Source organism: Salmo trutta, chromosome 14, assembly GCF_901001165.1.
Source record: "Salmo trutta chromosome 14, fSalTru1.1, whole genome shotgun sequence".
NCBI classification, from domain to species: domain Eukaryota; kingdom Metazoa; phylum Chordata; class Actinopteri; order Salmoniformes; family Salmonidae; genus Salmo; species Salmo trutta.
Genome location: NC_042970.1, coordinates 61,217,200 through 61,289,288, shown reverse-complemented (window position 1 = coordinate 61,289,288; position 72,089 = coordinate 61,217,200). Strand labels below are relative to the sequence as shown.

At 41.9% G+C, this 72,089-nt stretch overlaps 2 protein-coding genes across 4 annotated transcripts; one reads left to right on the top strand and one right to left on the bottom strand.

Moving 5' to 3' along the window:
* The first annotated feature begins 12,506 nt into the window (after positions 1-12,506).
* On the top strand, positions 12,507-14,467 carry LOC115208521 (uncharacterized). Of its 2 annotated transcripts, none has more exons than XM_029776649.1 (2): positions 12,507-12,699; positions 13,701-14,467. In XM_029776649.1, exon 2 carries the CDS (start codon positions 13,708-13,710, stop codon positions 14,362-14,364), a length of 657 nt encoding a protein of 218 aa, XP_029632509.1. In that variant the 5' UTR covers positions 12,507-12,699; positions 13,701-13,707; the 3' UTR covers positions 14,365-14,467. The 2 variants fall into 2 exon arrangements, with proteins under 2 accessions (XP_029632509.1, XP_029632508.1); XM_029776648.1 differs by having other exon boundaries at positions 12,508-12,699; positions 13,704-14,467.
* An 18,117-nt stretch (positions 14,468-32,584) lies between these two features.
* On the bottom strand, positions 32,585-71,867 carry LOC115208520 (egl nine homolog 1-like). 2 transcript variants are annotated; one of them, XM_029776645.1, is made up of 5 exons: positions 70,807-71,867; positions 46,196-46,315; positions 35,266-35,402; positions 34,764-34,831; positions 32,585-34,433 (listed from the first exon to the last, which is right to left on the bottom strand). In XM_029776645.1, exons 1-5 carry the CDS (start codon positions 71,596-71,598, stop codon positions 34,378-34,380), a joined length of 1,173 nt encoding a protein of 390 aa, XP_029632505.1. In that variant the 5' UTR covers positions 71,599-71,867; the 3' UTR covers positions 32,585-34,377. The 2 variants fall into 2 exon arrangements, with proteins under 2 accessions (XP_029632505.1, XP_029632506.1); XM_029776646.1 differs by lacking the exons at positions 32,585-34,433; positions 34,764-34,831; positions 35,266-35,402 and adding an exon at positions 36,417-36,494.
* Between the last annotated feature and the right edge of the window lie 222 nt (positions 71,868-72,089).

The following is a 72,089-nucleotide window of genomic DNA, read 5'->3' as shown; positions in this document are numbered from 1 at the left end:
GTATGACACGACTGGAGTCCTGTCTATCTCTGTAACATGCTGACCAGACCGGACATGTCGCGTGCGCGAGCATTGCAAAATAAATGTACACATACATGTTATTCAATCATTCCACACTGGTCGCGCACGTCAACGAACTCGGTTGACAGTTTTATCTGTGGATTAATTGTCGGAGTAGAGGACCTTGTGCATTTCAGGTAAAATAACAACCCAATGTTTATATCCCAGGACAAATTAGTTAGCAACAGCAAGCTAGCTAGCTAAATTGCCATCAATGTTTAATGCTTTTCGACTTAGACCAAATTAATATAATTGGTTTAGAGTTTGTTTTGATATTTCAACCTGCGTGTCCTGATCGCGTCTGGTGTGGGGGGACAAAATCAACATTGTCTGGTCTGCATGTAATCTTGCTACTGTGTTTTTCACTCAAGGTAAGCACTTTATCACATTTCTATGTCTGAAGGAACTTGATAAATTCAAGTAAGGTCATTCTGAGCAATTTACAGAGCCCGGGAGGCGACACAAATGATTATTTATGTTTTAAATCGTGCCCATGTAATATAAAACGTGCCCATTAATTACTGAAACATGCTCACAAATTGATATAACATGTCCACCAAATGTAAAAAAATAAATAAAAAATGCTCACAAATTTCTACAAAATGAGCACAAATTGATATAAAACATATCCACAAATTATGAAACAAACTCACGAATTGTAAAACGCCCACATACTGTTATATACATCCACTTTACTTTTAGTTTTGGATGTTATGAGGAAATTCCCTGGAGGTGGGTGCCCTGTGTGCCGGTTCGGTAATCTGGCCCTGTTCATCAAGTTAAACCATAGGTATTGTTGTTACACATCCTCACACTGTCTTGGAGAATAAAACTGAGACTGTAGCCAGCTTCCATTTCACCTCATTTTATTGTCCAAAGAATGTTCTCATAGTCCAGAAGTATTGGATGAAAATCCACAATGTTGGTGCCATACAGGAGCACTGACCAATCTGCCTCCAAAAGAGGACTGCTGGTTTTGAGGATGGTGTGGAGGTCAGTGGGTGATGATCTGAGCACCCCCTGAGATAGTGAGTACGGTTTCAGTAGACCACTATTGGGCTGGTAGATCAGATAGGCACTTCGAGGCAAGGTCATTTAGTGTTTTGAATGTGGTACATATTGCCTTATAGTGCATTCAGGACTTGGACAAGGAGTCAGTGCAGCTTAAATATGCATTTACATGGGGGTTTGGATGATAGTGTAACATTTCTTAGAATGAGACAACATATTGGAGTTTGGGGACCTGAGGGGATAATAGTCAAGTTGGGAAGTGCAAATATTTAGACACAAATATATAGTCAAGTTGGCGATTATTTAGATATTCCTGTTGAAAAAGAGAAAAGACAGAAAGATTCTTACAGTATATTAAATTCATCCCACTGGGCCAAAACTGATTGAATCAACGTTGTTTCTATGTCATTTCAACAACAACAAAAAATATATGTGATGACGGTGAATCAACGTGGAAAAACAGGATGAATTTTCAAAAAGTCATCAACATCAAGTCATTTCTCACCCAACTTTTAACCTTACTATTTTGGTTGATTTCCCAAATTTAAATCAAAACTAGACATTGAACTGACGTCTGTGCCTAGTGGAATTGGATTTCTGTAATCATATCAGCTCATTTGTCATACTTCTAATCATCCAGAGAGAATGTACCTTTCTTTGAGGTTAACCTTTGAGATGACCTCCCTCAAGGATTCTCGCTCTTTCCTCGGAGAGAATTTGTCCCACAATTTAGCAAAGTCGCCATTTGTGGCCACGTTTCTCAAGATATTGTGACCATGATGCCTGCGGACAAAGATATTTATATCATCTTAAACGTGTGACATATCAAATAATTTCTGCTGTCTGTGATTAAGAACAGTACTCAATTGATGGCAAAAATATCCCATCAAAATAAGACATACATTAGGTGGAATTTGCAAAAGGGTTGGTTTGAGTAATACACCGCAATACCTGATCTACAAATCATCTCAACTATCTAACAACTGGGCATTAACCATTTGTTATTATGAAAATCTTAGCGAATCTGCACAGCGCTTGGCTCAGGCCGACCATTGTGATCAAGTAGGGTTGTCTTCATTAGGCACCAAACAGAAGGAAGGAAACTGAATCAGGTACTGACTATTTGGACTCATTTACATTGTTTTTTAATCGCAAACAGTACAAGTTTTGTTCCCTAACAAACACAACCAAAATGGCAACTACGTTGATAATCAGTCTGGGGTCACCCAGGGGTCACCCAGGTCATCCAAGTGTTGTCTTCAGTTGTGTGGTTGTTTTGACTGGTTGTTGTGTCTGAAGATTGACAGTGTTCAATTTGTAATGTGTATTAGGATCTGTCTGATGTTTGAAAGGGGTTGACATAAAGACTTTCAGTCTCTAAATGAAAAGCAAAAGGAAATATTATATCCACAAATAGGTGCTACGTGACATAAAAAGTCAAAGCCCAGGCATTTGTGTGGGTTTAAAAGGTAAAAAGCTTTTGGCAAAAGCTGTTGGCTTTGGCTTCAGCTAATCCTTTGGCTTTTTAACTTTCAAACGCACATGAGTGCCCGGACTTGGATTTTCCTATGCCACTTAGCACATATTTGTGTTTATAATTTTTCCTTTTGGTTTTCAATTACTATTCCCCTCCAAGAGTACCTATCATTGTTTTGGAATACCTGAAGTGCTTCCGCTACTTCATTTTCTTCAAGGCATTCTGTCTTTAGATGGGTTTAGTTGAGGCTGTAATTCAATCCATGACACCCTTTAGCGTAAATGCTCTAGACAGCCGACATGTGGCTTTTAAAGGCAATTTCAATTTGTATTTGTGGTAAACGCTGCAGATGTCGACTCAAGTGTAAATTACCTTTAAAAGCTGCATTGTCGGCGGTCTAGTGCTATAACGAGCCATGGATTGAATCCCGGCCTTAGTTTAGGCCGGCCATTATGCTTAAGCAAGCAACTATACAGGATGAACTTCCCACCTGATTTTCTGTGCAGGGTCCACAGCCAGTTTACTGACGACAATCAAGAAATGGTCAGTGAGGTCTTTCCTCCCCGACAGGAGACGAGCCATCCCCATGACCTCAGCCAGTCTCTCCAGGTGCTGAGCAGTGCAGCTCCTCACCGCAGCGTTATGGTGGCTGAAGAAGGACAAACAGAGCACATCAGTTACAGGTCATAGAGATACATGAGTTAGAAGACGAATGATAATGGGTTGTATTGATGAAGTCTCATCGATGGATCAAAATGTTCAGTATAATAAATATACCATTTATTAACCGTTTGTAAAGAGTTTACTTACTATTTATTAATCATTATTCCTACATTTGTAAATGTCAATAAGCAATCTCTAAATAGTTATTTACACATTTATAAATGCTATTTTAAATATTGAATAATGATTTAAAAGATGATCAAACACCTTATTAATTATAGCATGTTCACAATTTGTATTTATAAGGCATTCGTTAATGGTTGATTAATGGTTTGACTCACCATTTATATACATATTTATACATGTATTTATAAATGTCATGAATGGTGTATTTATTCATTGTTAATGAGTGCATTTATGAATGGGAGTACATGCACTAATACCTCAGTACCTCACTAATGCCCCCTAATCTAAAGTGTTCACTATAAATACTTTATAAATGTTTATAAATGGTTTGTTACTCCCAAAAAGCTAGCCACATCAGTAGAAAGTACCTCTCCACCAATGGCTAAAAATAATCTTAATCATGCCATGTTAAAAGAAGAAATACACAACACAAGGAAGTATAAGACATAACAAAGAATGTGATTCCATAAAAATGTGACGTCTAGCATTGAGGTGAGTTGCTGCCGGAAGTGTTGTGGAATAACCTAGCATGCGGATGAAAAGGCAGTTCATTAAAAACTAGCAGTATTTCAATCTTCTCAATTTCGAGGCTTGGATAATGGGACAATTAGGAGTACAGCGAGATCTGAAAACCCTGGATTGAGATATGTTTTCAAGCCATATCCCTCTTCCGTCACCACGGTGAAAACATATTGCCATAGGACCGTTTCGACTTCATGGCAGACTGAACTTGAAGTCCAGCTTTGGCTAACTAAGCCCAGTAACATAATTAAACTCAACATATGCTATTCTGTTATTTTGAAAGACATTTTCTTAATATCATAACGTTTAAGACCTGCCTAAATGGACAAATGATCATATTTGTGATGGTGTATATTAATATTAAATTGATTGACTTTGTAGTGTGGTAGTATTTGATATATAAGTATTTATATATTAGAATGTTTATCTGACTATAAAGATAAGTAAAATATGCAAGCAAGCATTAGGTAATGAGTTGACATTGACTAGCAAGAATTGGTCTGAGAGTGGAAAGGCAGATATTTAACATTATGAAATCATATACAAGGCATAAAACTTAAGTTACAAGGCATTAACAAACATTACAATGCAATACTTTATGCATGATCAGAGAGGGAGAGAGAAGTTATAGCCTGAAAGGCCATGCCCCAAGAGTTCCTGGGGTGGAGAGAGTGTATCTCACTAGCGCAGGCCAGGAACAAAGAAAAAGAGAGAGACAATTAATCTAAGACTCTTTTAAAAGCCTCTGAGTTGTTAGAGTAAAAAAATGTGAGTTGTTGACCAATAGGGTACTGTAAAAGTGAACTTCCAATCAGATTTCAGACCTACGGATGTAAAGACAACTGAAACTCTGCTACCCAGAGTGGTGACGAGGGGGTTGGTGAGATAATGCAGCATTCCTAAGACAACACAGAGGAAATTCTTGCATACAGTGTAAAGAGTCACTTAGGGGCTGGGCTGCCCTATACAATCCTCCTTTGAACACATCTGATTCTGGATCAGACAGAAGTGTTAAAAACAATCTGGATGGCCAGCACTGTAGTCACTGTAGACAAATCATTCACTAAACCCTAAACATCAACTACATCTCGTAATGAATAATGTGGAAATTGAGCAAGTTGAGGTGACTAAACTGCTTGGAATAACCCTGGATTGTAAACTGTCATGGTCAAAACATATTGATACAACAGCAGCTAAGATGGGGAGAAGTCTGTCCATAATAAAGCGCTGATCTGCATTCTTAACAACACTATCAACAAGGCAGGTCCTACAGGCCCTGGTTTTGTCGCACCTGGACTATTGTTCAGTCATGTGGTCAGGTGCCACAAAGAGGGACTTGGGAAAATTGCAGTTGGCTCAGAACAGGGCAGCACGGCTAGCCCTTAAAAGTACACAAAGAACTAACATTAATGACATGCATGTCAATCTCTCATAGCTCAAAGTGGAAAAGAGAGATTGACTTCGTCATTACTTGTTTTTGTAAGAGGTATTGACAAGCTGAAGGTAACGAGCTCTGTTTAAAATACTAGCACACAACTCAGACACCCATGCATACCCCACAAGACATGCCACCAGAGGTCTCTTCACAGTCCCCAAGTCCAGAACAGACTATGGGAGGCGCACAGTACTACATAGAGCCATGACTACATGGAACTCTATTCCACATCAGGTAACTAATGCAAGCAGTAGAATCTGATTTAAAAAGCAGATTCACCTTATGGAACAGCGGGGACTGTGAAGTAACACAAACATACAAACACATGATACAATACGCACTATACACACACACGTACACATGGATTTTGCGTTGTTGATATGTGGTAGTGGAGTATGGGCCAGAGGGCTCACACTTAGTGTGTTGGGAATTCTGTAATGAATGTATTGTAATGTTTTTAAAATTGTATAACTGCCTTAATTTTGCCGGACCCCAGGAAGAGTAGCAGCTAAAGGGGATCCATAATGAATACAAATACAAAAAATCTTCAGACCAGCAGTTAATGGACCTAGCAGCATCACTTCTGGGTTGTCCGTTTGGCAGGTAGCATTGTCTTCTGCTTTAGACATGCAAATGTACTTAGGTAACACCTTCGCTGCAGGCAAGTTAGAAAGGAATGCTCCATTCTTTTGTGTAAGAGCAAAACACAGAACTGAAGGTACATCAAGATATCACAAATGAATTCACATTTCAATTAACCTAAAATAGTCAGTTTATCTGATTGGATTGGTCAATAGCAACTTCAGATGTGGTTTTATCAAATCAGTCAGATTAATATAATATATATCAAAGATCACTGCATCATAAAAACGGCATATTTAAGCAATAAGGCCCGAGGGGGTGTGGTTTATAGCCAATATACCACGTATAAGGTCTGTTCTTATGCACGACGCAACGCAGAGGGCTCGAACCACCCAGTTTATATTTGAAATTATTAACCGGGGGGTTTGAGCCCTGAATGCTGATTGGCTGATATATCACCTACCATTTGGTTTTGAAGTATTGAAACCAAACCGTATGATTTTAATTAAAAGTATTTTCGTAAACAACAGGAGAAAGTGACTGTAAGAAGCACTCATCATTTCAAATGACAGGTTGCTTTGGAGCCTATTTGTGCTCTGTTCTAACAAACCTCGCTGTGTATCATGTCAAATTTTAACCTTTATTTAACTAGGCAAGTCAGTTAAGAACAAATTCTTATTTTCAAGGACGGCCTAGGAACAGTTGGTTAACTGCCTTGTTCAGGGGCAGAACAACCAATTTTTACCTTGTCAGCTTGGGGATTCGATCTAGCAACCTTTCAGTTAGTGGCCCAACACTAACCACTAGGCTACCTGCTGCCCAAGAAATGACCTTTTTCATGCTCTTTTTCATATGCTTTAAGTTCTGCTTGCAATTGCTCTATTTTGCGCTCTGATGTCCTCTGAGAAGTTCATCGCTAGTTTGCTATGTTGCTATTAGTTTTTCCCCGAGTAAAAACACAGCAAACTTTAGAATATTTTTTTGTTCTTATGCATGCCAATACACTGAGTATACAAAACATTAAGAACACCTATTCTTTCAATGACAGACTGACCAGGTGAATCCAATTATTAATGTCACTTGTTAAATCTACTTCAAGCAGTGTAAATTAATGGGAGGGGACAGGTTAACCTGTCTGGGATAGGGGGCAGTATTTTCACGGCCGGATAAAAAACGTGCCCGATTTAAACTGGTTACTACTCTTGCCCAGAAATGAGAATATGCATATTATTAGTAGGTTTGGATAGAAAACACTCAAAAGTTTCTAAAACTGTTTGAATGGTGTCTGTGAGTATAACATAACTCATATGGCAGGCAAAAACCTGAGAAGATTCCAAGCAGGAAGTGGCCTTTCTGCGAATTTGTAGTCCTTCTGTTGCTTGTCTATCGAAACTACAGTATCTGAGCTGTTACGTGGCACTTTCTAAGGCTTCCATTGGCTCTCTAAAGCGTTCAGAAAGCGGATTGACGCATCTCCTGTCTCTGGGCAGATAACAGCAGCACAGTTTGTCAGTGGACTGCCTGGTGACAGAGAGATTGGAGATGCGCGTTCACGAGACCTCACCATTTTTTCTCTTCCTTTTTCGAATGAATACAGCATTGTCCGGTTGGAATATTATCGCTATTTTACGAGAAAAATAGCATAAATATTGATTTTAAACAGCGTTTGACATGCTTCTAAGTACGGTAATGGAACATTTTGAAATGTTTTGGCTGGAAATGCGCTCGCGCATTACCCTTTGGATAGTGACCTGAACGCACGAACAAAACGGGGATATTTGGACATAACTATGGATTATTTGGAACAAAAACAACATTTGTTGTGGAAGTAGCAGTCCTGGGAGTGCATTCTGATGAAGAACAGCAAAGGTAATACAATTTTTCTAATAGTAATTCTGAGTTTAGTGAGCCCCGAAGTTGGCGGGTGTCTGAATAGCAAGCCTGTGATGGCTGAGCTATGTACTCAGAATATTGCAAAATGTGCTTTCGCCGAAAAGCTATTTTAAAATCTGACATAGCGATTGCATGAAGGAGTTCTGTATCTATAATTCTTAAAATAATTATTATGTATTTTGTCAATGTTTATGATGAGTAATTTAGTAAATTCACCGGAAGTTTTCGGTGGGAATGCTAGTTCTGAACATCACATGCTAATGTAAAAAGCAGTTTTTTGATATAAATATGAACTTGATTGAACAAAACATGCATGTATTGTATAACATAATGTCCTAGGAGTGTCATCTGATGAAGATCATCAAAGGTTAGTGCTGCATTTAGCTGTGTTTTGGGTTTTTGTGACATATATGCTTGCTTTGAAAATGGCTGTGTGATTATTTTTGGCTGTGTACTCTCCTAACATAATCTAATGTTTTGCTTTCGCTGTAAAGCCTTTTTGAAATTGGACAATGTGGTTGGATGAACGAGAGTCTTATCTTTCAAATGGTGTAAAATAGTCGTATGGTTGAAAAATTGAAATGATTGCATTTTCTAGGTATTTATACTTCGCGCCACGTTCTTCCATTGGATATTTGGCGAGCCGTTCCGCTAGCAGAACGTCTAGATGCAAGATTAAATAAGGATTTTTTTTGTTGAGACATGGATTGTGTATGTGTGCCATGCAGAAGGTGAATGGGCAAGACAAAATATTTAAGTGCATTTGGACGTGGGGCTAGGGTCATTCTGTTATATCTGGTGTACTTCTCCTTTCTTATTTGGTGTCCTGTGTGATCTTAGATATGCTCCCTCTAATTCTCCCATCTCTCTCTATCTCCTCTCCCAGAGGACCTGAGCCCTAGGACCATGCCTCAAGACTACCTGGCCTGACGGCTCTTGGCTGTCCCCGTCCCTAGTCCACCTGGTCGTGCTGCTGACCCTGTTTCTGTTGTTCTGCCTGCGGCCATAGAACACTGACGTGTTCACCGGACCCCCCCCCCACCGCCTTATGTTTGGTGTACTCAGTGTATATTGCCAGTACTGAATAATTTAATCCATATTCGAATCAAATGTGAGAACATTCTTGCCTTTCTTGATCAAATCATTAATACGAGTCGATTGCCATAACTCAAAAATATAGATCGCTTGCATATTCGCCATCACGTAGGCCACGTGTTCATTATCTGTTCATCTAATAGAATAAACTCCAATTTAGTCCTAAGTATGTGTAAGATATATCATCCCATGGCAAGATGTGTCGAATTGCAGGAAATTAACTTTAAAACGTACATGTTTCTCTCCGCCGTCAAGAGGGGGGCCACAATTAAATCTCACTTAGGGCCTCCAAGAGGCTAGAGCCGGCCCTGCTCTGGAGAATCACTTTCATATAAAGTGTTAACAAATGTTCTTGTGTAGAGATGACACACATCCACTGCTAATTAGGGCCGGGATGATACCAGTATCCAAAACACAAAGCAGATGTGTTTTGTGGCCATGGCAGGGTCCTGTGGCCATGGCAGCACAGGACCCTGCAGAGCGCAGGTTCTTCACCTGAATCATAATAACACGCACCGGCCCAGCTATTAATGTTGAGCAGTACAACCTATGAACATCAGAAACATGACACAATAATTTGTCTTGACTTGTTCTCCACATGTAGCAGATTTGTGCAGATGAATGAACATGGCAGTGAATTTATACAGCTACCTCATTTATAATGGCAAGGCAGATATCATGGAGTTTAGGCATCGGGATATCCATGTGGTTCTGAGCCATCGCACAAGAGAGAGGTCAAACCCTCAATCTTCTTCTCCCTGCAATTCAGTGAAAAAACATAAGCAATTTCCACAACATTTTCCAAAAACATTATGATGATGTTCATCAATTAGGACTCCGGTCTCTTAATTTCTGAAGTGTCTACGCTCCGTAGCTCAAATCTACATTTCCAAGGACACTAAACTCTGCTTCCTTTAGCCTAGCTCCCATGGTCTTGTCTACAGTGAATGCTCACCAGTCATCAGAGGCAGAGCGGAGTAGCTTGAAGGTCTTAGTCAGGGCCTGCTCTGGGTTGGACAGGGGCTGCAATCTGGCCTGGTCCTGACTCTTCTTTATTTGGCCCTTTGGCTCACTGGCTGCCTTCTTGTCTATGGGTTGACAGCGGACATCTATCTCTTTGTGAACTGTATATATTTATTTATGTATTTATTCATTTCCATATCTGTTTGTTGCTTTTAACAATAGAACATCTTAGTTCATTATGATATCATATAACTCTAAATTTAGCACACATTTTTTTGGTGCTCACCATGATCAGAAGCAGGGTCCAGTTCAAATCAAATCAAATTGTATTTGTCACACACGCCGAATACAACGGGTGTAGACCTCACCATGAAATGCTTACTTACAAGCCCTTAACCAACAAAGCAGTTTAAAGAAAAATATGTGTTGAGTAAAAAATAGACAAGTAAAAAATAAATAAATAAAAGTAACAAATAATTAAAGAGCAGCAATTCAAATAGTCTGGGTAGCCATTTGATTAGCTGTTCAGGAGTCTTACGGCTTGGGGGTAGAAGCTGTTGAGCCTTGAGCAAAGGTTATCTCACTGTGAAACAGGCAAAGCAAGTGTGGAAAAATGTATTAGCCCTGGGCTAAGCTGGAGAAAAAAGTGATATGAAAAGCCATTTGTGTCCCTTCCTACTGTCTTCCTATAAATCTACCTAGCGTCATCTCCCCGTCTAATTCCCATTAGTGTGAGAACATGAGAGGGACTGACCTGAGCCGGTGGCAGGCAGCCTTCGGCAGGCTAAGGAACCTTATTGGCCGAGGCAGTTTGCTCCTGGGCTTGGTAGGAGTGGTAGCAGGCCTGGGTGTGGTGTCACGCGACTTGACTGGGGTCCTGATATCCAAGTAGTCACGGAGCTCTGCAGGGGTGTTCATATCCACTGAGCTCAGGCTTTCCAGAGAGCTGGTGTCTATTTCCCCCATGGACATAACCGAGCCCAAACTTCTCCTGCCCATGTCCTTCACCTCATGTACCACCTTTGGCGTAGACCAGAAAAGAATGCTCCCATCATAGAAATACATATATACATATAGACCTATATACATAAACTAATACATAGAGAGATCCTGTATTCTAGGATCTATTCTAGTATCCTAGAATACAGACATGGAACCACTGTCTGTTTTGGCAATTTATCAGTCAAAGTATAATCCCGAACTGCAAATTTGCACATTTACAATAAATTCAAAGTCCATCCTACCTTCCAGGCCTCCTCCTTCAAGTGAGCCTCGATGGCCCTCACCTCCTCCAACAGGTCAATGGGTCCATTGCTGTCAGCACAGCCCTGGTCTGACTGGACTTTCAGGACCATGACTCCCTGCCTGCCCTTCTTCTTGCCCATCTTGGAGGGAGCTCCAGTGGGAGGGATGGGAACAGGACGCACGCTACTGAATGACTTCTTTACCTGGGTGGACTCCAGAGAGTGAGATCCGGGTCGAACTTGGGCTCCGTCCACCCCCACCACATTCTTCAGTGAGGCAAGAGCTATGTGTTCAAGCCTTCGTGGCAAAGGCCTCAGTGGAGCTTTCGGGTGCGGAATGCACTGAATAGAGGGGACGAAGTGGTGCGCAAAGGTGCTGCCAACCACGATGAGAGCAGTCCGGACATAATTCTCGTGGACAGCACTTATCTTTCTTTGCTTTACTTCCATGGCCTCTCTCTCAGCTCTCTGCATCTGCTGAAGTCTGGTGTCACTGATGAAGTCACGATGGCCCTCTGGGATTGAGTAGTTCTCCTGATGGCCCTGGATCACAATGGTACAGTATGAAATGAATAGCAGAAATGAAGTAGTCAAACTAGTTTCTACTGTGTATCATATAAAGCTTTTAAGCTAAAGATGTAATGGATGTAGGCCTATTGTATATCTATGAAACCATAAAATAAACACAGTGATATTTTTGAAAAATTTTTGAAAAACTGATGAGCCTTACAAAACTTGAAATCTTGTCCTGGTCACCCTGTCGGTTTAAAGCCATGTTTTGCTTCCTCAAGTTTTTGATGACGCTCTTCATCTGAGAGTTCTCCTTCTGGAGTTTGTCAAACTCACTTGTTTCTCTTCCTCGATAAGCCATTGATGATAAATATTAGCACTCTCTAAATAAGAACTTAACCTATCTCTGTGAGAGATCTATCATGAAATTAGTGGAAATTGAATTTTGCCAGTCAGATGGAACCAGCAATGACATCATGTCAAAGGTTACGTTACATTGTGATGTCATAATGGGTTCTGTTGACAGTGCTGATTAGCACATGGTGAACATTCATGAAAACTTTTTGATTCCCATATAAAATCATAAATATGAGATGAATTTGTAAATAGTATATTTATATACACACACTGAAATTCCAATTCCTATTCTCTTAAATGTTTTTCAATTAAAAAATGTGTAATTTGAATCTGGTTTAGTTTCTGAATGGACTGGATTTGAAATGGAATTAACCCCAACCCTGATGACCAATGATAAAATACTACATGCTGTATCCCCAAAAAATCACTAGAGGACGATATTGCCTAGCATGTCTGACCATGAGAATGGGCCTTTGGTCTTACCTTAAGATATAGAATAGCATGAATACAAGAATGAGGGATTCTGTGTACATCATATTAAAATGAAAGTGAATGTGATCTCTAAAGCAAACAGGATATTGTTTGAAGAGATTCTATTGTGAGTGACGTCCATGAATGCCACTCAAGGAAGCAGAGTTGAGCTGAAAAATCGAAAGTGAAACTATCTGAGAAACACTGTCAAAACATTGGAGGCAAAAAAGGTAGGTTAATCACGAGAGAAAGGTAGAAACACTGTAATAATATTTTAGCAACTTATCCACAGCCAGTGAGTTGCACAATATTGGGATCTATAAGGCATAGATTTGAGATTTTCTATAGTTGTAACTATACTGTACTGCATTTATTGTTGTTACTATCTATATGTATGTTTTGCTTTCTCACTGTCCTGTCAAATTACCTCAGTACAGGTGCTATGGTGATCAGGGTTGATATTAATTCTGTTAGTTCAGGAAAATGAAAAGTCTACATAATACAGGAAATTATGGGAGATTGGAATTCAATTAATCCCTGAACTGATCCCAGCCCTGGGGGTGACTATACAACATACTCTTTATGGACAGAGAAGTTGGAGTTTAGTTCAGGCAAAAGGAAGTGTTCAGTGGCACCTTGTATACATTATGATCTCCTACTTTGTTGTCAAATTAGCACACTTAGGGCTTGATTCAAGCAGTAGCGGAGAATATCTGCGTTGTAGTTCACGTTTAAAGACAATTTCTGATTGAGCAACATATGCAGCAATTACCGTGAATGCAGTATCCGCAACTGCGGGAGCATTGCCTTTGTCAATAGCCCTATAAAGCGGCTCTTCAGCTGTACGGTTGGAATTAGAATTTCTGGTGGAATAAATCATGGAAACATACTTGAGTAAATAATAATTTGAGTGGGGAGATTTTAGAAAAGAAAACCTCTATGTCTGTGTCTTCAATATGTTTTGATGTGTGTGTACAACACATATAGCCTAACCCGGTACAGTCTGGAGAGGATAGGCCACCCCTCTCTCTGAACTGAGCTCCTCTCCAGGTTCCTTCATGGGAGTTTTTGTCACTGTGCTCTCACTTCTGCTTTGCTTGCACTTTGGGGTCTAGGCTGGGTTACTGTAAAGCACTTTGTGGTAACTACTGATTTATAAAGGTCTTTATAAATACATTTGATTGATTGATCTCATCTGTTTACAAATTGGTGTCAACTGTGTGTCTGTTAGCAGAGCCATGCCAGCGAAGTTGGTGCAGTTCAGCGGTTGGGAGGCTGTGGTTGAGAAGCAGATTGTCCTGAAACCTGGTCAAGCACCACGGGGCAAACAAGGCTACACCATGTACCACGGCACCCACCGTGACAGCGCTCGAGCCATCATCACAGGGGGTTTCCGGCCCTCTGCGAGTGGCACGTTGGGCCCGGGGGTCTATTGCAGCCGGGACATAGCCAAGGCGCAGGGCTACCCTGGTGGGTGCCCCCCTGGGGAACACGTGGTACTGCAGCTGAAGGTCCGGGTGGGCCGCGTGAAGAAGATAGATGGACAAAATTTTGCAATGCGGCACTCGTGGCAACAGAGCGGTTATGATACTGCCTGGCTGCCCTCCACCGTCGTTGGGCATGAGGAGGACTGCGTTAAAGACCCCAAGCGGGTGGCGGTGAAAGGCATTGCACACTGTGGCGACCCAGCCACGAAGAAAGCCCTCGAGAAGCTCATCAGTCAGCAGAGACAGGGGGCGGAGTCAAGTGGACAGGGAAACGAGCAGGGGGTTGTGGGCAGGTGTAAGGGGTGCAAGATGCAGACACCGATTGGCCACTCTCTGGAGGTGTGTTGGGGGTGTGACGCCACTGTGTGTCCTTTTATGGGCAAACATGTCTGTAAAAGGAGCAGTTGAAAGCAACAGATTTGAAATACTGGATACTATATGATTATGACATTATTGGTTAATTCGACAATAACAATGTTTGTGTGGAAATAAATTAAGCTTTGTTGATTCACTCATTGTCCCAATCTCCGTCCGTTCGTACGTCAGTACGTACAGTGCACACGTTAGTTAGTCACACGCGATCTCTCAGACATCACTGGGCCGATTTTGACTATACCTGGGTGAATGATGCATCTTGCCATTGACGACATGTTTACTGTTGCCTTGTTATTCTTTCCTTTTAGTCTTTAAAGTTAGATTCTGAATCATGCGACTTTCATTGATAAACAAGCTTTTTTTAATTAAACTGTTTTAATGCTGGGCGGCGGATTACACACAATGAGCGTCTAAGACTACATTGTAGCAAAGGTGGCTGCTGCAACAAACAAATGCATGCCCAGTATTAGTATACCGAAATCTAGACAATGCATTAGCACAATTTAAAAAGGAGGTGAGGAGAGGACGTGAGCAGTCAATGATATCCATTTGAGAAAAAGGCCTAGGGAGAATCTCAATTGAATTTGCTAAATTCCTCTCCTCCGTCTTCTCCTCACCACTTTCTGAGAAAGGTCAAAGGTCATCGAGGAGAGGAGGCGAGGAGAGGTAACATGGAAACATGCACTTGTAGGAAATGAGACTCTCCTGCTCCACTAGCAGGCAAATTATGTTTACAGAGGAGGAATTCCGCAATACATATGTAAAGAGGTCGAACTAAATGTAGTTAGTTGTGCTAGACATTTTATGGTTAAGGTTAAAAGTAGCAAACAACAGCTCATTCAAATTGGGTGTGGCAGATTTCTAAACTCTTCTGCGATAAGATATACCTGAGTATCATCCACCGGAGGAAGCAATCAAGGAGAGGAGCAAACTCCTCCGTTCACCTACAGTGTGTTAACGAATTGATACTCTACCTCATATGGCGACCACTTAACGATTTACGGTCACGGATGAGAGGTGGAAGGAGATGTGCACACTGCCCCCGGATTGAGGTGGAAACTGAGCTGCACTTCCTAACCTCCTGCCAAATGTAATACCATATTAGACAAACATATTTCCCACAGATTACACAGAGAATTTGAAAACAAACCCGATTTTGATAAACTCCCATATCTACTGGTTGAAATACCACAGTGTGCCATCACAGCAGCAAGATTTGTGACCTGTTGCCACAAGAAAAGGGCAACCAGTGAAGAACAAACACTATTGTAAATTCAACCCATATTTATGTTCATTTATGTTCCCTTTTGTACTTTAACCATTTGCACATCGTTACAACACTGTATAAATACAGTTGAAGTTGGACGTTTACATACACTTAGGTTTTCAACCACTCCACACATTTCTTGTTAACAAACTATAGTTTTGGCAAGTTGGTTAGGACATCTACTTTGTGCATGACACAAGTAATTTTTCCAACAGTTGTTTACAGACAGATTATTTCACTTATAATTCACTGTATCACAATTCCAGTGGGTCAGAAGTTTACATACACTAAGCTGACTGTGCCTTTAAACAGCTGGGAAAATTCCAGAAAATTATGTTATGGCTTTAGAAGCTTCTGATAGGCTAATTGACATCATTTGAGTCAATTGGAGGTGTACCAGAAAAAAAACTGCACACCTCCACAAGTCTGGTTCATCCTTGGGAGCAATTTCCAAACGCCTGAAGGTACCACGTTCATCTGTACAAACAATAGTGTGCAAGTATAAACACCATGGGACCACGCAGCCGTCATACCGCTCAGGAAGGAGACGTGTTCTGTCTCCTAGAGATTAAAGTACTTTGGTGCGAGAAGTGCAAATCAATCCCAGAACATCAGCTGGTGAAGATGCTGGAGGAAACAGGTACAAAAGTATCTATATCCACAGTAAAATGAGTCTTATATCGACATAACCTGAAAGGCCGCTCAGCAAGGAAGAAGCCACTGCTCCAAAACAGCCATTAAAAAGCCTGACTACGGTTTGCAACTGCACACGGAGACAAATATATTACTTTTTGGAGAAATGTCTTCTGGTCTGATGAAACAAAAATAGAACAGTTTGGCCATAATGACCATCATTATGTTTGGAGGAGAAAGGAGGAGGCTTGCAAGCCAAAGAACACCATCCCAAACGTGAAGCATAGGGGTGGCAGCATCATGTTGTGTTGGTGCTTTACTGCAGGAGGGACTGGTGCACTTCACAAAATAGATGGCATCATGGGGAAAGGAAAATTATGTGGATATATTGAAGAAACATCTCAAGACATCAGTCAGGAAGTTAAATCTTGGTCGCAAATTTTATTTTTATTTTATTTCACCTTTATTTAACCAGGTAGGCTAGTTGAGAACAAGTTCTCATTTACAACTGTGACCTGGCCAAGATAAAGCATAGCAGTGCGACACAAACAACAACACAGAGTTACACATGGAATAAACAAGCGTACAGTCAATAACGCAAATGGGTCTTCCAAATGGACAATGACCCCAAGCATACTATCAAAGTTGTGGCAAAATGGCTTAAGGACAACAAAGTCAAGGTATCGGAGTGGCCATCACAAAGCCCTGACCTCAATCCCATATAGGAAATGTGTAGGCAGAACTGAAAAAGCGTGTGCAAGCAAGGAGGCCTACAAACCTGACTCAGTTACACCAGCTCTGTCAGGAGGAATGGGCCAAAATTCACCCAATTTATTGTGGGAAGCTTGTGGAAGGCTACCTGGAACATTTGACCCAAGTTAAACATTTTAAAGGCAACTCTACCAAATACTAATTGAGTGTATGGAAACTTCTGACCCACTGGGAATGTGATGAAGGAAATAAAAGCTGAAATAAATCATTCTCTCTTCTATTATTCTGACATTTCACATTCTTAAAATAAAGTGGTTATCCTAACTGACCTAAGACAGGGAAGTTTTACTTGGATTAACTTCTTCAGGTAGGGGGCAGTATTTGGAAATTTGGATGAATGAGGTGCCCAAAGTAAACTGCCTGTTTCTATCCAAATCTATGCATATAATGTGTAGATTTGGATAGAAAACACTCTAAAGTTTCCAGAACTGTTAAAATAATGTCTGTGAGTATAACAGAACTCATATGGCAGGCAAAAACCCGATGAAAATCCAACCAGGAAGTGGGAGATTTTGAGGTTTGTAGTTTTTAAGTGATTGCCTTTCTAATATGCTGTGCCTGTGGGGTCAAATTGCACTTCCTAATGCTTCCAGCAGATGTCAACAGTCTTTAGAAATTGTTTCAGGCTTGTAATTTGACAGGGAATCGAATAAGAGCTCTCAAAACAACAGGCTTCCTGAAAGACATTAGTGCACTTTTGCGCGGTCACATGAAGCGCACTATTCTTTCATTTTCTTCTGTATTCAATACGCTATTGTGCAGTTGGAATATTATTGAAGATTTATGACAAAAATATCCTAAATATTGATTATGGACATCGTTTGACATGTTTCTACGAACTGTAATGGAACTTTTTTGACTTTTCGTCTAGCCTTTGCTAGAAGTAAACATGCAAACAAAACGGAGGTATTTGGACATAAATATGGACTTTATCGAACAAAACAAACATTTCTTGTGGAACTCGGAGTCTTTCGAGTTCATTCCACCGAAGATCAGCAAAGGTAAGTGAAGATTTATAACGCTGTTTCTGACTTTTGTTGACTCCACAACTTGGCGGGTAACTGTATAGCTTGCTTTGATGGCTGAGCGCTGTACTCAGAATATTGAACAATGTGCTTTCGCCATAAAGCTGTTTTAAAATCTGACAAAGCGGTTGCATTAAGGAGAAGTTTCATTAATCCTATGTAAAACACTTGTATCTTTAATCAAAGTTTATGATGTGTATTTCTGTAAATTGATGTGCTCATTCACCGAAGGTTTTGGAGGCAAAACATTTCTGAACATTACGCGCCAATGTAAAATGGGGTTTTTGGATATAAATATGAACTTTATCGAACAAAACATACATGTATTGTGTAACATTGAGTCCTGGGAGTGTCATCTGAAGAAGATCGTCAAAGGTTAGTGATTAATTTTAGCTGTATTTCTGTTTTTTGTGACGCCTCTCCTTGCTTGGAAAACGGCTGTGTGGTTTTTCTTGTCTAGGCGCTGTCCTAACATAATCTAATGGTATGCTTTCGCCGTAAAGCCTTTTTGGAATTGCACACTGTGGTTGGATTAACGAGAAGTTTATCTTTAAAATGGTGTATAATACTTGTATGTTTGAGAAATTTGAATTATGAGATTTTTGTTGTTTTGAATTTGGTACCCTGCTATTTCACTGGCTGTTCACTGAACGTCTTTCCACAACAGGTAAAATGTCAGGAATTGTGAAAAACTGAGTTTAAATGTATTTGTCTAAGGTGTATGTAAACTTCCGACTTCAACTGTGTATATTCATCAGTAGGGATTAAGAAGTGAGTATACACAATACCCGCTGAAAAAAAAGGTGGTATATGGTTTATTCCGGGGTAAACCCTCCACTATACCACTGGCCCTGTATTTTACAAAAGTGAGTTTGTGTTTATACAGGACCTCCCGACCCCACCTACCGCCAACCAATCATGTCAATACAAAGCCCTCCACATTGTTACAAAATTTGAGAGGCGCACGGCAAAGCGGTACGGACCTCAATTTGGACTCTGCATGCCTCTGGAGGCTCCGAAATTGTGTACCACCATCTATACAGCGCCTCCGACCACATTTTTGGATCAAGCATAAATTGTCTCTAATACCATCATACTGTAGGCTAGTGGTTCCCAACTTCGGTCGTCGAGTACCCCCCCAACAATACCGTTTCATCTTATGCGCAGACAAACACACCTGATTCAACTTGTCAACTAATCATCAGGCCCTCAATTCGTTGAATCAAGTATGTTTGTACCCCCAACAAAAGTGTGCTGTTGGGGGTACTCAAGGACTGGAGTTGGGAACTACTGCGGTAGGCCTATGGCTGCATTGGCGTTGCATGCCAATATCAGCTGCAAAATGGGTTCACATGGCTGATATCCTCTTTTTTTTTTACAATCAAATAAAACTAATTGGAGAGCTTATGACTGAACAAAAAGGTCATGTTAATTTGAGAATATAACACAGAAACACAGACAAATGAGAGACAGATTCCCTTCCCCAGATTCCCTTATTGCAGGATTGTGATCTGTGATTAATCAACATCAACACTAGTTCATCTTGAAAATTGTTAATTAAAACAAGTTTAAACGCTTAATTTCAAAGAATCAACATTTTCATAGTGTACAAGTAAGCTAACTCAAATGTAAAGGTTAGACTTTTTAGTAACAAGTAGGCTATTATTACTAAAACATAACTTCAGGTAAACAAAAAATGTAAATACCAGAGTGAGCAGACATCTGTTCCAGCCCAGCAGCAATAGCACACTTGATTATTAACTAATTAGGTTTGATACATTGAATCAGGTGTGTTAGTGCTGGGCTGGAACATATGCCTGCACACCCAGCAGGGTTGGCCTGCTCCAGTTGTAATGGGTTTATACATTGTGTGACTTTTAAACTTTTTGTTCACAAAATTTGCTAACATATGTTTACACTTTTGGCTGTGTGCCCACAGTTAAGTTGTGAGCCTCCACAGTTAAGTTGAAGTATTAAATGTTTTATAGCCATTGTGGAACAAATCGTTTTCATCTTGGGAACTATTCAAGGACTATTCAAGGTTTACAAGGATGTACCCTTATTCTCGTGGGACATTAATTGGGATCTCTTCATCTGCAGACAGGGTTTGACTGCTCTCTATATCTGAGGACAGAAAACATCTCAAAGAAACAGGCTGCATTATACTCAAGTTAGGACATCAAATCAAATCAAATTTATTTGTCACATACACATGGTTAGCAGGTGTTAATGCAAGTGTAGCGAAATGCTTGTGCTTCTAGTTCCGACCATGCAGTAATATCTAACAAGTAATATAACCTAACAGTTTCACAACAACTACCTTATACACACAAGTGTAAAGGAATGAATACGAATATGTACATAAAAATATATGAATGAGTAATGGCCGAACGGTATAGGCAAGATGCAGTAGATGGTATAGAGTACAGTATATACATATGAGATGAGTAATGTAGGGTAAGTAAACATTATATATATAAAGTGGCTAGTGATAAATTGATTACATCAATTTTTCCATTATTAAAGTGGCTGATGTTGAGACAGTGTGTTGGCAGCAGCCACTCAATGTTAGTGATGGCTGTTTAACAGTCTGATGGCCTTGAGATAGAAGTTGTTTTTCAGTCTCTCGGTCCCCGCTTTGATGCACCTGTACTGACCTCGCCTTCGGGGTGAACAGGCAGTGGCTCGGGTGGTTGTTGTCCTTGATGATCTTTTTGGCCTTCCTGTGACATCGGGTGGTGTAGGTGTCCTGGAGGGCAGGTAGTTTGCACCCGGTGATGCGTTGTGCAGACCTCACTACCCTCTGGAGAGCCTTAAGGTTGTGAGCGGAGCAGTTGCCGTACCAGGCGGTGATACAGCCCGACAGGATGCTCTCGATTGTGCATCTGTAAATGTTTGGGAGTGTTTTTGGTGACAAGCTGAATTTCTTCAGCCTCCTGAGGTTGAAGAGGCGCTGCTGTGCCTTCTTCACCACGCTGTCTATGTGGGTGGACCATTTCAGTTTGTCCGTGATGTGTACGCCGAGGAACTTAAAACTCTCCACCCTCTCCACTACTGTCCCGTCAATATAGATGGGGGCTGCTCCCTCTGCTGTTTCCTGAAGTCCACGATCATCTCCTTTGTTTTGTTGACATTGAGTGTGAGGTTATTTTCCTGACACCACACTCCGAGGGCCCTCACCTCCTCCCTGTACGCCGTCTCGTCGTTGTTGGTAATCAAGCCTACCACTATAGGGTCGTCTGCAAACTTGATGATTGAGTTGGAGGCGTGCATGGCCACGCAGTCGTTGGTGAACAGGGAGTACAGGAGAGGGCTGAGAACGCACCCTTGTGGGGACCCAGTGTTGAGGATCAGCGGGGTGAAGATGTTGTTACCTACACTCACCACCTGGGGGCGGCCCGTCAGGATTCCAGGACCCAGTTGCGCAGGGCGGGGTCGAGACGCAGGGTCTCGAGCTTATTGACGAGTTTGGAGGGTACTATGGTGTTAAATGCTGAGCTGTAATCGATGAACAGTATTCTTACATAGGTATTCCTCTTGTCCAGATGGGTTAGGGCGGTGTGCAGTGTGATGGCGATTGTGTCATATTGGGGCGGTAAGCAAATTTGAGTGGGTCTAGGGTGTCAGGTAGGGTGGAGGTGATATGGTCCTTGACTAGTCTCTCAAAGCACTTCATGATGACGGAAGTAAGTGCTAAAGGGCGGTAGTCATTTAGCTCAGTTACCTTAGCTTTCTTGGGAACAGGAACAATGGTGGCCCTCTTGAAGCATGTGGGGACAGCAGACTGGGATAAGGATTGATTGAATATGTCTGTAAACACACCAGCCAGCTGGTCTGCGCATGCTCTGAGGACGCGGCCGTGGATGCCGTCTGAGCCTGCAGCCTTGCGAGGGTTAACACGTTTAAATGTTTTACTCAGTGGCACTGTATTGTCCTCAAAGCGAGCAAAAAAGTTGTTTAGTCTGTCTGGGAGCAAGGCATCATGATCCGCGACGGGGCTGGTTTTTCTTTTGTAGTCCGTGATTGACTGTAGTCCCTGCCACATACCTCTTGTGTCTGAGCCGTTGAATTGCGACTCCACTTTGTTTCTGTACTGACGCTTAGCTTGTTTGATTGCCTTGTGGATGGAATAGCTACACTGTTTGTATTCGGTCATGTTTCCGGTCACCTTGCCCTGGGTTGGCGCCCCCCCCTTGGGTTGTGCCATGGCGGACATCTTTGTGGGCTATACTCGGCCTTGTCTTTGGACGGTAAGTTGGTGGTTGTAGATATCCCTCTAGTGGTGTGGGGGCTGTGCTTTGGCAAAGTGGGTGGGGTTATATCCTGCCTGTTTGGCCCTGTCCGGGGGTATCATCGGATGGGGCCACAGTGTCTTTTGATCCCTCCTGTCTCAGCCTCCAGTATTTATGCTGCAGTAGTTTATGTGTCGGGGGGCTAGGGTCAGTCTGTTACATCTGGAGTATTCTCTTGTCTTATCCGGTGTCCTGTGTGAATGTAAATATGCTCTCTCTAATTCTCTCTTTCTTTCTTTCTTTCTTTCTCTCGGAGGACCTGAGCCCTAGGACTACCTGGCATGATGACTCCTTGCTGTCCCCAGTCCACCTGGCCATGCTGCTGCTCCAGTTTCAACTGTTCTGCCTGCGGCTACGGAACCCTGACCTGTTCACCGGACGTGCTTGTTGCACCCTCGACAATTACTATGATTATTATTATTTGACCATGCTGGTCATTTACGAACATTTTAACATCTTGACCATGTTCTGTTATAATATCCACCCGGCACAGCCAGAAGAGGACTGGCCACCCCTCATAGCCTGGTTCCTCTCTAGGTTTCTTCCTAGGTTTTTGGCCTTTCTCAGGAGTTTTTCCTAGGGAGTTTTTCCCAGCCACCGTGCTTCTTTCACATGCATTGCTTGCTGTTTGGGGTTTTAGGCTGGGTTTCTGTACAGCACTTTGAGATTTCAGCTGATGTACGAAGGGCTATATAAATAAATTTGATTTGATTTGATTTGATTAAAAGCAGTGGTTAGCGTGTTCAATTTGTACCCCTGAATATTATGTTGCTATAGTTCTCTGTCCTCTGTTTTTCTAGCTTGGGACTGTGTTAGGGTTAAACTGGATATTTGTTTGCATAACCTATATAATATACCGGGGAAGCTATGCTACATTATTAAGTATATAAACTACGGATAAGTCAACTGCTGAAGACAAGAACTACAACCGGCGACAGGAAGTGCGTCACGAGGCTGGGACCAGCCTGCACGCCGACGATAGGAGGAGCAAGTTTAAACCACGCTCCTCCTCCCTCTGACAGGCCAGCATTGAGCGGGAACTATCTCTGTCATAGTATATAAGAGAGAACAATAGGATGTGACGTTCTCTTCTCTGTCTGCCCTGTGTGGTGTCACAGCGAGACCGTATATATATACGAACAACTTATTTACCATACACGTGTTTGCAATAATTAAAGAACAAAGAAAATTTGAGTTACTCTTTGCCAAATAATTTGTTCTAATACCAGATTTGAATTTACGTGACCTTACAACTGGAACTGGAGAATAGTTTCATAATGACCTCCCACAAAGTTACCTGCCCTATCCAGAGTAGCCTACTTCACCTTCTCTGACAGCTGGAAGTGTTAGCTAACCCTTTCACCCTCTTCCATGGCTGTTAGCTAGCTACCTACAAATACATTTGGAGTTACAATGAGAAATACATGTAGATAGCTAACTAGCTAATATTGTAATGAACACGAGGGGAGACAGAGAGCTGGTTTCAAGCGCAGGGCACAGCAGGTGTTTATTGCAAAGGACCACAGGAGGAGGCAGGTAGCTGGGTCAGGGGCAGGCAGAAGGTCATACACAGGGGGTCCAAAAGGGCAACAGTACAGGCAGGGAGAAGGCTAGTAACATAGTCCGGGAGATCAGGCAATGGGTAGATAACAGGAAATTCGATAGGCTAAAATACAGGCAGGGAATAGGCAAAAGGCATTGTTAATGAGGCAGGCAAAAACTATCATACATAGGAGGAGTAAATCACGGGAAAAACAGATCTCTGAATGACGTGTGTCACAAAACAAACAATACCTCACAGTGAACTAAATAGTGTGTGATAATGACATACAGGTGTGTGAACAGGTGATTAGAATTCAGATGATTGGGATCTGGAGAGTGAGCTGCGTTCAGGGGATCAATGTGTTTGAAAGTGTGAGCTGGAAAGTGGTCTGGAAAGTGAGCTGCGTTCATGAGCTGCGATCTACATGTTTGAGGGTGTGAGTTGGAAGCAGACGTTACAAATATGAAGTTACTAAGCTGGTGATATTTAATTAACGTAGCTAGCTAGCTATACAGTATGTAAAGTTAGCTAAATAGCAAACATAAACATTAACAGCTCATTTGTGTAGCAAGCTAGCTATAATACATAGTTTTGATCACTTTCAACATATATTTACTTACTTGAATAGGTTCTCCCACTGCCTCTGTTTTCTGGGTCCTTAGAGAAATTAAATAATGGGCAATCTCCTGAAGTTTCCAGTGGTAGCAAAACGCAGCCAGCCATGTGGACGATTTGAGGACTTTCAACAGACTGAGTTTGGTCTTTGATCTTCTACATGGAGCTTGGTGCGGTTGCGAGGTGATTTATGACGCAACTGTTAGCCCTCTATAGGGAGGAGGTCAGAGACCTGGCGATGTGACCGTCGGCTACAGGAAAAGGAGGGCCGAGCACGCCCCCATTCTTATCGACGGGGCTGTAGTGGAGCAGCTTGAGAGCTTCAAGTTCCATGGTGTCCACATCACCAACAAACTATCATGGTACAAACACACCAAGACAGTCATGAAGAGGGCACGACAATGCCTATTCCCTTTCAGGAGACTGAAAAGATTTGGCATGGGTCCTCAGAACCTCAAAATGTTATACAGCTGCACCATCGAGAGCATCCTGACTGGTTGCATCACCGCCTGGTATGGAACTGCTCGGGCCTCCGACCGCAAGGCGCTACTGAGGGTAGTGCGTACGACCCAGTACATCACAGGGACACTCGAAGTCAATAAATCATTGTTTATTGTCAACACGCTGGAGAGGTTCCAATCAACTCAATGCACCATAGTACACATGTCAATCAGGAGCTCCCTTGTGGAGTCTCAGCAGTTGTCTTATATACGGCTACACACAGAGAAGTTATATATGCATGATTTAGCAGAACAACACCTCATAAGGCTTCTTCTCTCTAAGCTGAGACCTTGAAACTGACAGTGGTGTAAAGTACTTAAGTAAAAATACTTTAAAGTACTACTTAAGTAGTTTGTACTTTACTTTACTGTTTATATTTTTGACGACTTTTACTTTTAATTCAATACATTCCTTAAGAAATTATTGTACTTTTTACTCCATACATTTCCTTGACACCCAAAAGTACTCGTTACATTTTGAATGCTTAGCAGAACAGGAAAATAGACAAATTCATGCACTTATCAACTGAACATCCCTGGTCATCCCTACTGACTCTGATCTGGCGGACTCACAAAACACACATGCTTCATTTGTAAATGATATCTGAATGTTGGAGTGTGCCCGTGGCTTTCTGTAAAAAAAGAAAAGAAAATGGTGCCATCTGCTTTGCTTAATATAAGGAATTTGAAATGATTTATACGTTTACTTTTGATACTTAAGTATATTTTAAACTAAATACTTTTATACTTTTACTCAAGTAGAATTTTACTGGGTGACTTTTACTTTTACTTGAGTCCTTTTCTATTATTAAGATATCTTTACTTTTACTCAAGTATGATAGTTGAGTACTTTTTCCACCACTGGAAACTGAGATATCTTCAGTTTGTGCTCAAAACAAGGTCTGGGCGTACTGCCAAATTGCAGCTACTGATAGTGAGGATTTGTACAGTCAGCCACTTGCATGAACACAGAAATTGTTTTATAGAACAGCACATGAATGGAACACAGAAATGAGTTATAAGAAAAGCACAAACATAAAAATTCCCATTACAGTTCATTTAGTAAATATTATTTTTCTTAACTATTATTTTTCTTAAAACTGCATTGTTGGTTAAGGGCTTTTAAGTAAGCATTTCACGGTAAGGTCTACACCTGTTGTATTCGGCGCATGTGACTGTCATGAGTCCCGCCGAAGTCGGTCCCTCTCCTTGTTCGGGCGGCATTTGGCGGTTGACGTCACCGGTCTTCTAGCCATCGCCGCTCCACCTTTCATTTTACATTTGTTTTGTCTTGTTTTCCCGCACACCTGGTTTACATCCCCTCATTACTCTACGTGTATATTATCCTCTATTCCCCCCATGTCTGTGTGTGGTATTGTTTGTTCGTTACGTGTGTGACGCTACAGGCTGGTTTTGCGCCGGGTATTGTTGTAACCCGTGGTTTTGTTATTTTGTACCTATTTGTGTGATTTGTGCGCTATCGCTTTTTTCCTTGGGCCGGAGTGTTGTGACGCAGTTGCGTCCGGCTGTTTTCCTCTACCTGAATAAAGTGTGCCTGTTCACTCATCTCTGCTCTCCTGCACCGGACTTCCTTCGACCAGTTGCGCACACTCTGAAAGTGACAAATAAAATTTGATTTGATTCCACCGCAGATGTGGAAGGCCGAAATAGGCAGATTCGATGGATTGAGACGATATCTCTAGCTTAAATTGACGCATTTTGAAGGGGATTTTTGTATTATGTTACTTAGATTGTTGCATGGGTTGACCAGGGAAAGAAGTTGACCGGGGAATTTTGTGGAATGGTAATGCAGGTCCATTGACTGGGTTAAATCCTATTGAACAGGTAGAGACCAAATGGTGGATGTTACTGGAAAACATTCTAGTGCGAAGGAGATTAGGTGTGGGGTCCCGAAGGGGAGCATCCTTGGCCCACTTCTCGTCCTACTATACCTTAACGATATGAAATCAGAAAACGCTCATCATTTGCTTCTGAATGTGGATGACTCTGCTCTACTGGTGTCCAATAAGAACAAAGCCTCAGTAGAAGAGATCTTTAGTGCAGAGTTATCCAATATCACTAAATGGCTTTCAGATAACAAACCTTTTCTGCATCTTGAAAAACAGTTATTTACTTCCAGAGTAAAGCTTGTAAGGTCCCCTGGTTTTAGTGTCAAAGTGGTCAATTTAGTGGTTACAGCAAAAACCTCAGTCAGGTGTGAACTGTATAGGTACCTGACTGGTGAGACTATGGCCTTAAAGGTTTTAACAAAGAAACATAAATATTCATGACACGTAAACAGAGGTCACATAATATCAGGCAATACCAAGCATTTTATTAACTGTCTGTTTCAGATACAAGTTTGAGGTGTTTTATAAAAAAAATTATTAATGCTTTTGTCACAAGTAGAAGTAAAGGACAAGTCAACAACATTATTTGGTTGTGAATGAACAGAATATTAACTTTTTAAATGAGATTTTCATTGGACAGTTACAAATTTCATTCAATTCTCCTAATTTTGCCATGGGGCAGAGAGAACATTTTGCCATTTTAAACCTCATTTCATGCAGTTCTACTTATTTTGCCATGGGACGGAGAGACAATTTTGCAGTTTTAAAGCTAATTTCCTGCAATTCTATGCATTTTGCAATTAGTTGGAGGGAAAATCAAATCATGTGTAGACCTTACCGTTAAATGCTTACTTACAAGCCCTTAACCAACAGTGCAGTTACATTTTTTTTGCAGTTTTAAAGCTAATTTCATGCAATTCTACATTTTGCTAAGACTAATGCCATGTTCATATAATGTCTGAGTGAGACTGACAAAAAAAATCAATGGGGGCTCCCTGGAGGTCAGGGCCCCTGGGTAATTCGGACATGATTAATACAAGGTTTAGATAGCTGGCTAGACAAACTACCTAGCAATCTAAAGAATGTTAGCTGACATGGGCTAATTCAGTAACTATCAGTGACTGACATAAGAAGTGGAAAACTGCCGATGCACTAAGAAATTTAGCTTATGCCGCTTATTGGCTTGGCCGGCACTGCAGGGCTCTCTACCTTGCAAACAGAAGTGACAGTCCGCTTGACAATGTCTTAAGCTAGCTAGCATTGCTGCGCACCACTGCTTGCCCCATTCACAAAAAGTGTTGTGTTAGTGTATACCAGTCATTATAAATTTAAAGTAAAGAGCTGATTTTCTAGTCCAGCCAATGGGAAAATGTTACGTTTTGGCAAAAGTATGAGCTCACACAATATCAAGAAATAGCAAGTCTTTTTGAAACCGTCTGTTTCAGGTACAAGTTTGAGGTGTGGTTTTAAAAAAAAAAATCTCTTCAATTTATGCTTTGGTCTCAGGTACAAGTCAACAACATTATTTTGATATGTGTGAACAGAATATGAGCTTTTAAAAATGTAATTTTAATTGAACAGTTACAGTGTACAATTAAACTTAAACTTTGTTTTATGTCTATGAAAGTGGCACCACATCTGTGTGAGAGAAAACCATAGAGAAGGAATAAAGTTCAAATCTGTGGCAGAAGCTGTCCACCAGTTGTTAAAGGACCAGTGCAGTCAAAAACCTGCTTTCCCTGTGTTTTAAACATATTTCCACATTATGAGGTTGGAATAATAATGTGAAATTGTGAAAATGATGATAATGCCCTTTTAGTGTAAGAGCTGTTTAAAAAGACAGCTTGAAATTTCAGCATGTTTTGGTGGGGTGGAGTTTTGGCCTGCCTGGTGACATCACCAGTTGGTAAATTAGTTAATAGACCAATAAGAAATTGAGTTCTCTGCCAATAACAGCTAGTTTTTAGTTTTCCCCTCCCCACTCAGACCACTCCCAGACAGTCCCAGCAAAATTCTTGCTTGAGAAATTGCTCTTTGCTAAGAAGCTATTTTTGTTTATTTTTGACAATTTTAATTGAAAGCAAATACAGTAAGGTACTTACTTATTACCCAGACATGATTTGATATTGAGATAAAAACAGCTGCATTTGAACTTTAAAAGTTTGCTCAAACTCTCTATAGAATTTCTATGATGTTTTCCCAATAATACCATTACCTACTAACTGTGTGATAATGCAGATGAATACACCTGTTGACCTAGAAATTGGTTTGCCCTAGAAAGTCAGATGGCAGAACATCCAACATCTTGATAAACTGGCAATGTTGATCAATCATATGAACTTTGATTCTCAGATGACTCTATTTTCTAATCTAGACCAATATCAAGGAAGTGGGGAATGTATGGGGTGGCAGATCGAATCCCCGAGCTGACAAGGTAAAAATCTGTCGTTCTACCCCTGAACAAGCCAGTTAACCCACTGTTCCTAGGCCGCCATTGAAAATAAGAATTTGTTCTTAACTGACTTGCCTAGTTAAATAAAGACAAAATAAAAATAAAATTGTCTGGCTGGCATTCATAAGAGCACACAGGTAGTCCCTCCCATTTTCAGTCCATTTTCAAAATTATAAATAGGAACATTCTTTGAGGATGTGTCCAAAACATTGGTGCTTACTCCAACTGAAACTACAAAATGTAACTGCAGACATGGCTTCTGATGATCTTCACGTGCTGCTATGCTGTGCCACAAGGTAAGACTGAAATCCTGGAGATGACCCAAAATACTATTATGAATTGTTGAATAACTATGTGTTTCAGTAGTACTTACTTACTATACTACTAGGGTTGCAAAATTCCCTGTAATTTTCCAAAGTTCCGGAAATTTTCAGACACAAAATTGTGAAAGTTACCAGGAATATTTCCTCCCTTTGCAACTCTAATAACGAATATTATTCTAATTGTAACAGACATGTCAGAGAAGGAAATAATTTTCCCAGTGGAGTCAAACACCGCCTATGTCAAGATAAGAACAAAATCTTTTTTTGCTGTGACTGTCTGCGTTTGATTTTTCACCGACTACCAGATGAAGGAGCAGACCATTTTCTCGTTGGCCACGCCTTCTCATGCTGATGGTTTTGTCATATTCAGGGGAGATGGGGGAAATTACAGGGTGTTCATTGGGGACCAAGGTATCTATTTCTGGGAATTGCCAGACAAAATGAACGAGTGGAACTCTGTGGGACGTGGGATGCCAGTACAGGACTGACTCAGCTGTGCGTGAATGGGAAGCCAAGTTTGAGGAAAACTCTCCAAGCCGGTGGCTCCATCTCTGGTACTCCGAGTATTATTTTAGGTCAGGACCAAGAACATAATTACAAATCATTTGTAGACTGCAATTTGACCACAAGAATCACAAACAGATCATTTCAAACCATGCTTACATTTGTATACAATTATGTGTCTATAATGCGTGGGAATAGTTTGGAACAGATTTCCAAAATTAAAATCACTTGGAGCTGGTGTTTTTACAGTCTTTTATGTCCAACAATAAAATTAAAACAAGAAAAGATCCCCCGTTGGGGAACCCTGCTGTAGTGGTTTGTATCAATGATGTATTAAAACACTAGATTGCTAATGATATGTATTGGCCATTGATAGACTTTGAAGCCACTGTCCACCATATTGGTACTTCTCGGAAAGAGCAGTCCTCCATAGGTATAAATGGAATGCTACATTATTTCAATTGAATGTTTAAAGGGCAAAATTACATATATTTAAGTATTTATTTGCTGTAGAGTGAACAGTAACATTCATACTCTCTAAGAATTGTACTTCAAGGAAAACAAATGTGTTGTTTTGTTTGTTCATATAATACAATTTAAAAGTATGCATTAAGGTGTCTGTAATATAATATGCTTGACAAAAAAAGAATACTTCCTTTTTTACACTGGTGGAGGGGTACAGAAATGGTGACGCAGTGACTTCAAAACAGCGCCACCCATCAGTCATCTAGTGTTTATATGCACAATTGGTTTCTGTGTGCTACAGCAGATGGAAGTTATGGCTCCCTGTGCGGAGGCCACATCAAGCAGTGTTTGGAATAAGAACCTAAAATGATATAGCTGTGCCTGTCCACTTATAATTGTTGGTATCACATAATGACAAATTACTTTCTAATATAAATAAATATCTCAATAATAAATACAATGAAAATGTATAACCACATCTTTATTAATAGTTTGTGTTTCCATGATAGCCTCATTTTTGACACCACAGTAAAGCAGACAGGGATTCTGGGCTCTGCACTCTAATCGCACAGAAAACTTCAGCAACGGAGGTCTGTGAAACTCAAAGTGGAAGAATATGCCATTCTAGAACTTGGTTGTACATCTTTTAGGAAATCCTCTGAAGTTTTTACCTATTTGTTGTTCTGGAATTACTTTTTCTGTATCACCTTTCCTCCAGAAAGGGCAGGTATAGAAGAGAGGGAGTCATAGGATTTAACATGACCATTGTGGTCTGCACACTCCCCACTTGGATAGAGACAACCATAGGAGACAACCTTTTCATCTAGGAGGGCCTGCGGATGAGATGTGTGACCAAGAGCACAGGCTAGATACAGTGTAAGGTCTACGACTCCATGCTGGCCTTACCTCAGGACCTGCAGGCCTCCAGAGCCCTGATCATCATCTCCATCATGTCGGGGGTTCTGGGGGTGATGCTGCTCATCAGGGTCAAGTGCACCAACCACATCAAGAGTCAAAAGTCCAAGGCCATAGTGATTCTAACTGGAACTCTCTTCCTCATCCCTTTCTCCTGGATAGCCAGAAACATCATCTGAAACTTCCACAACTCATTTGATTGCCCAGAGGAGTGAGCTGAGGGCTTTACATCAGGTGGGGGGCCTCATCCTTGCTCCTGACCAGGGGGACCTTGCTGTACAGAACTGTCTACCCCTCCAATATCTCCTAAAGCCCCACTGAAGCAGGAGCTGGATGGAGTTTGTGGTCAACACCCAGGGAGTGGCAGGGTGGATGATCTCCTTAGTGAACTTTGCTTTGTCCTACCGGGCAATTATTCAGTTTCCCCATTACAGTAGGGTAGTAGCTTTGGCCAACACCTCCATCTCCAGCATCATTGGAACTCTGTGGGTGTTGGGGTCCATTGTCAGGGCCAAGTGCACTGAATACCTCAAGTGGAATTTGTCCAAAGACAGGGTGACGGTCTTTGGCGGAACATTTCTCATCCTGGCCTGTACCGTTCATCTGATCTTTGTCTTCTTGGTTGCCCTTGATGTAAACTCAAAATCATGAATGATTTTGGTGTTTTTTCTGAATGCAATAGGTGGGCCCCTGCCCTGCTCCTGATAGTAGGGACCATACTCCTGGTTAGAGCAGAACAAGCCAGACTCTCTTACTCACTCAACCTCTAACAGCTCTGTCATTTCTTGTTTATTTGGGGAGTTTCCTCCATATTCCTTGCACCCATCTTATTCCTTCATACACTTGTAAAAACCAAAAGAGTAGGGGCTAGAAAAAGATCCTTGGCTTTCCTGTGGGTGTGATGTGAGACATGGTCTGGGAAGAGAAGTTCCTGAGGAGACTGCAATGAAGAGATATATTCAGACATGGGTGAAAAAAATCTAATATTTCAGCTGTGCTTGATGAGCTTGCCCTTTATAATGAAACCAATTGAAAAGTCTGTCATTATTTACCGGAACATATATTTTAAACTTGATGCAAACAATACATACATGTTTATCTCAAGAAACCATTTATTCTCTAAATGTTGTCTTATTTACTTGTCAACTGATTTATTGATAAATGAATAGATCAAGGGCAAATAAATACAGTTTAAACAAAATCACATGCAAAGGTCCTGTGGTATGTTTTAGGGTGGATGGAGAAATGGAAAACCTAATCAGTTGCACAGCTGAATGCGTCCATCACAACCCATCTGAATCAGAGAGGAGCGGGGGGCTGCCTTGATCAACGTCAACGGCGCAGTTGTTGTTGGGGGTTATTGCCTTGCTCAAGGGCACAAAGACAAAAATTCAAATCAACGTTTCAGATACTTGCCCAACGCTCTTAACCGCTAGGATACCGGCCGCATTCAGTTAGGTCTGCCAATTCTCCTGTTGATAAACTCATTGGTCAGATGTGCCTTAACAGGAATGAATCATTTATGGTTTTGTGACCACATGATGGCGATGGTGTATAGCCGGAGAGAATAGTCATGACTGTATTATTACAGTCTCTCTCACTCACTTTCAATCTCGGCTCAGTGGTCAGAGAAAGAATCGCACAAATGCATACGTGCAGATACACACACACCCCACACACGCTGTAATGACGAGACGATACAGCCGCAGACTCAAACTGCACTTACAAAATCAGCCTTTTTATTCAAAACTAAACTTCAGAGCTGCAAGGTCACTGCAAGGCTAATAGGTAGGTGTCAGTTTTGGTTTTTAAGACAACGGTGATATTACGTCTGCAACAACAGACAGATCTCTGATCGCAGGTTAGGATGCTCCTGTAACGAACACAGGGCCGTGTTCATAAGGGCAAATAAGGAAACGTTTTAAAATGCTTTGCAACGGAGAACGAGCACGTCAGTTTCAGTCCATTTTCTTCTGTTTGGTGCATAATGAACAGGACCCAGTTACCAAACAATGGATGCCAGGACACAGAACAGCACCGCAATCAACATACGCCTGCAATGTGAAAAATCACGACAGCCCGTTTGCACAAACGTGAAAACTTCTATCGTATTCGAGTCAGTGCAGCTTAAGCTATTAATAGCCTTTTCACTCTACTTAGCCAAACCATACTGTACTGTATTGTACTGTTCTGGCGTGGTTACGCATCATCCTCATTTACTAGGACCGTGCTGCAAAGGATCATGTGAAAAGAAAGTATCCAAATCAGCACAGTACGGTTTGAGTCGGCCTGATCGTGTGCATCAGGCAATAGACGGACAGTGTGTCACAACCTCCTGTCGAGGGACATCATACACAGTCTTCTGTACCTTTTTTAACAGTGAGAGATCCATCCAGATGGACACCATGACAACCCGTCTGACAGATAAGCACATATGGGTACCCTTCTTACATCACCCCCAAAATTCACAAGAATATAATTTCTTTTGCATTCGGCTCACCCCGTACGTATTTTTTTTTCTCCAAAGCTAATTTTTACACTGGCATTCTACACATAATAAAGGTAAAAAAATCAAAGCAACAAGCAAAAACAGAAACTTGGGAAATAATGATGAGTCCTTGCAGTGCAATGACATCACATTCAGGGTCTGTGTGTGTGTGTGTTGTGTGTATGTGTTGTGTGTGTGTCAACTTTGGATATTAAGTGTAAAGAAAGCGGACTAGTCCGAGTTGGTTTCTTTCGTCGCTCTCCTCTTCATCCCACCATCCTTCTTATTTCCTTCCTTCCTTCCTTCCTTCCTTCCCTCCCTCCATCCATCCCTCTTTCCGAATCTGTCCACAGCAGCAGCAGGTGATGGCAGTGGCGCCTCAGGACCAACCGCTTCTCTCATATTAGCTCAGATTCGACGGCTTGTTCAATTCTACCTTTACTCCCTTTTCTCCTGCACCTATAGGACAGAATAGAGAAGGAGGGAGAGCGGGGGAGTTACATTTTATTCAACCAGTTAAGAACAAATTCTTATTTTATTCATTTTTATTCAACCAGTTAAGAACAAATTCTTATTTCCAATGACTTCCTATAAATTATTATTTCGTATGATGATCACTATGGTCCTGTAGTCATAAAGCGTCTTAGTCTCACAGTGCTGATTTAAGATCAAGTGCTGATCTAGGATCATTTTATCTTATTTATTAGGATCCGAAAGGCAAAACTGATCCTGGATCAGCACTCCTACTTTGAGACATTTTATGAATACGTGCCCAGGGCTCCATCTTACTTGTTAGGTATTTCTCCTTGGCCCGAGCTCGTTCATCGGCATCAAAATACCACACTGTTATGGCATACCTGGACAGCGAGTGAGACAACGAAAAAGAGAGGTCAACTAACATACAATTATTCACATAATAGGTATACATACTAACACTACCCAACCATTTGTCATGGTCCAACTATTCTAACAGTATTGAGCATTTTCAAATATATTAAAGCTGGATAGTGTTGGTGGTGTTGCTTAATGTGGTAACACTTTACAATAATGTCTGTTCATAGATCAAGGCATGCATTAACCTAATGTAAACTATGTCACAATTCACGCTTCAACCAAGTTCTTAAAATGGCCTGACGGATGCTTTACTTATATGACATTACAATACGAAAGACAAAACAGGAGGTGTGGGGTTGTGATGGAAGACAAGCAGACAACCCTGGGTCGAAGGTCAGGAGTATGACATTTTCTCTGCGGTCAAAAGGTCAGAGGTCAAGCTAAGAGATCACCCTACCTGGTGTGGTATGCTGGCTGCACCTCATGGGGGTTCCGCCGGTCCGACCAGAAGAAGAGCAGGCGGTCGAACTTGGGTTCGATGTCGGCGAACTGTGCCTTGGCCTCTGGGAAAATCCTCAGGATTCCTCCGTGTTCCTGCGAGACAAAACAAGTCATGTGTGACATCAATAAATTATCCAAACGTATCCAATAATTAATTAATTAATTATTTCAGAAATTATTAAAATTGTATTCCCCCATTTTGATTTGTCAAAGAACATATCCCCTCATAAAACAGCAAAAGGTGCGAATAGAAAGAAAAATCGAATGGAATAAAAACCTTTAAAAACACCTTTAAAAAATACCTACCGTTCTGGGCATTGAAACATAACTTTTTTGAAAATGCCATTCTGCAGCAAGGTACATTGTCATATTAACAATCTTCCGCAGGGAAACCAAGCACCAAGTTTCATTAGCAATTGCAAATATCATCGAACAATAACCTTTGTAATTAAATATATTTAAATCTATATTTAAATATATATATTTGCAGGCCGGTCAAAGGGCATTCCCCAAACTGTTGCCACAAAGCACAGAATCATCTGCTGTAGCATACAGATACTGTAGCGTTCTCCTGGCATAAGCCAAACCCAGATTCGTCTGTTAGACTGCCAGCGTGATTCATCACTCCAGAGAGCGCGTTTCCACTGCTCCAGAGTCCAATGGCGGCGAGCTTTACACCACTCCAGCTGACGCTTGGCATTGCGCATGGTGATCTTAAGCTTGTGTGCAGCTGCTCGACCATGGAAACCCATTTCAATAAGCTCCCGACAAACAGGTCTTGTGCTGACATTTCTTCCAGAGGCAGTTTGGAACTCTGTAATGAGTGTTGCAACTGAGGGCAGGCGTTTTTTATGCGCTACACTCTTCAGCACTCGGCTGTCCCATCCTGTGAGCTTGTGTGGCCTACCACTTCGCGGCTGAGCCTATGTTGCTCCTAGACGTTTCAATTTCACAATAACAGCACTTACAGTTGATCGGGGCAGCTCTAGCAGGGCAGAAATTTTACAAACTGACTTGTTGGAAAGGTGACATCCTATGACGGTGCCACGTTGAAAGTCACTGATGGAGATTGCATGGCTGTGTGCTCGATTTTATACACCTGTCAGCAACGGATGTAGCTGAAATCCACTAATTTGAAGGGGTGTCCACATACTTCTGTCCATGTAGTGTATGACGTGATCCTGACTGTGCAGAAAAAAAAGTGATATGAGGTTCGGGAGCGAAACAGGGTTGCATTTTGGTTCAAACCATTTGTACCAGATTCACCTTCAGTTGTGGCTAAATTAACCGCTTGTTAGGCAAATAGCGGGGAGTAATGAGGAAGTAAACTCAGCAAAAAAAAAAATGTCCTCACTGTCAACTGCGTTAATTTTTAGCAAACTTAACATGTGTAAATATTTGTATGAACATAAGATTCAACAAGTGAGACATAAACTGAACAAGTTCCACAGACAAGGTGACTAACAGAAATTGAATAATGTGTCCCTGAACAAAGGGGGGGTCAAAATCCAAATTTACAGTCAGTACCTGGTGTGGCCACCAGCTGCATTAAGTACTGCAGTGCATCTCCTCCTCATGGACTGCACCAGATTTGCCAGTTCTTGGTGTGAGATGTTACCCCCCTCTTCCACCAAGGCACCTGCAAGCTCCCGGACATTTCTGGGGGGAATGGCCCTAGCCCTGAATGCTCATTGGCTGACAGCTGTGGTATATCAGACCGTATACCACAGGTATGACAAAACATTTATTTTTACTGCTCTAATTACATTGGTAACCAGTTTATAATAGCAATAAGGCACCTCGGGGGTTTGTGATATATGGGGCGTCAGGTAGCCTAGTGGTTAGAGCGTTGGCCCATTAACCGAAAGGTTGCTGGATGGAATCCCTAAGCTGACAAGGTAAAAATCAGTCGTTCTGCCACCGAACAAGACAGTTAACCCACTGTTCCCCGGTAGCCCGTCATTGTAAATAAGATTTTGTTCTTAACTGACTTGCCTATTTAAATAAAAATATGGCTATGGGGTGAGTCCAGGCACTCCGTGTTGCGTTGTGCTTAAGAACAGCACTTATCTGGCCATATATCACACATCTCAACACATACAAATAAATGCATGCATACACACACCCCTTGAAACACGCAGGATAGAAATGTCAAGGGTGGGAAAATGTTAAAAGGAGAATGGCTTTTTCCTGTGGGTTAACCTGGTGCTAAACATAGCTATGAGGAATCTGCACGGCGTGATTTACATAACTTATGAATGCAGGTTTGCTTGGGGGCCGGTGTGTGACAGGTATGTGTGAGGGGTGTGTGTGTGTGTTTGCGTGTGACTGCGTGGGGTCTGATGTGTGTGTGTGTGTGTGTGTGTGTGTGTGTGTGCAGTGTGTGAAGAAGACATGAGAGCGGGGTCTGTTGACCTTCAAACATGCACGTTTCCCCAAGCTTCTCTGGGGGATCAAGTTAACCGTTCGCCTCCTAAGGGGGGCTGGGGAATGATGAGGAACTAGTGAGTATGAGAGAGTAGTAACTTGGTCTTAACCCTACATCATAAGTAGAAAATAACTAAAAGGGAAGGTATTGCTATTTGGAGTGATTTTAGTGGCAACAGAAATTTTATCTGATCTCAATCATTTTCAAATGATTCAAAATGATTCAATTCAGATTCTATTTCTGTCAGCTCTAATATCACTCCATAGTGCCATGTGGATACACTTAAAAAGGGCAAATGATACCTCGTGCTTACATGATTGAAAATCAGTTAAACATTACCTTAATCACTTTTAGTTTACTTTATGTGCTAATAGATTGGCTAACCAAATATTCTCTCTATTCAGAGATTGGCCATTTCATTGTGTAGTATTTGTAAATAAGTGCCCTGTACTCTCTTGGTACCACAACTTGTGTCCTCTTGGCTGTTTCCTTCATAGTAAATCACAGCTATGCCTCCAATTTTGTTACCCACTATGAGCTTATAAAGTTAACAGAAAAAAATGTGGAAATACTGTTTAACTTATTTTTTATATGTATGAGGTAACAATCGGTCTACAACATGGTTTCTACTAGAAACAACACCGAAACGAGCTCTTTGACCGAGCTCTTTGAGGGTGTTTTCACAGTCCTCTTTAAAGTGAACTCGGTTCACTTTGTATTCACACTGCCCCTGCCTTTAAAATGAGGACTCAACTATTTTGCCAGTTCACTTCACCTATTCTGTGATCCGAGTCCTCTTTGCATTCAAATTGATATGTTTAGAAAGGAAGCAAGACATTTTTCTAACATTCACTTAATGCATTTTTACAAAGTGCAAGACAAGCCATTCCATCCGTTATCGGACAGCTAGACATACCTACTTATATTTTGGAAGCTAATAGATTGTCTAATCTTTTAACTAAATGCAATCATTTTTTATCAGAATATCCTATTAACATGTGCCTTCAGAAAGTATTCACACCCCTTGACATTTTCCACATTTTGTTGTGTTACAAAGTGGGATTAAAACTGATTTAATTGTAGTTTTGTGTCAACCACCTACACAAAATATTACAGCTGTGAGTCTTTCTGGGTAAGTCTCTAAGACCTTTCCACACCTGGATTGTGCAACATTTTGGATTCAGGACAAAAAGTTTGTTGCAAACAGGATGCATTTTTAATAAATATTTGTATTCTGTACAGCTTGTCTTCTTTTCACTCTGTCAATTAGGTTAGTATTGTGGAGTAACTACAATGTTGTTGATCCATCCTAAGTTTTCTTCTATCACAGACATTACACTTTAACTGTTTTAAGTCACCATTGGCCTCATTGATACACCATCCAAAGTGTAATTAATAACTTCACCATGCTCAAAGGGATATTTTTACCCATCTACCTATAGGTGCCCTTCGTCGCAAGGCATTGGAAAACCTTGATCTTTGTGGTTGAATCTGTGTTTGAAATTCGACTGAAGGGACGTTACAGATAATTGTATGTGTGGGGTATAGAGATTAGGTATTCATTCAAAAATCATGTTAAACACTGGGTTTGAAAACTTATTGACTCACATTTCAGCTTTTCATTTGCGAAGATTTTGACAAAACAATTCCACTTTGACATAATGGGGTATTGTGTGTTGGCCAGCAACAAAATACTTTCTGAAGGCAATGTAAATATTATTAGGGTCACGGCTGTCGTAGGAATGAGCGGACCAAAGTGCAGCGTGTGTGTCGTTCCACATTTTATTTATACTGTGAAACTATGCAATACATAAATAAACTGAATGACAAAAAACATACACTACTCAAAATGAATCACCCACAAAACCCAGGTGGAAAAACCCCTACTCAAGTATGATCTCCAATTAGAGACATCGAGGACCAGCTGCCTCTAATTGGAGATCATCTCAAACAAAACCCCAACATAGAAATACAAAACTATAACCTAAACATAGAAATACAAAACATAGAAAAAAATCCCCCTGTCACGCCCTGACCTACTCTACCATAGAAAATAACATCTTTCTATGGTCAGGACGTGACAATTAGTAACAAAATAAATAGCAGAAGCATAACTGCAGATTAAATAATGCTGTAATTGAAAATGTACACCCAATGTAGGCTACTGCCCCTTTAAGAGCTAGAATTGATTTTGTACCCTGTTGTAATTCTCACCAAATATGTTGTTGAATAAACAGCTTATGAAGCTCCCTTAGCCTATAGATCACATATTGCAAACAACTAACCTTAACTAAAATGTCCACACCTATTTTTGAATTTCTGTGCATCCTTGACAATAGCTAATCAATATAAAAAAAACAGCACTTTTTTTTTGCGGATCTGCACACCATCTCTCTTTTGTTTTGTGGCACCAATGTGAGGGGTTATGTCAGGGGAAACCGTGTTGCAGTAGCCTAGTGTGGTGCGGGAATAATGACAAGCGAACCTCAGGAGCTTAAATTGCCCTAAAAAGGGAACCGGAATTCAAGCAACCTCTCGAGATCACGTGGTGGGCTATGGAAAGCTGTTTTAACATGTATTCATTGAAATTCTATTTTTTTATATCAATAACTCCCAATAGGATTCAATGGAAAAACCGGTGTTTGTTAATTCGATTCCCCTGCAAACTTTCTTTCCTCCCTGAAAATACTATCCACTGCTGCTCCTCAATAGTGCCAGAAGAGCTGTGCTTAGGCCTACATAATGTCTATATTACTGTAGCAACAGGGTCACGGCGTCCTGCGCATCTTTGCTGCAACGCTCCTAACTTGGTGAAATACACGTGCGGCCATGTTGCTGTGTCTTCCTGTTGGGAGCAGGGAAGATATGTAGCAGCATGCAAATGTAATCCTGCCCCCATGAAGGTCGTTATCATAGAATTATAGATATACAAAAATGATTTATCAATATCAAAAATTATTTTAAAATTATATATATATATATATATATATATATATATATATATATATATATATATATATATATTTAAAGCATATCAATAATAAAAATATAGATCTTTTTTTATTTATAAAAATCCATTTTTATATTAATAAATCGTTTTTGGGGATATAAAACATTCAATTATTGATATAAGAAATGAAATTATTGATATAAAGGAAGACAATTATTGATATAAAAATGTAATGTATTTATGTTAAAACATCTTTCCATATGGGGTCTCTTTTGAGGCGTCTGAGTTCCTTTGCAGTGTTCACACTGCACACAATAAATTAAGCGAAAATTGTCTGGAAGGGACCAAGTGTGGAAACACCCTGAGTATCTACATGGTGTAAATGGCACCAAACACACATACTTTCTAATTCATCCTGCAGTCCCAATTTGTCTTATAAAGTATATTTATCCATAACTGAAGCCACATCTGGACTTACCCAGGCCTCCTTTTAGAAACTTGGTCTGTTAATCAATCTGTTAATAAACCCATATTGTAGATCAGTGTTTCTTAATCCTGGTTGTGGGGACCCAAAGGGCTGGACATTTTTGCTTTGCCGTAGCACTACACACGTCATTCCACTAATCATCTCATCCTCAAACCTTTGATTAGTGGATTTGTGTAGGTCCACTATAAAATTTGTTGTTTTGTCACACAACGCCACAGATGTGTCAAGCTTTGAGTGAGTGTGAAATTGGCATGCTGACTGCAAGAATGTCCACCAGAGCTGTTGCCAGAGAATCGAATGTTCATTTCTCTACCATAACCCACCTCCAATGTCGTTTTAGATCATTTGGAAGCGCATCCAACTGACCTCAGAACCGCAGACCACGTGTAACCACGCCAGCCCAGGACCTCCACATCCAGCTTCATCACCTGCGGGATCGTCTGTGACCAGCCACCCGGAGAGCAGATGAAACTCTGGGTTTGCACAACCAAAGAATTTCTGTCAGAAACCATCTCAATGAAGCTTATCTTCGTGCTTGTTGTCCTCACCAAGGTCTTGAACTGGGCAGATGGTAGACAGCGTGTATGGCGTCCTGTGGGTGAACGGTTTGCTGATGTCAACGTTGTGAACAGAGTGCCCCATGGTGGCGGTGGGGTTACGGTATGGGCAGGCATAAGATACGGACAACAAACACAATTGCATTTTATTGATTGCAATTTGAATGCACAGAGATACCGTGACAAGATCCTGAGTCCCATTGTTGTGCCATTCATCCACCACCATCACCTCATGTTTCAGCATGATAAAGCACGGCCCCATGTCACAAGGATCTGTACACAATTCCTGGAAGCTGATAATGTCACAGTTTTCCATGGCCTGCATACTCACCAGCCATGTCACCCATTGAGCAGGTTTGGGATGCTCTGGATCGACGTGTACGACAGTGTGTTCCAGTTCCCGCCAATATCCAGCAACTTCGCACAGCCATTGAAGAGGAGGGGGCAACATTCCACAGGCCACAATCAACGGCATGATCAGCTCTATGCGAAGCAGATATGACATGCTGCATGAGGCAAATGGAGGTCACACCAGATACTGACTGGTTTTCTGATCTACGCCTCTACCTTTTTTTTCAGGTATCTGTGACCAACAGATGCATATCTGTATTCCCTATCATGTGAAATCCATAGATTAGGGCCTAATGAATTTATTTCATATTGACTGATTTCCTTATATGGACAGTAACACAGTAAAATCTTTGAAACTGTTGCATGTTGCGTAAATATTTTTCTTCAGCGTATTAGCAGCTATTAAGACCCACTGGAAGTATCTACCGGGTATCTACCTCTTAGTAGAGTTCATATTGTAGATCATTATAAAACAGGTTGTTTGGACCCTGGATGCTGATTGGTTGATATGTGGGACAACAGGAAATAATGTATGTGTGTGGCCATCGGTGCGAGAGCTCATTTAAGGGTTTTTGGCAGCCCCTAACATGGAGAACAGAAAGTGCTGGAGTGACATTTTAGCTGGCAACAATGTGAGGGATGTCCGATTCTCCGCCAAAGAAGAGGCAAACACTGGCTGTCACTAACCATTGCCAGGACCATGGACAGTTCTTCCATTCGTGTGCCATCAATGGAAACGTCACTATTAACATCACCAACTAGCTTGGTTAGCTTGGACTTGCCAACCATAATAGTTGTTGCCTATGTATGCCTATTGGATATTTATTAAATCATTATTTATCCAAAATTAAATCTAGAATTGGCTTCCTATTTCGCAACAAAGCATCCTTCACTCATGCTGTCAAACATACCCTAGTAAAACTGACTATCCTACCGATCCTTGACTTCGGCGATGTCATTTACAAAATAGCCTCCAACACTCTACTCAGCAAATTTGATGCAGTCTATCACAGTGCCATCCGTTTTGTCACCAAAGCCCCATATACTACCCACCACTGCGACCTGTATGCTCTCGTTGGCTGGTCCTCGCTTCATATCCGTCGCCAAACCCACTGGCTCCAGGTCATCTATAAGTCGTTGCTAGGTAAAGCCCCGCCTTATCTCAGCTCACTGGTCACCATAGCAGCACCCACCCGCAGCACACGCTCCAGCAGGTATATTTCACTGGTCACCCCCAAAGCCAATTCCTCCTTCGGCCGCCTTTCCTTCCAGTTCTCTGCTGCCAATGACCGGAACGAACTGCAAAAATCACTCACAGATCCCTGCACCTGTACATAGCCAATCTGTAAATAGCCCGTCCAACTACCTCATCACCATATTGCTATTTATTTGATTTATTTTGCTCCTTTGCACCCCAGTACCACTACTTGCAAGCTCATCTTCTGCACAACTATCAACCCAGTGTTTAATTTGTCATACTGTAATAAATTTCGCCACTATGGCCAATTTATTGCCTCACCCCCCTTATCCTACCTCATTTGCACACACTGTATATAGACTTCATCTATTGTATTCTTGACTGTATGTTTGTTTATTCCATGTGTAACTCTGTGTTGTTATTTGTGTCGCACTGCTTTGCTTTATCTTGGCCAGGTCGCAGTTGTAATGAGAACTTGTTCTCAACTAGCCTACCTGGTTAAATAAAGGTGAAATAAAAATAAAAAAACAAAAATTGAGGTTCTTGTCTCTCATCATTATTGAATCTCTGCTAGCTAGCTACATGCTAATGATTTGTTTAGCATAGCAACGTCGAATGAATATAATTATTTGAATTAACGACTGGGTCAAAACATGAGAAAAGAACTAACGACCAGCCCGCTTGGGTAGCAATTTCAGAATGCAAAAACAAATTTACTTGTTAAAATAATATTTTTAAGATAAAATATTTGTGTAAATATGTTGGCAAACGTTTATAAAAGCAATAACGCCCTCATACCCGGGAATTATTGTGTGACAACTCCCTCCATGGGCTGTATCCCGGCCCTTGGCTTCGCCTAGGTTCTCAGAACAACCCTTGTTGGGAGCTGTCAGACAATAATTCCCGAGTTCTCAGGCATTATTGCTTAAATATTTCCCAACCCCTGGTCCTCGAGTACCCCCAACAGCACACATTATTGTTGTAGCCCAAGACAAACGCACCTGATTCAACTAATTGAGGGCTTGATGATTAGTTGACAAGTTGAATCAGGTGTGCTTGTCCGGGGGTACTGGATGACTGGAAGTGCGAAACACTGATGATGCATCAACTTCTCCAGCATTCCTCAAACTATTCCATGGAGACCTCCAACCATTCCATATATGTGATATTCCAGAGCTAGCACACCTGATTCAACTAATCCTCAAACCCTTGATTAGGTGAATCAGGTGTGCTGGTTCAGGGCTACAACAAAATGTTTGGGATGTCCGATGGTGAGACATTTGTAAGTTTAGGGTCGTGCTCAGTAGGGCACACCATAGGGAAATTACACAACAGTAAATTAAAATCTGTGTCTTTATTGGAAAAGTTTAGGTAGTTCCTCTTGTTTCACTCTGTTTTCTCCTTACTGAACATGACCCAGGTAAGATCTCTAAGTGGTCCTAATTTAATAATTAGCTGCTAATCTTAGACCAGGCCTGTAGGGCAGTGAGACTGACAGCTTCTCTTCTGTCGAGTCTTACAAGGGCCTAGGCTGCAGCCCTAGTATATGGCCCCACTAGTGGATTCCAAACTGATAACTCCTTTATCTCCCTATTCACGTTAATTCTTTCAGATCTGAGAGGAGGGTCAGCAATGGCAAAGATAAGGGGGAGAGAGCAGGGAGGGAGCTATCGTATTAGAATTAAGGCCCACAACGTCAGAGTGGGAGAGTGAGAGGACCTGCCTGCCTGTCATTCCCATTCCAGCATAGTTTCCACCTGCAATCACAATGTTCTAGTGGTAGCCCTGGGGTTTGTTCTAGAAGTTACTGCCATCCCCTTTGGTGCATGAATGCCTGTGTGTGTGGGATTGTGTGTATTATTTGTGCAATTGAGATGAAAATGTAATAGCAGTAAGTGCCCACATTAGCTGTAAATGATGCAGACTGTGTCCATTACATGTTTTCCATCCCAACAGGACTCCATAGTCAGCCATGTCAGAAATGGCTTTTGTCATCACTTGTCACACCGTAGCATGTATGGTTGTCATATTAGAACAGCTTCAGATTCACAAGGTGTTGGTATCCCTCTGATTTGTCTATCAGAGACTGTCCTAATATGGACACCATGCATATGGTATGGAGTCAGTTACCTGACGACTCAAACTGAGTTCTTCCGCTGCTCTATTGTTTGCTACATACTTCAGTCAGACTGCCATCGTTGAAGTCGTCTGTGGTGACATCAAAATGAGGGACGCTTTACAAAACAAAAGTCATCAGACTGGATCCTCTCTAACCAATCAGAGTTTCAAAGCCAATGATACATTTTCAAAACAACGCTTTACCAACATGTGTTCTGACTCTGTCCCAACCCATTGGTTTCTGGAGCAAGGAGTTTGGGTAGTCAGGCAATGGAGTCAGTGTACAGTATGTATGGGATTAATCCATAGTGTGTCAGTACCTGTTTAGGCACCCCCCTTTCCCCTTTATCGATCAACGCTTCTCTCCTCCGCATAAACTCATTTAGTGGGCTGGTTGGTAAACTTTGGGATTACATCCAGAAACTGAACTCTAAAGGGTGACTGGCATGGAATTAACAGAGTCAATATTGAAAGCCACAGTGTTGTTCCCAGCAGAGAAATCTGATTGCAATGACGTCATTATGGCATCCTTGATGAATAGGCCTTGAGTAGATAGGTCTACTGTTTTGTTTTTAAGGAACCAGATTTGTTTTTACTGGTTAGAATTTGACCAAAATATGTAGTCTTTCCCATGCCATCTAGATCTTGTCATGAAAAATCCTTCTTTACCAGGCGAAGTCTCCTCAAACAGAGAACCAGTTTACAACCAGAAAAAAAAGTCATGTGCCAAATTTTGGGTTAGTATAAACTAAATATTGGACATAAAGTTTTGCTTTCAGTTCATTGTTTTGACGTACCTTAGCCTCCCAGTCTTTATTGAGATAGTAAATACACGTTACACATCTCCCATCGCCGTTAGGGTTATCCACGTGACGTACATACCCAGTCCCGTCGCCTGGGTAACAGGCCACCATAGCCTGAAAAAGAATATGAGAAGGACATGTCAGGAGGAAATATTTTGGGTGGCCATTTTGACAGTGTCGTAAAAGTTGTCACAGAAGGTAAAAATGCTTCCCGACAGTAGACATACTTTCAACACCTATTTCTGAGATGTCCATGCAAGTTAGCAATAAATTACACCGGTTCAGGATATCATTGCAGATGCAATTCAGTTGCTTGGCTGTTGCTTTCCAAATGAACTTTTAAATGTGACAATCATTACAATGCATTTCACAACAAATGATTAACGCATAGCCAATTGTTTAAAGTGACCCTTTTTAACACGCTATTCTATGTCATTTCAGAATACTTGCCTCCGTGACTAGGCTACACTCTGGTAAAGTATATAATAGAACAGCATATTTCCTATTATGAAATTGTCATGTCATTTAAGAAGTCTTGTTGCTTCATAATGGACAATACTGCAATTGAAATGCATGTGTATAAAAAGTGTATATACTCAATTATTCCTGTTCAAAGCACACTAACAAAAAAGAGATTGACAAACATAAAAGGCGAGCTTGTTATTCATAATTGCTGATATGTGAAAGACGAGGCAGAGGCGCGACTGACACACTTGCTGGGCTGATTTGAACGGAAAGAGGCTAATTGGAGTAGCCAAGTTGTTTTTGCTGTGTCATCAGTCAGGCCTTTACTTCAAGTGCTAGAAAACAATAGGTCAGAACTGTTGGCTTACGAGGCATTTTCCCCCTTTATTATGTCGGTCTCTGGGTCACAGGCACAAGTTGTTACGTAACAAACCGTGGGTGGATTTGTACATTTTTTTATGAACAGATACATCTTTATTTTTTTTATAAATGGATACATCCTTTTGGTGCACGGGTATTGGCACGGACCGGGCCAAAGTGGAGGGGAGGGACACACACATGCATTTTGCTTGGTCATTGGAGATGTATGGTACTTCCAAGGACATAGGCTACAATTGAGTAGTCGCGAAGTAGTATATTTTTGTCAGACTTTATTTGGATAGTCCCATATAGATGATCAAAAGAGATGGCACTGTGCTCTGATATTGATTCATTAATTGTTAGGAAAGAGCTTGCAAAAAAGGCATTTCACTGTCTTTGTGCATGTGACAATACAACTTGAAAGTACAGATGGTCAAACTTTCAACAAAACAAGGCAAAAGTGAACATGTCGTCCCCCACGAACGATGCAGCGCCTCCCTTGGATCAGTCAGTGTCATTTTATAAATGACAGATCTCTATGGCAAGATGCATCATTCACCCAAGTTGAATCAAAATCGGGCCGGTGGTGTCTGAGACATTGCATGGGTTAGCTCTCATATCCCTGAGCGTGTGTGCCAAATTGAATCACTCGGAGTCAAACCGATCAAGACATATGTGCCCATTATAGTGCCACCATGTGGGTCAATAAGAATGTTCTCGCATATGTTGTGTCTTGACAGTGTTGTTACTATACGAATATCCTTGACTGATTTATATGCATTAATTTGCAAGACCAAGCCCACGTGAATGTTTATTGGTCAATAGCGGCCATGTTGTTTTGGGTACTAGTCTGGAAAATATTGCGTTAAGAGACTTCTGTCTATAGATGCCACATATAGATGCCACATATCATATTTGTGCAGATAGGTCATTCTGTGCCATAGGCGTCGCGTTCAAGTGTTTTTTTTTCTCACAAAATTCTAAAGGGCTGAATGTGTAATTTTGTAAATGCCAGATCTCTATGGCAAAACACATCATTCGCCTAAGTTTTCGTCAAAATCAGTCCAGTGGTGTCTGAGAAATCGCGTGTGACGAACGAACGTACGGGGACTCATTTAATCATGGGGGGACAACTATTGATAAGCAACTACTTGCTAAGGTTAAGATTAGGGTTAGTGGATAGTTAGTTGAAATGTTATTGAACATCTACAAATCATGTACAAACCATTTATTTGGGACTATCCAAAGAAAGGTGTTAGCATATATTTCATATCTAATCACAGAAACAGAAAACACTGACGCGACAAATCATTCAGTTCCAAAGTAGGCAAACTGACAACACTCTGAATTGGAACTGCTTTCCAAACAAGATCCCTGTCAAGTTCCTATAGCAATAATCATAACTATGCTACACTGATAACAGAATTCCGATAGGTTCTTAGACTGTCAACAATGGCCAGAGTGTAACCCACCACCCCACAGGACTGTATGATACTATGACATGAGACTGCTTACACTGCTGTTTCCCCCAGATTACCGGGCTCTCTCTGTATGCGCTTATTTGTGAACTGGAAGGCCTTCTGATCTCTTTTCCATCTGTGGAGGGGGACGGAGAGGTGGGGTGAGACGAGATGAGTGGGGCCGGAGGCTGTTAACCACCAGGATGTTCTGCACGTCTCCCGTTCACGCCTCTCCGCCAGGGTCATTTCCAGATGGTGGAAACCCCCTCGTCTTTTTTATTTAAGAGAGGCCCGCACGCAAAAGAAAGGAAATCAAAGAGAGGAAAGGGGGGGTCTGAGGTCACGAAATAGGTCACCGGCGCGCTGGGTCAGACTTTGAGTCTAACTGGGACAGGCGATGGTGATCAACGTTGCGTGTGCGTGTGGTTGTCTGTCTGTGTGGAGACCATGCCGTAAAAGCGAAGGCCAGACTTTGTGATAACCAAGGTCTTGATTTATTTTGTTTTGCACAACAGAACAATCCATCCCCGAAAGTTTTGGAATGTCGAGGTCGGAACGTTGGGAACGAGGGAGGCAGAAAATTGGAAAAAAAGGTCCACTGCTATTGTTTGAATTTTTCTGCTTAGCTCATCAGGATAGGGCGGCAGGTAGCCTAGCGTTTTAAGAGCATTGGGCCAGTAACAGAGGTCGCTGGTTCCAATCCCCGAGCCGACTAGGTGAAAAATCTGATGTGCCCTTGAGCAAGGCACTTAACCCTAAATACTCCTGTAAGAAACTGTGGATAAGAGCTTCGGCTAAATGACTTGACATTTTTTTTTTATATAAATGACACTGCTTCGATCTCCCCCGCGCTCGCCCTCGGATTCCGTAGAGTGATCTCCATGCTGCAGCCGGCAGTCAGTGACAGGCTATGCATGACACATGACAGCCCCCACAATCCACTCGCCATTATTTCAACTGTTATCCAACCATTAGCGCTTTTCCTGCTGGCAGGTGCAAGCTGAGCTCGAAATGGAGGGAACCACCAACACACGCAAACAAAAACAAAAGACGAGTCGGGACAAAGCCAACACAGCTCCAAGGGCTGACGCAAGTCGAGGGAGTGAACGGGCACATGCGGAAGATAACGTCAGATGCCATTTGAAGACATTGAGTGTGGGGCTGTAGTGCGTCAGAGGTTTCGCTCAGTGCGAGAGGGGGAGTGGGGTGGTGAGCCGTGGGGGTTTACATTATGTGGACATTGCGTCATTTGGCTTCTGGTGGTCATGTCTCGCATGCCATGCTATGCCTCCTATCAGCTCTGTGCAAGAGCGATTTCTCTAGTGCCCCCATTGAAAGAGGGCAGGTGAATGGAGAGAAAGGGTGAGGGGGTTGGCAGCAATACCACCTTCATACAGGCAGTGCCTGTACAAAACCTAGGGTTGTAAAATTGGGGAAGCTTTCAATAAATTCCATGGTTTTCTAGAAATCCTGGTTGGAGGATTACATATTTCCTGCTTTTTTGCTCCTGAATCCAGGAATCCACCAACAGGGATTTTGGAAAGACCAGGGAATTGATTAAAAGTTTTGCAACCCTACGCATACCATATTATGACAACAGCGGTCTACAAAACGCAAGACACATCTCATACTGTAAGCACTTAATTTCCATCACAAGACTGTTATAGGGGGTTGAGGGTAATTTGGTAACTGTGACCTGAAATTGCTGCTCTTGTTACTTTATTTTCCAGATGTTTAATGAATGTTTTATGTTAATAAAGTTGATGGTGATCAGTTACATTTTATACCGTACTGCTGCAAGCAGATGTGAGAAAGCCAATGTATGCGTTATGCCATAGACATGTATTGGAGCGAGGTACTCGCTTACTGTAGGCACAATGCATAAATGGGTCACAGCTCTGAACTGTATAAGGCCACACAAATGGAATAGGCTATATTGCACTTATAGGCATTGCGCATAATGCGCTTCAACACTCCAGTCTTTGCACACAGTTGGAATGTGTGTCCGTATCTGACTGAGTGTATCTGAGTGTAAATGTCTGAGTATTCCTGTGTTTGTGTGTCTGAAGGTGAGGGTGTCTGTGCATGTTTCAGTCTTTCTGTGTAATTGCATGGTTCAACGTTTGAAAGTAAGTGTGCGTCTGTGTGTGTGTGTGAATGAGTGATGTCTCCCGCTCTCTCATCCTACTCGATCTCTGACACCGCGCCACCTCCAGAGTAGACATGGGTAGTATCCAGATTTTCATACCGTCCTTCTCTCATCCCGAGATTTACGATATTACCGGCATAGCACACAAGGGGGAGCTAAAAACACGAGAAAAGCTAATTGACCGTCTATTATAAAATGCGAACAAAATTAGCACAAACTAATAGCAAAATCGCATAGACACTGTTAGCTAACTGCTAACGAGTGAAACACGAACAAACTAATTGCAAAGACAGGGAAATCGAGCTCATAAAATTATACAAGTTAGTAGCTACCAAATGTCATTTTCAGTGAGTATGGACATTTACAAGCAAAAGTGAACTAGGGGAATTGTGCAAATGAACAAAGATGTGACGCATGCTTTTCTGAAGGAAGAGCAGCATGTGTAAACCAAGCAGATGGAAAAAGAAGAGGAAAAAATGCTAATAGGAAGCACAGGGAAAAAATTGTAACTGTGCAGATCCAGAGTTTTTGACATCTGGCAGAAAGCCATTAGTAGTGAATTGCATACAAGTGTAACTTCATCACCTCATGTGTTCGCCACACAACTGAGACACGCCGATAGATATAGAACGCTATGGACATACCGGCTCCTGCTGTGCTATTTAAAAACAAACACGCGACTGGCTAAACTGTTCTGGGGAACTACGGTAAGCTTCATAATGTGACAGGTGAAATTAAGAACGCAATCTGCTTTATCTCCTAACGTATAACACAAGTTGACTGCAGGTATTAACTTAAAACCTTTTCACAAGTGAGTTCCAAATATCTCTAATGGTCGCCCCAGCGTGACTTGTTTTATGCAAGTGATGTCAGAATGCACTCGCTGTTCTAAAATGTGATTATTACGCAACAGGACAGTTAACACGCGCTGCCTGCTAATTATCTATAGGCTATGTTTAAACTTGTCAATTTCAAATTATTTTCTAGCAAGTTGTATTTTCTAACAACAGTTTGAATTGAGGTGTGTTCCGCCTCCTCGTTAATTCACATAGAAGTATCCCATTTCAGCGTTGCGGACAATTTATGTTTGAGGTTTTACTGAGCCGGATAAACTTCACTCATGTTTGCGCAGATCAAATATGCATATATTGCGCAGTCTTGCAAGAATTGGAAAGTTCTCTTGCTGGCGCTCGCTTTGCCTTCCTTGTTGTTTTCCTTACAAATAATAACGTTGGACATGTGTGCGTTCCTATCAAAGTAAGTTTCTTATTTTTTTGTATATCGTGTTGTTTCTACTGTAGGCACATACATAGATACATACATAGATACATAGATACTGTATGTATGGAGCATAATGTATTTACAGTTTTATTCACATGTTTTCAAGTACTAGTGACAAATAATGCATTCCGATTATTGCATTTATTGTAATGGACACCTATGATGTGTGAAAAATACTTTTTTGAAGGTTGTACTATAAACCGAACAAACTCATCTTGTCTCCTTATCTTTGGTTGATGCGAGAAAAAAACAAGCATGGCGGTGCGCACAAACTACCCATCGTCAGATTACGTTCTAGAAAGTGTTTTACTCAATTATTTCAAATCAGTCGTGAGCTCACCCGTAATGTGATTAATTATAAATAGTCATTGCTGTTAGCTAATTCATATTGTAGTTTCTATCAGCCGAGAGTTATAAAAATATGACCGCTTGTGTTACTTCAATCTTTCCTCACTTAGCGCTAGAACAAATGTAGCCTACATTTTTCTGGTTCGGATGATTGTGTTATGCTGTACCTACTTCTGTAAATGTCTGATCATTCCATCCAAAAATAAACTGGTCACATTCTGGACATAACTTTGTAAGGACTGTGTTTGTGAAAAATGTTTGTGGAAAAAAGTGTGGCCAGCTCAAATGCTCATTGTTGTGTCAATCGAAAATGGATGTTCGAAATAAGCGTTCTAATCAAGAGGTATGATCGTACGCAACAGGGACCACTGTAGAATGATCACATCCGTTTGTTGGTAGGTGTGAAATGGTTAAAAGTTAGCTACAAATATTTGTGAAAAACTTAATAGAAATAGTTTTGACGGTATTGAAAAAACATCCTGTGGCTTTTTTCAATACCCCGGTATACCACAGGAGGTTGGTGGCACCTTAATTGGGGAGGACAGGCTCGTGGTAATGGCTGGAGCCGAATTAGTGGAATGGTATCAAATACATCAAAAACATTCTTTCCATATGTTTGATGCCATTTCATTCACTCCGTTCCAGACATTATTGTGAGCCGTCCTCACCTTCAGCAGCCTCCACTGCGGGATGTGGTATACTGCCCAAGCCTACTTCAGGGTGAAGAGGAACTGATCTAAACTCAGCGGTGGCTGTGTCGGCAGCTGGAGCCCATCCAGACAGGCTTTATTTTAATGTTCGTGCTACGTGCGGTGCGTGATGCTGCCTGTCTGTTTTCTAGCTGGCTGCTGCTCCTCTAGCGGGGAGTGGGGACTAGCCCTGGCACTAGAAGAGCATCCAGGCCAGGCTCAACCGGTGTTGGAGTAAACACATTTGTTATGGTCAAGAGAGGGAGGTTAGCGAGCCAATTGAGGATTGAGACGGGTCATGCACAACCCCCGCAGTGTGCAGTTTACGCTACATGAGTTACTGTCTGACACAGACCTGAACTGCCTTCAAAGTGACCTTTTAAAGTGAGACTGACTTTCAAGAAGGATGTGCACTGTTTTATGCCTTAAGCTGGATTTATATGAAGCAGCTGTTTTTTAAAAAGCAACTGTTTTCACTCTTTCAATGCAACTTCACTTAGATCACGAAGCAACTCATCCACGTTTGAAATTGCCTGCAATATTCAAAGTCAATAAATATGCTCTTCTTTACAGCAGTGTTCTACAATTTAGGTCCTGGGGACCTACCCAGGGTGTGGACATTTCTGTTCTATCCCAGTGCTGAACACACCACATTCAACTTATCAGGGGCTTGAATGTGCAAAAGCTGTGGGTCCCCTAAGATCAGAATTGAAGAGCATTGCACTACTGTAAGAATTTGTTACAACAAGTTGTGCCATCATATCAAAGCTTTCTGTGCAGCTGGAGACGAAAGTCGGTAGCCCCACTCCAACCATTGGTAAAGCAACGTCATGTCATTTCATTTCAGAAGCACATGAGAACCCATTTGGACCAGGATTCATTTTGTTTTCACATATGAGCTGCAGCACGGATAAGGAGTTCAAGCACTCAAGGATCCGATACGTTGCTATGACGTGAACATTTTCTTAAATAACCTCTGAAACAGAGTAACAAAACTATTATTTCCTGTCAGTTTCACCGACTGTCCCGAGGGGGACTTTCCACAGTGAGTCTACAGTGCCACTGTGAGTTCTGGGCGAATGGAGTAGCCTCGGTCTTCTGAATTAAAACAATTTGGCAAAATGGGCTGTCCTTAGCCTGTGCATCTCCACCGTAGAATGTAAATGGAGGCATTAGGCATTTCATTGTGCCAGAGCTCCAGCACCGACCCACCACCAGGGAGTATGTAGAGGCTGACAGACCCAGACACCAGGGTTGTGTTCATTAGGGCATGCAACAGAACTTTATTTGCGCCGAAAAATGAAAATGCGTGTTTCTTATTGGCCAAGTCCACGTAGTCCATCCCGGTATTGGTCAGCTTTCCACAGTTTATGGACTAATGAACACAACCCTGGATAAACCATCTATGTGTCTCACTAGAGAGCTCAGCCTGTTTTGTTTACATTCCCTAAATTGCTGTTTTAGCGCCCATTAGCATTTAGCCTGTGAGGGTCAACCCATTGCATCGCTGCCCGTCCAAACAAGCCCCTAAATTAATCAATAGCTCTTCCTAGACAGGATAAAAATGGTGGGGAAACTGACAGGACAGGTTCAAACAATCCTAAGGCAGCCAGTAACTCACCAAAGGTTTTAGGAATTTTTGAGGCCTGAGACAACCAGTATGCACAACCAGGAGGAATTATGCCATAGGCTTCCCATTACCATGTGTGGACCACTGCATTTTGTAGGTCTCCATAAGTAAGATTCTTTAGGGATCGCAGGTGGATCCCAAATGTATGCAATGGGCCATGTTAAGGGGTAAGGGGTAGTGTACAATTCTTTGCCTAGTAACTTGAGCATTTCCTCATTGTCTAGTAGGTGCTAACATGCTATTGTGCTAATGGTCAGAAACCAGTATGGCCCTGCTGCCCGTATCAGAGTCTGCAGAAAGTGCTGCTTTAGCGCCTCTCAAACATCCTGTTGTAGTGCACGGCCACAAGGAGATGACACGGCTGAGCAAACTCACAGATGAAACTGGACCAGCTGCATTGGACTGTTGCCAATTTCCTTGAATTTGTACAAAAGTCTATCAATTGCAGTTGACATGTCCTTTGAATTGTCAAACAGGAAAGTATACAGGAAAATCTCCTAAGCAATTTTAACACCCACAGTGCTCAAATAAACACTTCCAACATGTACATATAATTACCCGGAAAAGCGTTAAATTAACTTTGAAAAGTGTTGATAAATGAACACATTTTAAAATGTCAAAGTCCATCAATCAAGAGAACTTTAGCGTGTTAGGCTCCCAACACTTTGGGTGATAAATGTATTTTTCAAAATAGTGACAAGCGACAAAACATTGATGTATAATTTATTTCTGCCAAATAACTCAAAGCCTTGCAATCACAGAAAGGGGAGATTTTCTTGTTCTTTAAGACCTTGACAGAGTGCGTTTGTGCAAAATCCCAGGACCGCTGGAAAACAATCAATTAGGAAACAATAATGATAGTTTCTTTTCAATTTGTTAGCGGATATGGCAGGGGAGTCTGAATACCCGGCGCACAATATCATGGTCAGTCTGTTTATTTTCCTACTGTTCAGGCCTAACACCCGGAAAATGTAAAAATGAAACCTTCAAGCCTGGACACTTCTCTGCTTCTCACAAACTAACGACTGAGGCAAACGTGAAATTATTATAGAAAATAAACAAGCCGCTATTTAAGCTTGCAGGGCGGATTACTTCCTATCAAATTTCACTTGAAAGCCCTATCTGTACTCTAGGGAGATGATTGTTTTCCTTTAACCCCATACCATAGTGTTGTTTCCAGTGTAGTATTACTGTAATTTCATATTACTTTGAGATCTTGACACCAGATACCAATTTTAGTAACCACAAAAGCCAGGCTTTTCTTGTAGTGAAATGTTGTTTTTGCATTCCCCACAGAACCAATCATTATAGACAGAAGATACATCAAGACACAGAGCATGTTCGGGTTCCAAAAGCAACATTCTCCGAGTAATTTAGAAGTTGTTTGTTTGTTTAGACACCGAGAAGTAAAGTTCATAGAATCTGGGGATTGCGTTACAAGCAAGCAGAGCTGCACTGTTTTCCATGGCAGACAAAGTTGAGCTTCGTGCATATGTCTGTCTGTGTATAGAGACTGATAAGGGAAGCAATCCAATCTACAGTCCAAACAGTCACTGATCTATCGGGGGTCGTCCTTCTTCACAGCTGTGACGGAACAAACTCAGTCACCTTGCTAGAGAACTATAGCAGCTCGAAGGGTTCAGAGACACACCCCCAAACAAAATGGCAGTTACATCAGTGTCTTTTTTCTCTATTGGTCTAACTTAGAGGCTATAGGTAACATCTGCCGGGAGGGGCTCTTGAGCCAAAGGGGTACCCTAAATGGACTGAAATAGCCCATTGTCCAGAAATGACCTAATTGGACAGAGACATTTTTTCACAACCATGAGCAAAAGCATACATTGTTTCCCTAATATTTTTCATGGATTTGTGTGAAAACAGGAAATGCATGTATTAACGTATAATATGCATATGAAACATGCAGCCAACATCCAAGCCACAATTTGACTTAAACAATGAGAACTAAACTTCCAAAGTGTGTCTTTAAGGCAATTGTCCTCTAAACACAACCTTTTTGAGTAAGGGCCCAAAGCTGGCGGTAAAGGGGTGTTCCTCGCATGCAGGAAATGTGAAGGTCGTCCTGGCGATGGATGACTCAAATACGTCCTATCAGTAGCATAGGGTGCAGCCTGCCAGGAAGTCCCTGTTTAAAGAAATGGTCTCAAGTTTTTATATCAGAGAGTTCAGAACAATAGAGAGAGAAGATACACAGCAGTTTGGCTGAGCCTCTACCTTTTTTAAACCCCTATTGAGCAGATTCCAAACAGGAGATAAGTGCACATAACAGCTCATTTTTGGGTACATCTTGAAACCTCAAAACATTGAGTGTGTGTGTGTGTGTTAAGAGGGGGTGGGCCCCATGTGTTGAGCTTGAGTGGTGGGCCTGTGGACTTTGCAATGAACCCCTGGCAAGAACCTATAGGGGCCACAACAGATGCATACCTTAGTGAACTAGTCCTCTCGACGGGGGCAGACTGTGGAATGAAGTAATGATAAACCATGAGAGTTTGGCAGTAGAGTGCCATTAACAGCTGGTGAGAGAGACACAAGGGGCCAAGGTCCACTACACATCCAAAGTCAAGGGGACATGAGCAGGGCAGCAATTACGCTTGCATTGCTCTCCATACAGCTCAATCAAAGGTATTCGAATTGCTTTGTATTGAATTATTTTGCATCACCGGTCAACCGGTTAACAGTACACACCAACACTGTACATAGAATGGTTAAGACTTCAAAGTTTGTCAAGCGATAAGGCTTAATGAGTGAATACTAGCAGCATGGTTCAGCTGGCGTGTGTGGATTGACTGGATGAATAACACAGTACTGTATTGTAACCCTAGTACAGTTCTGTCTGGTGGAGGGGTGAAGACTGATCTCACGACTAGATGTGTACCAACGGTTGCGTGCCATGTCATTGACTGTGCAGTTGGGCATCAGATGGCTATACAGTGGATTGCGAAAGTATTCACCCCGTTGGCATTTTTGCTATTTTGTTGCCTTACAACCTGGAATTAAAATTGATTTTTGGGGGGTTTGTATCATTTGATTTACACGACATGCCTACCACTATGAAGATGCAAAATATTTTTTATTTAGGCTGATCGAGACCCCCAGACGTTCCATGAACACCCTCCAGACTCTTGAAGTGAACTGGGGACCTCGATCAGACAGTATATCCTCAGGCACCCCGTAGTGCCGGAAGACGTGTGTAAACAGAGCCTCCGCAGTTTTTAGGGCCGTAGGGAGACCGGGCAGAGGGAGGAGACGACAGGACTTAGAGAAACGATCCACAACGACCAGGAAGATCCGTTAGAAAATCCACCGACAGGTGTGACCCAAGGCCGTTGTGGAACGGGTAAGGGATGTAGCTTACCTCTGGGCAGGTGTCTACGAGCCTTACACTGGGCGCACACCGAGCAGGAGGAAACATAAACCCTCACGTCCCGAGCCAAGGTGGGCAACCAGTACTTCCCAGTCAGACAGCGCACCGTCCAACCGATCCCCGGATGACCAGAGGGTGACGTGTAGGCCCAATAGATCAACTGGTCACGGATAGCAGACGGAACGTACTGACGCCCGATGGGACACTGGAGTGGAGTGGACTCTGTACGCAATGTCTGCTCAATGTCCGCGTCCAGCTCCCACACGACCGGCGCTACCAGGCATGAGGCCGGGAGAATGGGAGTCTGATCCATGGGCCGCTCCTCTGTGTCATACAGCCGGGACAGTGTGTCTGCCTTCACATTCTGGGAACCTGGTCTGTAGGACAGGGTAAACACAAAACAGGTAAAGAACATGGCCAACCTTGCCTGACGAGGATTCAGTCGCCTAGCTGCCTGGATGTACTCCAGGTTGCGGTGGTCAGTTCAGATGAGGAAAGGGTGTTTAGCCCCCTCAAGCCAATGTCTCCACGCCTTCAAAGCCTTAACCACAGACAACAACTCCCGGTCCCCCACATCATAGTTCCGCTCCGCCGGGCTGAGCTTCTTCGAGAAGAAAGCACAGGGGCGGAGCTTCGGTGGCGTGCCCGAGCACTGAGAGAGCATGGCTCCGATCCCAGCCTCGGACGCGTCCACCTCCACTATGAATGCCAAAGAGGGATCTGGATGGGCCAGCACGGAAGCCGAGGGTAAACAGAGCTCTTAGGTGCCCAAAAGCCCTGTCCGCCTCAACCGACAACTGCAGACGTACAGGACCCCCCCTTCAGCAGTGAGGTAATGGGAGCAGCCACCTGGCCAAAACCCCGGATAAATCTCCGGTAGTAATTGGCAAACCCTAAAAATCGCTGCACCTCCTTTACCGTGGTGGGAGTTGGTCAATTACGCACGGCTGCAATGCGGTCACTCTCCATCTCCACCCCTGATGTGGAAATGCGATACCCTAGGAAGGAGACGTACAGGTCATGCTCCAACAGTCGTCCAAGTACCTTGCGCACCAAGGACACATGCTCGGTGCGTGTAGCGGAGTATATCAGAATGTCATCGATATACACCACTACACCCTGCCCGTGCAGGTCACTGAATCTCATCTACGAAGGATTGGAAGACAGGATTGGAGCATTCATCAACCCGTACGGCATGACGAGGTACTCACAATGCCCTGAGGTGGTACTAAACGCCGTCTTCCACTCATCTCCCTCCTGGATACGCACCAGGTTGTACACACTCCTGAGATCCAGTTTAGTGAAGAAGCGCGCCCCGTGCATTGACTCAATCACCGTGGCGATAAGAGGTAGCGGGTAACTGTACCTCACCGTGATTTGATTGAGACCTCTATAGTCAATGCACGGGCGCAGACCTCCATCCTTCTTCACAAAAAAGAAACTCGAGGAGGCGGGGATTCGGAGACATATGTCTCCATAGCCACCGTCTCCGCTTGCAACGGGATACACGTGACTCCTGGGAAGTGCAGCGTCTACCAGGAGATTTATCGCACAATCCCCCCCGTCGATGGGGTGGTAATTGAGTCGCCTTCTTTTTATAGAAGGCGAGAGCCAAATCGGCATATTCTGGGGGAATGCGCACGGTGGAGACCTGGTCTGGACTTTCCACCATGGTAGCACCAACGGAAACCCCTACACACCTCCCCGAGCACTCTCGCGACCACCCCATGAGAGCCCTCTGTTGTCAGGAAATGGTGGGGTTATGACGAGCCAGCCAGGGAAGGCCTAGTACCACGGGAAACACAGGAGAGTCAATGAGAAAGAGACTGATTGATTCTCTCCTCGTGACCCCCCTGCGTCTCCATGGCCAGGGAGATGGTGGCTTCCCTGATTAGCCCGGACCCTAATGGTCGACTATCCAGAGCGTGAACTGGGAAAGGTCTAACCACAGGAATAATGGGGATCCCTAAACTAAGAGCTAACGCTCTGTCGATAAAATTCCCAGCTGCGCCTGAATCGACGAGCGCCAAATGCGGGGAAAACTCAGGGAAACAAACAGATACAAACGGGTGGACAACAGAGGACTCTGGATGAGAGTGGTGCAGACTCACCTGGGGTGACACCAGAGTGCCCTGCCTGCTGCCTCGACTCCCAGAGGGACCAACCCGGTACCGACCGGCAGTGTGCCCTCTGCGGCCACAGATGGTGCACGTGAAAGCCCCTCCTCCAGCTTCCCTACGTGCAGCCCCTCCCAACTCCATGGGCACCGGAGCGGGAGTGCTGGGAGATGGAACCGACAGAACCCCCTCAGGACGTCCACGGGTGACCAGCAGGTTATCCAACTGGATGGACAGATCCACCAGTTGGTCAAAGGTGATGGTGGCATCCCTGCAGGCCAACTCCCGTTGGACGTCCTCGCGCAGGCTGCATCAATAATGGTCGATGAGGGCCCTGTCGTTCCATCCTGCTCCGGCAGCCAAGGTCCGGAACTCCAGCACGAACTCCTGTGCGCTCCTCGTCCCCTGCCTCAAATGGAAGAGTCGTTCCCCCGCCACTCTTCCTTCGGGCGGATGGTCAAAGATGGCCCGGAAGCGGCGGGTGAACTCCTCGAAGTGGTCCAACGCCGCATCTTCCTCTCCCCACACAGCGTTTGCCCACTCCAGAGCTCTGTCCGAGAGGCATGAGACGAGGGCGGACACTCTCTCCCTTCCTGAGGGAGCTGGGTGAACGGTGGGCAGGTATAGGTCCAGTTGTAACAGGAACCCCTGGCACTGTGCGGCCGTCCCATCATACTCCCTGGGAAGGGAGAGACGCATCCCACTGGAGCTGGATTTGGACGGGTAGAGGTAAACCCAGTTGTGCTGGTCGAGGCACTGGAGAGACTTCCTGTCTCTCCCAGCGGTCCATGGTCTAGACAATGCGATCCATCATGGCACCGAGATGATGTAGCATTGCCGCGTGTTCCTGGACGCGCTCCTCGACTCCTCTGACCGGGCTACCTGGTCATAGGAGACTGAAACAGGTTTTCCTCAAGAATTTCCTTGTATTTAGTGCCATCCATCATTCCGACCAGTTTCCCAGTCCCTGCTGATGAAAAACATCCCCACATCCTGATGCTGCCACCACCATGCTTCACTGTGGGGATGATGTTCTCGGGGTGATGAAAGGTGTTGGGTTTGCACCAGACATAGTGTTTTCCTTGATGGCCAAAAAGCTCAATTTTAGTCTCTTCTGACCAGAGTACCTTCTTCCATATGTTTGGGGAGTCTCCCACATGCCTTTTGGCAAACATCAAATGTATTTGCTTATTTTTTTCCTTTGAGCAATGGCTTTTTTCTGTCTACTCTTCCGTAAAGCCCAGCTCTGTGGAGTGTACAGCTTAAAGTGGTCCTATGGACAGATACTCCAATCTCCGCTGTGGAGTTTTACAGCTCCTTCAGGGTTAACTTTGGTCTCTTTGTTGCCTCTCTGATTAATGCCCTCTTTGCCTGGTCCGTGAGTTTTGGTGGGCGGCCCTCTTAGTAGGTTTGTTGTGGTGCCATATTTAAAAAAAATATATATATATAATAATGGATTTAATGGTGCTCTATGGGATGTTCAACGTTTCTGATATTTTTTTATAATCCAACCCTGATCTGTACTTCTCAACAACTTTGTCCCTGACCTGTTTGGATACCTCCTTGGTCTTCATAGTGCTGCTTGCTTGGTGGGGCCCTTGCTTATTGGTGTTGCAGACTCTGGGACCTTTCAGAACAGGTGTGTGTGTATATCTCTCAGATCATGTGACACTTAAATAAAGACCACGTGTTCAATCTTAACTAATTATGTGACTTCTGGAGGTAATTGGTTAGCTTATATGTTAAATACCAATTAAGCAATAAAGTCGGGCAGGAACTCAGTCATAAAGTACGGGACGTATCGGAACCGACGATCAGTCCAACACCGTCAGTGGTCGACCATCGCCCACAGGTGTCTGCCGCATCCTCGCCGTTAGTTGGACATGAGCGATTGGCCGTCATTCCCAGATTCATGTATAACCTTGTTCAGGGCGGACAAAGGGTAACAAAAATAGTCAGTGGCCAGCCATCGCTGAATCCTTTCTATCTGTTTTAGGCTTAACACTTTTGACTGCCCATGAATTACATTTTTATTACTCTGCCATTTTTGAAGTCATGCCCGTCCCCCCTCCGTTCTTGACCTTTCCTAAATAAGTCTATATAACACACTGTCGGTGTTAGAATCTTATTATCACAAACAGAACTGGAGTGAATGGTTATTCCCCATTGGCCCTCCTTTTCCCGACAGTTGAAAGTGCAGTGCCCAGCTGATAATCACCCCAATAATTGCCTCAGAGCTAAACCTGAACTATACCGGAACTAATTCAACACATATAAAAACAGATTAAATAAATTAAGTAACGTATGAAGGGGGAAAAAGGGGGTGAATGGGTTGATGAGCAAGGGAAAGTGAACAATGCATAATTATGTAATCGCCAATTGTGAATGAAGAACAGGATGGGCCATTCTATTGTACTGATCTGTTGTAATTATAATCTACAAAATGTTATGTACCCTATATCAGGGTTGGCAAGTGGAGAAATGTCACCATGGACAATTTCTTCACTCCACTGTCATTGGCAGGCACCGTGAACAAAGTGAGGTGGGAGATCGCTCCCTCTGTGCAAAATAAGGCACTTGCACAGCCATTGTACTCCACAATATGGCTGAAGAATGACAAGACAACGGGGACACAACAAAGAGAGAACCGAAGACTATTACGCATTACAACCAAACAAAGGTACGGTGCATTCGGAAAGTATTCAGACCCCTTGACTTTTTCCACATTTTGTTACGTTACAGACATTCTAAAATTGATTAAATTGTTTGTTCAATCTACACACAATACCCCATAATGACAAAGCAAAAACATGTTTTTATAAACTTTAATACTGTACCAGTCAAACGTTTGGACACACCTACTCGTTCATGGGGTTTTCTTAATGTAGAAAATAGTAAAAATAAAAACTTTGTTGAAGCACCTTTGGCAGCAATTACAGCATCGAGTCTTCTTGGGTATGACGTTACAAGCTTGGCACACTTGTATTTGGGGAGTTTCTCACATTCTCTTCTCCAGCTCTGTCAGGTTGGATGGGGAGCGTCACTGGACAGCTATTATTAGGTCTCTCCAGAGATGTTCGATCGGGTTCAAGTCCGGGCCTCTCAAGGACATTCAGAAACTTGAACCAAAGCCACTCCTGAATTGTCTTGGCTGTGTGCTTTGGGCTGTTGTCCTGTTGGAAGGGGAATCTTCGCACCAATCTGATGTTCTGAGCGCTCTGGAGCAGGTTTTCAACAAGGATCTCTCTATTTTGCTCAGTTCATCTTTCCCACGATCCTGACGAATCTCCCAGTCCCTGCCGCTGAAAAACATCCCCACAGCATGATGCTGCCACCATGCTTCACCGTAGGAATGGTGCCAGGTTTCCTCCAGACGTGACACTTGGCATTTGGGCCAAATAGTTGGTATTCTTTGGGGGGGGGGGGGTAGGTAGATTGTAGCTTCCATCAATTGTACGTGTCTGCATCATTTCCAATCCCCCATATGTATATATTTGCAAAAAATATATATTTTATTTTTTTTCATTTAAAAAAAATATATATTTCCTTTATTACCCTACCACCCCTCCCACAATTGGAGCAAACTAGTGAACAACAACACTTAGGCCTGTTTTTCCATCTTATACTGTACATACTATATACATTTTATGGACAGTCTATTTTACAATAGTTCTATTTTTTGTTTTTACTCCTGTCCTTCCTCTACCCGCAACCTCTTCCATCTATTTCTAATGCCCATTCTATTTGCCATATCTCTCAAACTCTGCTCTTTTAAAAAAAGTTCTCAACCTATATTCGTTTTACAGGCACAGTATGTTTCACATTAGTTATCTTGTTGTTATTAGTCCCAACCTTCAGCTCCATTCAAAACCTCCCATCTCTTAATAACCTCTCTAGGGTAGGGGGCAGTATTTTCACATCCGGATAAAAAACGTACCCGATTCAATCTGGTTATTACTCCTGCCCAGAAACTAGAATAGGCATATAATTGTTTGATTTGGATAGAAAACACCCTAAAGTTTCTAAAACTGTTTGAATGGTGTCTGTGAGTATAACAGAACTCATATGGCAGGCCAAAACCTGAGAAGATTCTGTACAGGAAGTGCCCTCTCTGACCATTTCTTGGCCTTCTATAGCCTCTTTATCGAAAACAGAGGATCTCTGCTGTAACGTGACATTTTCTAATGCTCCCATGGGCTCTCAGAAGGCCCCAGAACGTTGAATGATGACTCTGCAGTCCCTGGCTGAAAAACAGTAGCGCATTTGGATAGTGGTCGATCTGAGAACAATGAAACGGGGGTGCGCGTACACGTGAAGAGTCCATTTTCTTCTTTGAGTCTTTGAACGAAAACGACGTCTACCGGTCGGAATTTTATCGCTATTTTACAAGAAAAATCGCATAAAAATTGATTTTAAACAGCGTTTGACATGCTTCATGTCACGACATGCGTCCGCGCGTCACCGTTCGGATAGTGTCTTGAACGCAAGAACAAAACAGAGGATATTTGAACATAACTATGGATTATTTTGAACCAAAACAACATTTGTGGATGAAGTAGAAGTCCTGGGAGTGCATTCTGACGAAGAACAGCAAAGGTAATCCAATTTTTCTTATAGTAATTCTGAGTTTAGTGAACGCCAAACTTGGTGGGTGTCAAATTAGCTAGCCCGTGATGGCGAGCTATCTACTCAGAATATTGCAAAATGTGCTTTTGCCGAAAAGCTATTTTAAAATCTGACACCGCGATTGCATAAAGGAGTTCTGTATCTATAATTCTTAAAATAATTTATGTTTTTTGTGAACGTTTATCGTGAGTAATTTAGTAAATTCACCGGAAGTTTTCGGTATGTTTGCTAGTTCTGAACGTCACATGCTAATGTAAAAAGCTGGTTTTTGATATAAATATGAACTTGATTGAACAAAACATGCATGTATTGTATAACATAATGTCCTAGGAGTGTCATCTGATGAAGATCATCAAAGGTTAGTGCTGCATTTAGCTGTGGTTTTGGTTTTTGTGACATTATATGCTGGCTTGAAAAATGGGTGTCTGATTTATTTCTGGCTGGGTACTCTCCTGACATAATCTAATGTTTTGCTTTCGTTGTAAAGCCTTTTTGAAATCGGACAATGTGGTTAGATTAATGAGAGTCTTGTCTTTAAAATGGTGTAAAATAGTCATATGTTTGAGAAATTGAAGTAATAGCATTTAAGGTTTTTGAATATCGCGCCACTCGATTCCACTGGCTGTTCACTAGGTGGGACGATTTCGTCCCACATACCCGAGAGAGGTTAACACCATCCATATTGGATTTCTATTTACCATATTTTTCAACTGTGCTGTGATGTTTCACAAAAGTTCTGAACCTTTCTATTCTCATTGTTTCTACAGATTGTAAATTGAAAATCATTTTTTGCTAAAAGTATTATTATATTATTGATCGACTGACTGACTTTTCAGATCGCACAGTAGTGCTATCTGCAGGGTTAGCTCCAGGTAAATATTGCAAATCTTCAGCCATTCCTGGATCTATGACCAAAAACAAGCTACATATGGACAGTTCCAAAACAAATGATCTAATGATTCTGCCTCTTCACAGAAAAATCTGCAGAGCTGGGAAAGTTGTATCCCCCATATAAATAACATTCTATTGATTGCAAGAATTTTGTATGATAATTTAAATTGAAAAATATATACGTTTTGAATCCGGCCTCATTTTGCATATCAGTTCAGAAACCATTTGCCATGGAATCGGTACGTCAAATCTCTTCCCAACTATTTTGCAATCTATATGGCACGGCTACCAATTTTTTGGTCCTTAAATTAAACTGGTATACTTTTTTGATTTATCACTATTTTCTTTAACCAATTATGGTCTTTTACTTACGCTTTCCCCTTCCACTTTCCTCTTCCATTTTTGCAGTAATGCTGCAATTAGTTGGTTGTAATTTTGGGTAGAGCAGAAATGTACATATATTTTTGTTAGCTGCATGTATGAATAAAAAACATGAGCTGGCGAACACCCAGAAAAAAAGCATGTATGACATAACTCTACCAGTTGTATTTATGATATAATTTATGAAGATTGCCTTTTAAAAATATATTTTTTTTTCTATCAATTAGTATATTTGAGTTTAACCACTATTTGTTGTATTATTTGTTCTGTCTTTTCTGGTGGATTAAATTTAAATTGCAACCAACTTTATATGGTGTTTTAAAAATAGCGATATTTGGGAGATTATTTCCTTTTCAAATATCTGAAAGTGAGAGGTTGTAATCAGAATAAAGGGAAAAAGGCCTTTCTTGAACAGACATTGTTACTAATTTGGATTTAAGTATAACTTTTGTATGACTGAAGACTTCAGTGAGAGATCTAATGCTTTAATATTTATTAATTTCTGTCCACCGAATTCATAGTAATTATATAAATAGGCCCGTTTTAATTATTTTCTGGCTTGCCGTTCCAAATAAAATGGAATCTTTTTTTTCTCTCCATATAATTAAAAAAACTGTTCATTAGGTGTAGACAAGACCATAAACAAATAGGTAAACTGGGACATGACTAAAGAGTTAATCAGGGTGGTTTTTCCACAAATAGAAAGGAATTTGCCTTTCCATGGTAGCAAGATCTTATCTATTTTTGCTAACTTTCTATAAAAATGTATTGGAGTGATGGAGGCCATTGTGTTCTTGGGGACCTTCAATGCTGCAGACATTTTTTGGTACCCCGTCCCCAGATCTGTGCCTCGACACAATGCTGTCTCTGAGCTTTACGGACAATTCCTTCGACCTCATTTCTTGGTTTTTGCTTATATAGACAGGTGTGTGCCTTTCCAAATCATGTCCAATCAATTGTATTTACCACAGGTGGACTCCAATCAAGTTGTAGAAACGTCTCAAGGACGATCAACGGAAAAAGGATGCACCTGAACTGAATTTTGAGTCTCGTAGCAAAGGGTCTGAATAGTTATGTAAATAAGGTATCTTTTTAGATTTTTAATAATTTACAAAAATGTCTAGAATTTTAAAATATATTTTAGAATAAGGCTGTAACGTAACAAAACGTGGAAAAAGTCAAGGGGTCTGAATACTTTCCAAATGCACTATGTCAGTGTGTCAAGCAAGTGAAAGTTACGAAAATTTGTGCCATTGCGTGAAGACACACACAATGTAAGCACGAGCTGACAATAATTAACTATTTTTTGGACTGCTGTCATAGACACATTCATTATAATGCCATTATTGCTTCTGTTATGATTTTTCACTATTTATCACTTGGTGCTTATAATGATGTTTAGGCTACTGATGTTTCATCTGACCACACTTCTTGCCGACTGTGTGTCTTGTCTTGGTGGTTGAGGTATTTATTTTATTTTGTCATTATAAAAAGCTGTTACCGTGTTCGAACACATATCCTTTCTGTTTCACTGTTGTAACAATGGCAATCCACAAATAAAATGGATTTAACACTTGAATTTGGGTGTTTTCTGTTTTTACATACAGCATACAGTTTATTTGGGTGTTTTCTGTTATAAACTAATGAATGTGTTATTTGAAATAAAATAATCGTATTCTAATGTTACCCAAGGCTTTCATAAACACAACTAAATAATATGTTTTGCGATAGCATATATGAAATATATAAATTCCACTGTTAGAATGTTGCAGTCAGAATGACTCCTCATTAGCTTGAAGGGGGTCCCTCGAGGCCCAGCGGTTCTACTGTTTAAGAGTGAGAGGTTGTTAGGGTGTGTGGCACAGTAGCTGTGCTGTAGTCCACCAAGCACACATGGCCAATAACTGCATGGGATCAAATCTTGCACCAGCCACCACTTTCCTCATAAATAAACTGAAAAACCTCTGTTAGGACGACAGAGCTCCATTATCCCTACAAAAAAAGGAAGGTGGTGGTGGAGGGAAAGAGAATCTGGACCCCTCAGTAATAGGGAATACCCCGTTCTCTCAGTTTTTTAACATTTACATTTTAGTCATTTAGCAGACACTCTTATCCAGAGCGACTTACAGTATTGAATACATACAAAAAAATGCATGAAATGAAATGTAACTTTTTTTGTCCTGTAACTAAAATATCCTAGCATATGGAAAGTAGCATATCGTAGTAATAGTGACATTTATTAATTTAACAATTTAATAAGCACCAAGTAATTTTATTGTGATTCTGTTTTGTTTCAAGTAGTGGTGTAAAGTACTTAAGTAGTACTTTAAAGTAATTTTACTTAAGTATTTTTTGGGGGGGGATCTGTACTTTACTATTTACACTAGAAAATATATATATTTTACATCTTAGCAGACGCTCTTATCCAGAGCAACTTACAGTAGTGAATGCATACATTTCTTTTTTTTTTCTTCTCCGTACTGGTCCCCCGTGGGAATCGAACCCACAACCCTGGCGTTGCAAACACCATGGTATACCAACTGAGCCACACGAGACACGAGATATTAATGCAACATGTGAAATGTTGGTCCCATGTTTCATGAGCTGAAATAAAAAATTCCAGAGATGTTCCACACAAAGTGTATTTCTCTCCAATTTTGTGCACAAATTTGTTTACATCCCTGTCAGTGAGCATATCTCCTTTGCCAAGATAATCCATCCACCTGACAGGTGTGGCATATCAAGAAGCTGATTAAACAAGCATGATCATTACATAGGTGCACCTTGTGCTGGGGACAATTGGCATGCTGACTGCAGGAATGTCCACCAGAGCTGTTGTCAGAGAATTTAATGTTTATTTCTCTACCATAAACTGGCTCCAATGTCGCTTTAAAGAATTTGGCAGTACGTCCAACCGGCCTCACAGCTGCAGACCACGGTTCTAGTCATATCAGGGCTACTTTCCGAATTCGCTACAATACTTTAATATTCTCATTTATACAGTGCATGCGAAATGTATTCAGACCCCTTGACTTTTTTCACATTTTGTTACGTTACAGCCTTATTCTAAAATGTATGAAATTCATGTTTTTCTTCATCAATACCCCATAATGACCAAGCGAAAACAGGTTTTTAGAAATGTTTCCTAAAACAGATACTTTATTTCCATAAGTATTCAGACCCTTTGCTATGAGACTCGAAATTGAGCTATGGTGCATCCTGTTTCCATTGATCATCCTTGAGATGTTTCTACAACTTGATTGGAGTCCACCTGTGGTACATTCAATTGATTGGACATGATTTGGAAAGGCACACACCTGTCTATATAAGGTCCCACAGTTGACCAGTTCATGTCAGAGCAAAAATGTCTGCAGCATTGAAGGTCCCCAAGAACACAGTGGCCTCCATCATTCTTAAATGGAAGAAGTTTGGAACCATCAAGAGTCTTCCTAGAGCTGGCCGCCCAGCCAAACTGAGCAATCGGGTTAGTAGGGCCTTGGTCAGGGAGGTGACCAAGATCCTGATGGTCATTCTGAGAGAACTTAGGAGTTCCTCTGTGGAGATGGGAGAACCTTCCGGAAAGACAACCATCTCTGCAGCACTCCACCAATCAGGCCTTTAAGGAGTTTGCCAAAAGGCAGGATCGAGGGAAAGATGAACAGAGCAAAGTACAGAGAGATCCTTGATGAAAACCTGTTCCAGAGTCCTCAGGACCTCAGACTGTGGCAATGGTTCACCTTCCAACACAGACACTGGACAGAGCATCCCAGAGTAACCGCTCCAGAGTGCTCAGGACCTTAGACTGGGGTGAAGGTTCACCTTCCAACAGGACAATGACCCTAAGCACACAGGTTCACAAGTCTCTGAATGTCCTTGAGTGGCACAGCCAGAGCCTGGACTTGAATCCAATCGAATATTTATGGGGAGACCTGAAAGTAGCTGTGTAGCGATGCTCCCCATCCAACCTGACAAGAGCTTGAGAGTATCTGCAGAGAAGAATGAGAGAAACTCCCCAAATACAGGTGTGCCATGCTTGTAGCGTCATACCCAAGAAGACTTGAGGCTGTAATCGCTGCCAAAGGTGCTTCAACAAAGTACTGAGTAAAGGGTCTGAATACTGGGCTCCCGAGTGGCGCAGCGTTCTAAGGCACTGCATCTCAGGGCTAGAGGTGTCACTACAGACATCCTGGTTGGAATCCAGGCACCGTGATCCAGCCGTGATTGGGAGTCCCATAGTGCGGTGCACAATTGGCCCAGCGTCGTCCGGGTTTAACCAGAGTAGGTCGTAATTGTAAATAAGAATTTGTTCTTAACTGACTTAGCTAAGGTTAAATAAAAAAATGTATGTAAACTGTGATATTTCCTTTTTTTTAATACATTTGCTACATTTTATAAAAACATTTTTGCTTTGTCATTATAGGGTACTGTGTGTAGATTGAGGAGAGAAAAACAATTTAATACATTTTTGAATTTAGAGTCTAACATAACAAAATGTGGGGAAAAATCAAGGGGTCTGAATTTTTTCCAAATGCACTGTATAGGCCTACTCTTATTAATTATTATATTAAGAATAGGCATATGTTTTATACGATTATATGTATTATATATTCCTATAATAGTATAATTAATATGATACCATATTTATACCATGTATTACACATTTTTAAATATTTGATTCCTGTTTTCAATATTATGATTATTATGTTGCTGCAAAAATAAATGTTTAAGACTCATATATTTTAAATAGGCCTAAATGGAGAAGATAAACTATTTCAATAAGTTAACATCTAATAATAATGTGCAACTCACTTTCAGTGTTTACTTACTTTCGTCCTTCCATTTATTCTGTAGTTTCCCAGTTTACCATTACAGTGTCGGACCAGGTCGTCCATGCGACTCATGAGAAAGGCTATCTTCTCACAACCAGGCTCTCTTCCTTCAGTCCAAGTTATTTTGTCTCCTCGTATATCTTTAGTGGAGTCGCTTCTTTGACTAACCAACTGTCCGTCAGTAAATTTACCAGTCTTGTGGAGGGCTCTCACATCTTCCAAAATACTCAGTCCAGTCTCTTCTCCAAGGAAATTGTCAACAACACAGATGCCATGCTTATTCATACATGGAACGATATAGTTCATAGCCAGTTTTTGCGGGGGGGACATCGTTTGTCCGTTGGTCTTATAGCTGAGCTTAATTCCTTCCCCAGTCTGCTTGCTGTCAGACACACTACCCGAGCGAGTTGCCGAAGTGATCAAATCTTTCATTCTTTCGCCATCTGCAGGCGGATTTGAACGTCCAGTGTTTGTGGTGCTCTGAGAAGCTGTGTCATTCTGTTGCTCGGTGCTTTTCTTTTTTAACTGCTTGCCTTGCCCTCCTTTCGCAGTCCGTGCGGGCTGTTGTGTTGATTCGGGCTGCGTCTGACACTGAGCTTTTCCGGCCTCTTTACAAAACTGCTTGTGCTTCTTCCAGTCCGATTTCTGGTGTTCTTTACTACAGTAGAACGAGTTCCGACATCGTCCACATTTAAGCAGGTTTTCCATCTTTCCACAAAGCTCACAATACTGCTGGTCCCTGTCCAAATCGGTCACGACGGCGCTTTCCTTTGCGCTCTCCGTCTCCATGCTTAAGGTAGAGCGAGCACCCCTTTAAACCTAGCTCTTTTCACGCGCTGCTACCGTGTAAGTTTTGGAAGACTCCTAAAACAATACAAACGAAATTGGAGCGCGGCGGCATCCCAGCTAAATTATTTAATCACGTGGTGAATTGCCCTCCTTTTGGGTTTCGTAATAGATAAAATACTGTTTGAGCACGACATAACCAATTGTCTGACTCTCGTTTGCAGTGTGTCGTTCTGGTCGAGTCGCATGGCGCCGACGCACCGTACCCCACCCCCTCCCCCCCTCAACTTCACTCCACACGTAGTCCAAAGTAACCCAACCCCTGACGTCAGCATAACGAGGCCAGAGCCAACCGCTGAGGGCCAAGGCCCATTCAAAGGTAGAAACAAAGCGTGCCGTTTTTTCCAATTCGCTGTTGTTTTTATAATTCAGATCATTATTAAAGCTATAACCACTCATTATTTTATATTTTCAGTTAAAGGGGTTGTTTACAT

What these genes read in the sequence shown, in the direction of transcription:
- LOC115208521 (XM_029776649.1), top strand. Translation starts at nt 13,708, where the DNA reads ATGCCAGCGAAGTTGGTGCAGTTCAGCGGTTGGGAGGCTGTGGTTGAG.
- LOC115208520 (XM_029776645.1), bottom strand. Translation starts at nt 71,598, where the DNA reads ATGGAGACGGAGAGCGCAAAGGAAAGCGCCGTCGTGACCGATTTGGAC. An exon ending in ATAAAGACTGGGAGGCTAAG is followed by an intron (nt 35,403 to 46,195) that starts GTACGTCAAAAC and finishes TTTGTCTCGCAG; the next exon opens with GAACACGGAGGAATCCTGAG. An exon ending in CAGCCAGCATACCACACCAG is followed by an intron (nt 34,832 to 35,265) that starts GTAGGGTGATCT and finishes CTCGCTGTCCAG; the next exon opens with GTATGCCATAACAGTGTGGT.